Source organism: Erpetoichthys calabaricus, chromosome 2, assembly GCF_900747795.2.
Source record: "Erpetoichthys calabaricus chromosome 2, fErpCal1.3, whole genome shotgun sequence".
Lineage (NCBI taxonomy): Eukaryota > Metazoa > Chordata > Cladistia > Polypteriformes > Polypteridae > Erpetoichthys > Erpetoichthys calabaricus.
The window spans coordinates 208808202-208880290 of NC_041395.2; the positions used below are offsets into that span (position 1 = coordinate 208808202).

The 72089-nt window shown below is 38.6% G+C and overlaps 1 protein-coding gene across 2 annotated transcripts; it reads right to left on the reverse strand.

Moving 5' to 3' along the window:
- Nucleotides 1-14010: 14010 nt before the first annotated feature.
- LOC114646754 (solute carrier family 25 member 44-like) lies at nt 14011-57162 on the reverse strand. Of its 2 annotated transcripts, XR_007934069.1 has the most exons (5): nt 56866-57162; nt 42673-43420; nt 27987-28114; nt 15684-19769; nt 14011-14395 (listed from the first exon to the last, which is right to left on the reverse strand). XR_007934069.1 is itself a non-coding variant. In XM_028795086.2 (4 exons), the coding sequence occupies exons 2-4, from the start codon at nt 43313-43315 to the stop codon at nt 19578-19580; spliced, it is 963 nt and encodes a 320-aa protein (XP_028650919.1). In that variant the 5' UTR covers nt 43316-43420; nt 56866-57162; the 3' UTR covers nt 14011-19577. The 2 variants fall into 2 exon arrangements, 1 of the variants encoding a protein (XP_028650919.1); XM_028795086.2 differs by having other exon boundaries at nt 14011-19769.
- Between the last annotated feature and the right edge of the window lie 14927 nt (nt 57163-72089).

The window sequence follows — 72089 nt, forward strand, 5'->3', positions numbered from 1 at the left end:
TTGGGTAATACTTGATGTCATCGTTAGTTTGATTGATCTTTTTAACTGTCCAGTGAGGAGGGCGGGTCTTTTAAGTAGAGTCTGCAAACTGTTGGCACTGGGATGTGGCACCCGCTGCAGTATGCGTCCCTTATTTTTTTGTATTAAAAGTGGTAACCCTACGCTGGCAGGTAACACTTATGTTTGGTCATGAAGTCGTCTAAAATCCGCCACGTGCCCTCTTTTAATTGTGAGAAGCAGATATATATAGCCAAATTCTCGCGCTTCGTTGCGGCGAAGTACTGCTTTTAATTTTTTAAGAAGAAAATAAAACCTTTTTAAACGGATCGAAAATATACCAATAACAATTTGTTAAGGATCTGTTTTTTTGTGAACCTCGCTTTTCACAGCTGTCCCGCTATGGCGTGTGTTTCGTTTATTTGACAGTATGTAGATCGTGGTAATTACGTTCATGGCATTCGTTTTCTGAATCACAATCTGACTGTATGGATGGTTACCTGTCAGGTTACGCTTGTGGTTGGTCAGGAAGTCGCCTTACATCCGCCACGTGCCCTCTTTCTGTTCCCAGAAGCTGATCATAGAATGGTTTTAATAGTTTACTTTCAAATAATGCAAAGAGTATGCGACACGTGTTTCTCCCTAATTCTGGGCTCATCAGGCGTACACACTCACTGCATCCCCTCTCGGGAATCGAATCTCTATCGTCAGCGTCAGAGGTGAAGCCCCTAACATTGCGCTACGGCGTGTGGTTCGTTTATACCTCGTGTCTTCTCATTAAACTTTTATCTCGCGAATATGTTATTGCAATACGCAGCGGGAGTGTTTCTATAAACTTAATTTAAACTTACGTTTTACACCGTGCTTTTTTCCCTTATGAAGATGCTTGTATGCTTCACTCACTCCCTTCTCAATTGTTTAATGAATTTTTTGTTCTTCGCTGTTTGCGGTGCCAGAGTTGAAGCCCCTAACGTTGCGGTCAGCAAGTTGGCTAACATCCTCCATGTGCCGTCTTTCAGTTGCGAGAAGCAGATCATAGAATGGTTTTAATAGTTTACTTTCAAATAATGCAAAGTGTATGCGACACGTGTTTCTCCCTAATTCTGGACTCATCAGGTGTACACACTCACTGCATCCGCTCTCGGGAATCGAATCTCGAACGTCAGCGCCAGAGGTGAAGCCCCTAACGTTGCGCTACGGCGTGTGGTTCGTTTATACCTCGTGTCTTCTCATTAAACTTTTATCTCGCGAATATGTTATTTCAATCCGCAACGGGAGCGTTTCTATAAACTTAATTTAAACTTACGTTTTACACCGTGCTTTTTTGCCTTATGAAGATGCTTGTATGCTTCACTCGCTCGCTTCTTATTGTTTCGCTCCCTTCTCAATTGTTTAATGAATTTTTTGTTCTTCGCTGTTTGCGGCTCCTCCTTCATTTCTCTCTACTGCGTTCACAGTCTTTTCACGTGATTACGTGGGAGGCGTGATGACGTGACAGTCAACTCCTCCTCCCACGGCCAGCGAGCTGCCGTCCATTACAGCATATTGTGAAAAAAGAGGTTCCAGTTATGACCATTACGCGTTGAATTTCGAAATGAAACCTGCCTAACTTTTGTAAGTAAGCTGTAATAATAATAAAAATAATAATAATTCATTACATTTATATAGCGCTTTTCTCAGTACTCAAAGCGCTCAGCCTGCCAAATTTCAGCCTTCCACCTACACGGGAAGTTGCAGAATTAGTGATGAGTCAGTCAGTCAGGCAGTGAGTGCTTTGCCTTTTATTAATTAGTATAGATATATATAAGCCGCAGCTTCTCGTTTGTCTTCTCGTTTTCTTTCTTTATATTTTTCTGAATGTCTTTCTTGAGCTCATTTATGGCTGTGGCGCTCATTACCTTCAGTTCAGACAGATCATTTCTGCTTTCGTGCTCTGCGGGTGAAGTGGCAATCCCCGTTACAGCCGATACTTCCGGCTCGCGAGTTTCAAGCGATCTTCTGGAATCGGCAAGCTATCGTGACCTGCATCACTTGCACCTTTGCTCCCATTTTCCCTCTCGACTGGAGATGACACAGTGGAGCGGGGTCCTGGGAAGTCAGAGCTTTCGCCTGCCTGTTCCAGGTCAGTCTCTGAAAGGCCGTACCTTGCACTTGGACTTGATGCCTGTCTAGACTTGGATGTAGCTTTAGGTTTCTTTTCTGTTTCTTTCTGACCCCCTTTCTACTACAGTATATAAACATGAGTAACAAGAAACTCCTCGGGTTGGGTAAATACAGGATACCTCGGGATAATAAGAAACAAGAGAAAAAATAAAGCCGCTGCTAACTGAGCTCCACTTCAGACGTCCATCTCCCGTAACGGACGAGACCAGAATGCATTACTTCAACACCATAGATTGTGTTGTGCATTGCGTTTTTTTATATTTATATATATTTATATTTTATATATATATTTATATTTTATATATATATATATACACACACACACACACACTAGGGGGCTTAGCCCCCTGCTCGCCCACTCCCCAACACCGAAAGGGGGGCGCTTCCCGCTAGCCACTTTGCATCTCTGCCGCCCGTGTTGTGAGGGGGGGGGGGGGGGGTGATCTACGCGTCGATCATTTAAAAGCCTGTACAGCCTCTCCGAGATGATCACGTCTCGACCCATGATTTTTTTATTATAATTATTATATTTATATATACAGTAATCCCTCGCTACTTCACGGTTCACTTTCCGCGGATTCACGACTTCGCGGGTTTTTAAATACAAGTGATTGCCCGCCTATCACGGAAGTTATGTTCCAGACCCATCAGCAACAGGAGAAAATCTGCGATATAGAAAGACCATATAAATAAACATTTTTATAGTTTAAGCCTTAAAATACCCTTCCCACATGCTTTAAACACATGTAAACTTATAAAACACACTTTGTTAACACATATGATATGTGGATGTCGGGCTAAGGATATGAGTAACATCTCTCTATTATAAAACATTTTAACTTCACGCAAGACAAGACAGTGAGACAGGAAAATTGGTGATGTACAGGCTTTTAAATTATTGACACGCAGAGCGACAAGCAGCACAAAGCCAGCACAAAGTCCACTTCTCCTTAGTGTTCATTCAGCTCCCCACCTCCTTGACAATGCGAAGTGGCAGGAGCATACTGCGCTTCCGGGGAGGGGGGGTTTGAGCGAAGGTGCGTTCAGCCCTCACATACCCCCACACACACACACACACACACACACACACACACACACACACACACACTCCTCCTCCTTCTTCCGAACGCGCAGAGCGACAAGCAGGCATTTTGGCAGAAGCAGCACAAAGTCCATTTCTGCTCAGCGTGAGTTCAGCTGCCCCCCTTCACAAAGCGAGTGCAGACACATTGACGTCTGATCGCTGCGTGCAGTGTTGGTCTGAGGTGTTTAAGAATGTAGAAAGTGTTTAAGAGCATAGGAAGTGTTTATAAGAGCGTGGAAAAGGTTAACAAGAGAGTGAGAAAGGTTTATAAGAGTGTGGGAAGGGTTTATAAAGCCTTAAAAATATGTATAAATAATAAAATAAATATAGGTCGCTACTTCGCGGATTTTCACCTATCGCGGGGGGCTCTGGAACGTAACCCCCACGATAGGTGAGGGATTACTGTATATATATATATATATATATATATATATATATATATATATATATACACACACACACACACACACACACAAGCAGTGCATTTGTATTATAGTGTATTTATTTTATATAGAGATTTTACATATTTTTGTATATATACACTACCCACACATTATATTTATGGATTTGTGCCTTGTCCAGGGAATTATTCCTGCCTTGCACCCCAATGCTTGCTGGGAAAATGTGATGCATTTGGTAAGTTTTTAAGCTTTTCCTCTGTGCCCATTAGCCTCATATGTAAACACCATTGTGGGAAAGATTTTTTTTTTAATGTATAGAATCACATAACTTTAGAACACAATTTTGAGAGGTAAATTCATATGTACATTATGAAAAAATAACTTTGACTTAATACATTTTTATTTATATAGCGCCTTTCCCATGCTCAAGGCACTTACAGAATAAATAAAGAACGGCAGAAAATTGAAACTTGAGACTTGAAAAATACCAAACTTATTTCTTAAGGACCTTTGTCTCTAAGCCACTATTCCTCCCCAATACCACCCATCATCAGCACCGTCACCATTCCCATTATCCACTTTTCAACACACAGTAACTAATTTTCATGAATTAAGTAGAAAAAAACTTTACTGACTTTCTCATTGTCATAATCCTTCCTCTCACTGGCATAAATAACCAACAGCCATGACACACCTTTAAATAACCACTAGCAATCTACGATGGAAGTTACATTCATTACAGGTGGCCGGAGTTTCATGCGCCACCAGTAATACGTATAGTTGTTTTTCTTTCAATGACATCTAGAAATATGCTTGATGGAAAGAGGTGCTATACAGTTTTCTGTAATCAAGAATATCAGTATTCTCTCTCCTGGACTACTGACGTTATATCTTAGTGAATTAAAGACAATGTCATGCCAGACCCAGCATGAGAACTTTAGTGTATTCTGCCGTAGTAGTGAATGTCATCTTATGCTCTTAACAGTTGGTAAAATGACATGAGAAAGACATGCAGTAGGGCCAGGGCAGTTAGACATGGACTCTGCTTTTCCCTGTGGACTCTAGAGATTTATTTTCTCCATGATCTGTATTGATTTAGGTTCTGATTTCTACTCCTGCTCTGCCAACTACTTATTTTATTTGTTTTCTTACATGAAATTTATTTGTAAATGTCTATAGCACTATAAACATCTTCTATGAGATGTATACTATATAAAAATAGATTAGCAGAATAAAGTACCCTATTTTATACCCAGCATATATACCTCATCCCTGTCTTGAATCAGTAAATGACACTTTCTCACCATCAACAGCTGCAAAACGCAGATCCTACAACGACATTAAAAGGATGCTACGGGAAGCCGATATCAAATACAGCCTCTTGTATCCTGCCAAACTGAAAGTGGAAGTTCAAGATGGACATTATATCTTCTTCAGCAAAGAAGAAGCTGTTTCCGACACTTTTTTGAAAGTTAATTAAAATTAAAGAGCCGTATTCTATCAAGGCACGGGAAAGACCTATGATCTGATCGCTGGATCCATGTTTAAAGAGACTGGTATTATAATTATACATCTTATTTTCTTTTTTTTGTTTTTATCTGGACTTTATATGTTATATGTTTATGTTTTAATCAGAGTTATAGAGTTATAGACGTGAGTGTGAAAATGTGGAAGTGATTAAAGTAGGATTCATTTTATTTATTTATTTTTTTATTCCTTTTTTTTTTATTTATTTATTTATTTTTTTTATTTTACTATACCTTAAAGTAGACTGTTTAACTTCATACCCTTGGTTTAATGCTTGTTCTACTATTTATACAATTACCATTATACTATTACAGTATGAATTACCAGGTTTATCCTAGACTAGTTTTTAAAATCACTCCCAGGGTTGTTTTTTTTTTTTTTTTTTTTAATCTTAATATCTTAACTTAAAAGCGCTGAAGATTATTTCAAGCTTAAATATTGTTAATGAGAACATTTTCGGCAGATAGTATTAAGAATTTAACTGTAAAAGATATCTCTGTTTTAATTCTGTAACGCCGCTGCAGGGTGGGGTTTGTTTTGTTTTGGATGTGCTCTGTCTCTTTGTATGTCAGAGGACTGGAACATCGCGAAGTGGGGTCTAGCCTCATGTGGGGAGGCAAAATGGGGGGGTGGGGGGATACAGGGGGGAGAGAAGGAGAGCAGGTTATATTTAATCTATTCTTATAATCCTTATAATTATAAATATCAATGCAGCAACAGGCTAACATGCAACAACTCCTGGGGAATCTTGAAACTAAGATTAAAACTGCCATATTACCAATTAAAACTATAAAATGACATTAAAAAACTCAGAATCAATGTCTCCATGATGGGACAGTTAACTTTGTGAGCTGGAATGTTAAAGGCCTGAATCACGAATTAAAGAGAAAGAAAGTATGCTCTCACCTAACAGGCTTAAACGCTAAAATAGTATTTTTACAGGAGACCCACTTACTAACCAAGGATCAGTTCAGATTACAAAAAGACTGGACTGGCCAAATGTTCCATTCTAGCTTTATAAAGAAAACTAGAGGGGTGGGAATTCTCATACATAGAACAGTTCCATTTGTAGCATCAGAGGTAGTGTCGGACCCTGAAGGGAGATATGTGATGGTCATGGGCAACTTATATAACAGTAAAATGATTTTGATAAATGTTTATGCACCCTATGTTGATGATAAGGAATTCATGCAAAATCTATTTGCATCCATTCCCAATGTGAACACTCATAAAATTATAATGGCTGGGGACTTTAATTGTGTTTTAAATCCACTCTTAGATAGGACTCCCGTGACAGGGGGGACGACATCTAATACTGCAAAGATAATTACACAGTTTTTAAATGATCACAACTTATCAGACCCCTGGAGGTTTCTTAACCCAAACTCAAGAACATATTCGTTCTACTCACCAGTGCATTATAGCTACTCAAGAATTGATTATTTTTTTATAGATAATAATTTCCTGCCTACAATTAAATCATGCAAATATGACACAATTGTTATCTCTGACCATGCCCCTCTAGTCTTGGAGCTAAAATCAATAAGCCCCTCGTACTCACCTCGCAGATGGCGTCTTAACCCTCTTTTATTGGCAGACGAGAACTGCACAGAATTTATATCCAAACAAATCAGCTTCTTCCTAGAGACAAACACGTCTACAGAGGTTTCTGCAGGAACACTCTGGGAAACTCTAAAGGCCTTCCTAAGAGGCCAGATTATTTCATATCTTTCCCATAGAAATAAATTAGAAACCAAGAAAGTGTCAGAGCTAAGAAATGAAATTACTAGAATAGATGAAGAACAAGCCAGGCGTCCAAGTGAAGCTCTTCACAGGAAAAGGCAGGCCCTGCATACAGAACTTAACATCTTAACAACTAAAGAAACTGAACAACTTATTTATAAGTCTAGACAGCATTACTATGAACACGGAGAAAAAGCTAATAAGCTTTTAGCTCAACAAATTCATAAACAAGAAGTTCACAATGCAATACCAGTAATCACCAACAAGAATGGAGAAGAAATCATCGACCATAATAAAATAATGCACACATTTAGAGATTACTATAAGTCTTTATATTCCACTGAGCCCAAAGAAGACAACACGCAATCTAATGCATTTCTGGATAATTCACAAATACCACAAATAGATGCTTTAAGTGCTGAGGAACTAGATAAACCTCTAACGCTAACAGAATTACTAGACGCTATAAAGTCACTACAAAGCGGGAAATCATCAGGCCCTGATGGTTAACCCGTAGAGTTTTATAAGAAATTCTCCACTCAGCTAGCTCCACTCTTATTGGTAACATTTACAGAAGCTAAAGACCACCAAATACTACCTCAAACATTTCGACAAGCATTAATCACCGTCTTTCCTAAACAAAATAAGGACTTGTTACAATGTGCATCATATAGACCAATTTCACTCCTGAATAATGATGTTAAGATACTCTCAAAAATCCTAGCTAGAAGGATGGAGAAAGTGCTGCCCTCGGTAATATCACAAGATCAAACTGGATTTATTAAAGGCCGACATCTATCTTCAAATCTCCGACGCTTGTTTAATGTTATATATTCACCAGCAAAATCAAACACCCCAGAGATATTACTATCATTAGACGCAGAAAAGGCATTTGACATGATCGAATGGAATTACCTTTTCACTGCATTGGAGAAATTTGGGTTTGGCCCGAATATTTGTGCTTGGATTAAACTACTGTATACCAGTCCAGAAGCTTCAGTTTGTATTAATAAAATTTGCTCAGACTACTTTAAACTAGAACGTGGTACCAGACAAGGATGTCCCTTGTCGCCACTGTTGTTTGCAATCGCTATTGAACCACTGGTGGTTCACTGCCGAAATTCTCATCAGATAAAGGGGATTGTCAGAGAAGGACTGGAACAGAAAATTTCTCTATATGCAGATGATATGGTCTTATATATATCGGACCCAGAAAACACTGTCCCTGCTGTTTTAACAGCACTAACAGAATTTCAAAAGATATCTGGTCTTAGAATTAATCTGAATAAAAGTATACTCTTTCCAGTGAACTCACAAGCATATAATATTAAATTAGACACCCTACCTTTTACCATAGCAGATCAGTTTAAATACCTAGGGGTAAATATCACAAGTAAACATAAAGCTCTTTATCAACAAAATTTTGGCGTCTGTATGGAAAAAATTAAGCAAGACTTGCATAGATGGTCAACCCTTCATCTCACTCTAGCCGGAAGAATTAACATTGTTAAGATGAATATCCTTCCTAAACTTCTCTTTTTATTTCAAAACATTTCAATATATATCAATAAATCGTTTTTTAAACAGTTAGATTCAATAATAACCTCATTCATTTGGAACTCAAAACACCCACGTATCCGAAGAGCGACCCTACAAAGACCTCAGGCAGACGGTGGCATGGCTTTACCTAATTTTCAGTTTTATTACTGGGCAGCAAACATACAAGCCATAAAAACCTGGACACAAATAAATGCACATACACAGGCTTGGTCTGCAATAGAAGTAAAATCCTGTAGTACTTCTTTATATTCCCTGCTCTGCTCTCCAATAAATGAAAGTTATCGCAAATATACTAATAACCCAATTGTGCTTTACTCACTCAGAATATGGAACCAAATTAGGAAGCATTTTAAGATGGAAAATCTTTTATCAGTGGCACCTCTGCAAGGGAACCACCTCTTTCAACCTTCGCAAGTATATCCAGTTTTTAATACCTGGAAAAGTTTTGGGATTAAAATGCTCAGAGATCTTTATATAGACAACATATTTACATCTTTTGAACAATTACGTTCAAAATTTAACCCCCCAGCTACACATTTCTTTTACTATCTTCAAATTAGAAATTTTGTTAAACAGAAATTGCCCGATTTCCCCCACCTTGCACCCTCCACAATGCTGGAAAAAAATACTGCTCAATTCCGAGGAAAGAAACACTATTTCCGCAATATATAAAATCTTATTAGAGTCCCTACCTTTCAAAGATCCAAGAGGACATTGGGAAGAAGATCTCTTAATCAATATATCAGAAAAGGAGTGGAAGGTAGCAAAGCAGAGAATTCACTCGAGTTCTATATGCGCAAAGCATAGAATTATTCAACTAAAAATTATATATCGAGCTCATCTGTCTCGCTTAAAACTGTCCAAAATGTTTCCAGGCCAGGATCCAACCTGCGAGCGCTGCAACCAAGCTCCTGCCTCACTGGGTCACATGTTCTGGGCCTGCACCAAACTAACATCATTTTGGACAAAAATTTTTAAGTGCCTCTCAGACAGCCTTAGTATCACAATCCCTCCTAACCCACTAACAGCTGTGTTTGGTGTCCTTCCAGATGGACTTGAATTGGAGAAGGACAAACAAATGGTGATTCACTACACTCTTGGCACGCAGACTTATTTTGTTAAATTGGAAGAATCCTAATTCTCCTCTTATAAGTCAGTGGGAAACTGATGTTTTATATTATTTGAAATTGGAAAAAATCAAATTTTCAGTTAGAGGATCTGTACAAAATTTTTTCAAAACATGGCAGGATTTAATCAATATTATTTTAGAATAAGAGAATTAACTATTATTGCATTTAACTCCCTTCTCCATCTCTTATTTATATAGATACTTACTTCTCCCCTTCTTTTGTCTAATGTTGCCTTATTAAAAAGCTTAAAGAAATTTTCCTTTAGCTAAGCTCTCCTTCTCAGGGATGGGGTTTGATTTGTTTTCAAATTTGTTGGGTTATAAATTGATCTGTTTGTATGGAATGATTACAATGAAAATTAATAAAATAAATCAGATTAGTAAATTAGGGGGGAAAAAAACTTCATGATATTGAAAAAACAGTTATTAATTATATTCACCTCAAATATTGCACAAGTTAAAGCAAAACTGAAAGGGCAACACTGCCACCTTCAGTGCACAATGAATACAACCTGCACTTCAGGAAAGATGAATGTAATCTCAAATATTAATTTGAATGTATCATCATCTGTTATTAAAAAAACAAAAACACATCATAAAATAGGATACAGTAAACAACCACAGTAACATTATAATTGATTAAAACATATATATATGATACATATATACAGGATTTCACTCATACAACCTAAACAGAAAAGAACACTAACCATCAATTGCCTCCATTTAACATTGATGTTCAGTTCTCCTTCTGGGATATGGATACCATTCTTCTATTAGGCAGGTTTGAAGCCCACTTCGTCTGTGGTGTATACACCTTTTCTTCACATCAACCCAAAGTATTGCAACTTAGGACTAACTTGTGAGTCTGAAATCAGCCTAGTATGAACAAGTGTTGGTTTTTGTCCACCATGGCCATAAGATCAGTGCTACTGGAGCACCCGATGCCCTTCAACTGGTGCTAGAAAATTGATGACACTTTTAGCATGAAAATTTTGGCGGGACCATACCATAATTTTCCTATTGTGTGCAGACTTCTCCAACATTAACATTACTTATCTAATAAAGGCCGTCCCTCTTTTAATTAAGATTAGTGAGATGTGCAAGTTCATGTACTTTTTCCCCCATCACAAAAAAAAATAAAAATAATTAACAATGTAATTCTGGTGCCTGGTCTGTCTCAAGAGATATCAGAAGACTGGGATGCCCTGTGATGTCATTGTCTGACAAAATAACACCCATATAGGTTTTAAATGCTAAGTAAAGTGAGTGCTTCACAACCAACTACTGCTCAAGAAAATCTTTTGGCCTAGAAACTGCCTAAACTGAAATGGCAGCATCTCAAGCTTAAAAATCAAACAGATTTGAGGTTGAAAAGTATAATCCACAATAACATGAAAGAAATATACAGAGTACACACACTGCACAACAATTCAAACTGCGTAGCGTATGTCCAGTAGCAATGCTAAACATTGAGCAGCCAGGTGTTTGCTGGTCCATACAAGGTCAGCTAGCAATTAAAAAAAAAAAAAAAAAAAAAAAAAAACTTTCTACATAAATATCTGTTCTTTCCGCACCAGTACTCTGTGCTTCTTCAAAACATGAGCATCATTTTACTGGCTTCTTTATTGAAGGAGCACATGTAGGCTTCCTTCAAATTTAGAGTGGTTCCCCTCAGCAGTGAGGAAAAAATATGCAGCATAATGTCTGTTGTACAATGTATTTCTGATAGTGATCTAATTTCTTTTACTCATATTAATGTAGATACCTTTAAGGGAACAATTGGTACTGGATCTCTTCACATGAATGTGTTGCCATGTTTCCAACTGGGAAAAGCTGAACTGCAAGTGCAAATGTGCAATTGAAAAAAAAAGAAGACAAAAAAAAAAAGAAGACAAACAACAGCAGCAACAACATGTGGTCTTCATTTTAATATGGGTAATGATCTTCAAGTCCCATAACTAAACTTCGAAGTTCTGGTTGCAAATGCCCACACAAACACAAGAATAGAGAAGGCATGGCAGGGTCAACTGGTCCAAACCCTCAGCATCCAACAAAGTTGCAGCACATGGCCTGAAGACAATTTCACATACTACATCATCAAGCAAGTATTTTCTAGATAGTGCTGCAAAAAGTATCTGCCCCCTTCCTGGTATCCTCTGTTTTTTTTTGTAGATTTGTCTCTGTGTATGGTGTCTGACTTGGAAATGTTGGCATTATGAAAGGAAACATGAATTCTGCACTTTAACAGATTATTCTCAAGCAGAATATCAAATCATCTGTCTGTGACCTGAAGCTGAAGCATATTTGGGTTATGAAGCAAGGAAAAGACCCAAAACACAAAAGCAAGTCTAAAACTTAAGTCAGTCAGTCATTTTCCAACCCGCTATACCCTAACACAGGGTCACGGGGGTCTGCTGGAGCCAATCCCAGCCAGCACAGGGCGCAAGGCAGGAACAAATCCCGGGCAGGACGCCAGTCCACCGCAGGACACACACACACCAAGCACACACTTGGGACAATTTAGGATCGCCAATGGACCTAACCTGCATGTTTTTGGACTGTGGGAGGAAACCCATGCAGAGATGGGAAGAACATGCAAAATCCATGCAGGGAGGACCGGGAAGTGAATCCAGGTCTCTTTACTGCGAGACAACAGCGCTACCACTGCGCTGCCCTCTAAAACTTAGTGACAGAAAAAACAAAATTAAAGTTTTAGACTGACCTAGTCAAAGTCCTCACTTGTACACAATACAGATGTCTGAATTAAAGCAGTTCTGCCAAGAAGAGTGGGCTAAAATCCCTCAATGTCACTGTGAAACACTGAAATCAAATTATAGGGAACATGTTGTTGCAATTATTGCTTCTAAAGGTGCTGCAACTAAGCACTGAAACTATGAGGGAAAATAACTTCTTCATATGGGTGATAGGAGGGTAACTGTTCCTTGAATAAATATTGTGTGCTCACTCAGGTTCCTTTTCTCTAATACAGCATTTTGCTAAACACTGTTTGTTTACATGGTATGTAAATTATAAATAAAACAATAGCATGCACTCTCAAGCCTGTTTAACCAATTCAGGGACACAGGAGTCTGGAGCCTATTCTGCCATTATTTGTTGCAAGATCAAATCAGCCCTGAAATGACCAGCAGTACATCACAGGGAACACACACATGACAAATTTAGTCACCAACTCCCCTAACATGCAAATTCCACTCAGTCAACACTCAAAGGTGGGATTCAAACACACATTGCTCTATTGAACTACCATGGTAAGGATTCTTAATTAAAGGAAGAGAACCTCACTTCTCAGCCCTTGGTGGTAAGGTGGTACAGTGCTTGAGCCCCCAATGCTGGATTCACTTCACTGATGCAGCATTTGGATTTAAATCTTGTCCTTGTGGAGTCTGTATTTTCTCTGTGTGGATATTTACCTCCCACATGTTAAACGCGTACATGTTTGCTTACTCCTGCGGTGGGTTGGCACCCTGCCAGGGATTGGTTCCTGCCTTGTGCTGGGATTGGCTCCAGCAGACCCCCGTGACCTTCTGTTCGGATTCAGCGGGTTGGAAAATGGATGGATGTTTGCTTACAGTAAATGCAACTTCTAAGTTGGCCCCACTTGAACCTGGGTGTGTGCCTAAGTCTGCCCTGTGATGGCGAGTACTCTGTACGGAGTTGATTTTTTTTTTCTGCCTTCTGTCCAGTGTTGTAGGAATAGACTGTACTCAATGATGATCATCGATATAATAATATGGAAAGAGACTTGAAGTTTTTGAAAGAGAAAATGCACAGTCCTGGCTTGAATGAAGTCTTGGTGCTCTAAACATCATGCCACAGAAAGCTAAATGAAATTACATGGGGCAACTTCGTATAGTGCAGTGCAGACCAGTATCTGTGTGCATTGACCAAAACAGTATTACTCTTAGACTTACAAAATGTTGTGTGTAATACTAAACCTCTCAAATATAGCTGCATAGCCCGACTGCAGTGTACCTGTACATTTCAACTACACATTCTGCTATTCTGTACTTAGACTGCCAAGTGTGAATCTCCCATAACATTAGAAACATTAGAAAACATCAAAGTGATATCTGTAGGTGATTACTTAAAGGGGATAACTATATGCTCATCAACTCAGGAATTTACAACCAATTCTTTTTTATTACTTTTAACATTCTTTTAATTTATATTTGTTTCTCTGTGCTCTTTTTACCCTCCTCAAGAAAAACACTTCTTCAGTTTTATTTCTTATTCACCAGCTTACTTTCTCATTTTCAAGTTAACTTTCACACTGTCCGTATGATTGCAATTAGAATGTGGTCTACTGCATTTGTCACACCATTTTTGGCAAAAAAAGCAAATACTATAAAATATAAAACAAAACTGACAAATAGCGTAAAAAGTATTTGAAAACAACACATAGAATTTTATTTGTCACATTAGAAATTACACAATACAATACATAGTGAAATGCTTCACATCAGTTTTGTGGTCTTCATGACAAGAGAAACTAGTTAATAACTGGTACGTCACTACATCCTAGTTTGAAAGTGTCCCCATTTTGTTCCTTGGGATATCTTTAACTGGATTAACCGGGTTTACCAATGGAGGGATGAAATAAAATGCAATCCAATTTTTCCTGGTGCTAATTTTATGGCAGCCTTATCTTGCGCAGATTTTATGGCATCGACAGTATAAATGCTGTGGAATGCAGTCTTACAAAAGTAAACATAAAAGTTTAACACACCATCTGCAAACCTTGGGGAAAAGAAAGAATATGCCAGCTAACTCATTAAGTATGTGGACTTTCTATATTGTCAAACAATGCCTTCTTACACTTGTTACAAATTAAAAAATGTAGTGCAAAGTGCTAGTACAAACCAAAATTTCCATACACAATGGCCATTAACAAAAAATACCCAAATATTCAAACTGAACTGAGCGCAAAATTACTGGATGTTTCAAGCATTTGCAATGTCCACATCCATCAATACATTGGTTTCAAAGGTTTGCTATTGTGATTACTATGGGAAAGTCTTTAGTCCACACAATCCTAAGGAGGACTAAGTGATAATAAAACATGATTTGATGATTAATAATTCGATAAGCCAACCATTCAAACACACCAACAGGCAGTCAGAGAAGCTCTGGAGGATACAACTACCCACCCTCTGCATATTATATGTTTAAATATACCCTATCAAAGCCTATAAAAATAGAGGTACACTACTTACAGATGATGTTATGCACTGATTTATAGTGTACATTTTTCCCTGTTTATATGCAGGATGAAAAACAAGCTTGCACCTGCTGTAGTAGTTAGAATGTGGTATACGCCACCTATGCACAAGACTTTCCGTTAAAGAATTAGAGCTTGGGAAAAGTAAAGGAGTTTCAAATGTATTGAGAGTTAGTAAATTCTTACTTGTACCACTTTTCAAGGAAAGGTCTAGCAAAGGTTTAGGAAAGCTCACTGTCTAGTAGCATATACATACACCATATATTTTAATAGATATTGACTTGAAAACATACAACTGCACAAATATTTGCAAATAAATTACACTCCCTCCCCCACATCCAAAATTTAATTCCAAAAATGCTTTAATTCTATGGGTAGCAATGTATATTTTCACAAAGAGATTTCAAATCTAAATACATTTAATTTGCAAGAAATATCAATGATTAGAAAATCTTTAATCACTTTGCAAGTCTGTAGTTGACATGTGCAAAGTGTAAAATAAATAATGGGCATATTATTTCTATTACTACTTTTTCCTACATAACATTACTGCATTAATGATAGATGTGCTACCACTAACAAGTTATTTGATATACAACTGAACCCTCTCATTTGTATAATTTGGGTGTCATTTTTTTTTTTTTTTTTTTATATTGCTACTCACTTTTTCCTGATTTAAGATACAGGCATACACTCCTTCAAATAGGCTTCCTCAAGTACCTCTTTAAAATGTTTCTTTATTCATCCTGAAGGGGCTTGGGATGATCTGCAGAGAAAAATGGCTAAATGTCCCCGAATCCAGGTGTTTGAAGCTTGTCATGTCGTACCGAAGGAGACTCCAGGCTGTAATTGCTGGCAAAGGTGCTTCAACTAAGTACTGAGAAAAGGGTCAGAAAAACTTGTAGCAAAAATATAAAACAGAAATCACATTGACACATTTGCAAAAATTTCTAAAATCCTGTTTTTTGCTTTGTAATTCTGGGGTATTAAGTGTTGCCTGATGTGGGGAAAAAATTAACTTAAATGATTTTAACATAGGGCGGCACGGTGGCGCAGTGGGTAGCGCTGCTGCCTCGCAGTTGGGAGATCTGGGGACCTGGGTTCGCTTCCCGGGTCCTCCCTGTGTGGAGTTTGCATGTTCTCCCCGTGTCTGCGTGGGTTTCCTCCGGGCGCTCCGGTTTCCTCCCACAGTCCAAAGACATGCAGGTTAGGTGGATTGGCGATACTAAATTGGCCCTAGTGTGTGCTTGGTGTGTGGGTGTGTTTGTGTGTGTCCTGCAGTGGGTTGGCACCCTGCCCAGGATTGGTTCCTGCCTTGTGCCCTGTGTTGGCTGGGATTGGCTCCAGCAGACCCCCGTGACCCTGTGTTCGGATTCAGCGGGTTGGAAAATGGATGGATGGATGGATTTTAACATAAGGTTTCAACACAGTTAAATGTGAAAAAAGTGAGGAGTACAACTACTTTCTGAATCCACTGTAAAATACATAAAGTATGTAACAGAAATTATTCACATTTGTCTGTACATGACATATGAATTTTGTTACTTGCAATGACGACAAGTGTTAAGGTTAAACTCTTATTTACTTTAATTTTTGAAACATATTACATCATATTATACTGCATTTTAGCTTTCACTTATAATAGTAAATTTACAGTTGTTTTCCAAAAACTTGCAATAAAAAAAATAACTAAAATCATTCTGATAACAAGTATTTCTTGAACACTATGTTATGTTCAATGAAAAACAAGGATAAGTGTACCTGCAACAGCAGCTCACTAAACAGCAACTTTGGAAAACTGTTAATCTCAATTCAAAAATACTTTGACAATGACAATAACCAGTGTTTCAAAATATATTTAAAATATCACTAATTTGAAAAAATTACATCTAACCGGAAAAAAAAAGCACAAAAATTCAGTGAAATCTCAGCAAAGACATAACCATAGGTAATGCCATTTTAAAACCTATCGTGAATTTAAAATAAACACAAGCATTAACCCCGTATCCTAGTGGACATTTAGACCCACCTGATAGCTAAACTGAATTTTCAAAAGTTTGTTTCTTTTGAATGTTTGAATTACAACATATGCACTTGAATAGGAAGTTCCAACCTATTGTGTCCAGTGGATATATTTTCAGCTGGAGAGGATACAATTTTATTATCTTAATGTCCAAAATGTGCCATTTTAATGCATCTGCAATTTAAAATGACATACAAACTCATATAAGCATAATGGGCATCTTGATAGCATAAGGGCAGATCCTCTATGGGTGAAGCATCATAATTAAAACAATTTTATTTTAGATTTACATCACTAACATTTTTAAAAGTAACAAGTTGAAAAAAATATGAAGAGTGCCAGTTAAGAGCTGGACAACACACAATTTTGAACTGACTGAATCAACAATCCACAAAACAAAGTTTAAAAAAGGAGCACCCTAGTCTTTGTACCGTAAGTTGGAAATATGCAGAAGTCCAACGGCTGCTATTGTTAAAAAGACTTGCCATGGCTTTAACTCTGTTGAATTTAATATACAGTATTACTGGTTTCATGGGTGCATAAAAGGCGACATTCAAATAACCATAATCATATAATATAGAGATGGCAAAGACAAAATGTACATACATTAAAACTATCTGCTGGTGGTCCAAAAGGCTCAGTAATGACAAATACACTGTAAAGTACATTTCGCTGTAAGCACAATACAATGGTTGAGCATTTCAACACAAAACAAGTTTGGTGCTTTCCCATTTCTCCCTCTGACACTTAAAACGAAGGGCAACGTCTACAAACACAAAGAAAAATATGGTGTCCTGGTTTCCAGGACATAGTCTGGCTTATAGCACTTTGAATGAGTCTGCCTTCATTTACAAGACATTCAACATGCAATGAAATCATAAATTAATATTCACCAGGCCTATCACATTTTTTGCCTTGTGTGCTCATATAGCTGTTTTGAACAAACAACAACAAAAAAAAAACTGGAGAAAGATGAGAAAGGATAAGCATCTAAAGGTGATTTGGACCAAAGAATTGTTGAATTTGCTGAATAAGTTCAGTAAGGTTTGAAAATGCTGTAAAAATGGTTTTCTAAGAAAAAGACTTTGCTTATAAAATGTAACTGAAATGCAAATGTATAAAAGTCATAATAAAATTAATTATGATTCAAGCGCAGTACTAAATTTCAAGACAGGCAAGAAACAAAGCACAAAAGAATTTGCATGAAACAGGTCTCTTTTCATATAAATGAGTTTAGAGCTTCATCCTCCAAAATAATAAAAAAATTACACCATAAAGAAAATGTAATAAGAAAAAACAAAACATATTTAATCTGTTTGTCTAAAAACAAGAAAAGATGACAACATGCAGGAAACAGTGGCATACTCAAGTATGAAGAAAAAGTTTTGATTGATATCATTGATATCAGCCAAATTATCTGGCTGAGATGGGCTGACTAACAGGTAAAAGAGCACAAAATAAAATAAAAACAAGGTAGTTAAATGACCTGTACAGCAAAGATACTTCTCTCTTCTTGCTAATAAAAACCCAAGATGTTGATTTGTAATTTGAACTAAAGTCCTTTGTGAAGAGTTAAATATTCACAAGAAGCTCTAGTTCTCTGACTTTAAGACAAGTTCAATGTGGCATCTGTCCTTGATATCTTCACCTAAAATGTTACACACAAATAAAAGCAGGTTACATTCTACACACATTCACATTTTCAGCACTGATTGCTGATGTTATTAATAAACTCCAAGACTAATAATGGTTTCTTTCTCAGAATAGTGAAATAGTTTGTATCCCTACCAAAATGAACCTTGTTCTCTATTTAATGTAGCAAATAGCTCCATCCTTCCTACTGTCCATGGTAAAAAGTTTTCATCATTCAGATCAGGAACAAATAATGACTTCACAATGCCTCTTTACAATACATAATTAAATCCAAATATAATAGCATTTGTGTGCTCAGTGTACTTTTTTGCCACACCATCTCCAAACAAAATAACAGCCCATTAGTCCAGCAGTTTCAATAACACTAAACAGGACTTTAAACACAGAGAATGATCATGTCTGGAGGCATGATAACCTCTTGATGAAGTGTCAGTAAAAAGAGGACAATACATGCATGCAAAAACACTTGAGGTAAAAATCAGGTCCTATTGAATGGAGAAAGATGTGCAAATGACCCATTTCCACTTGTCCAAGTTGAGAAAAGAAAGGGCAACAAGATGGTCATCAATGCCTCAAAAATGTTGAATTCTCATCATCAAAGGCCAACTATTTTAACAAAAAAATGGGTTGTGAGGAGCAAGGGCTCTTGCATCCAAAAAGGAGAAGAGAGAAAAATAAGGATATCAATCCCACCCCATCCTTTCTCATAAATATTAGGAAAATGCAATGGACTTCGGAAAAAAACATACTGTAGCACCTGTACAATGGCAGTATTTCTCAGCTATTTTATCTTTGCATACTGTCTTCGTAAGGAAAAAAAAAAACTGGCAAAATAAACCATCTTTATCCGATATTCAATACAATGTTAACAGTATTATTTACTGCTGTTCTAGGTTGACTGGAGACACTCACACCACTGACAAATCAAGAGTACTCTACTGTAGGCCTGGCTACATGTCCAACTGTATCATTTGCAACACTGACAGACAGGTCCAAATTACCAATTGGGATGGAACTGTAAAAAGAGTTATTTTAATAGCAAGCATTGTACTTGGCTACCAATGCCGGGTGTCAAGAAGCTCAGGCCGTAGGCTCAGTTTTTTCAAAGTCTCGTATCCAATAACCACAGCCATGTTGGTAGGAATGACCGAAATGATTCGTGCTGATAATCCCTTAGTCAGACCCCACGCTCCTTCTTCACACAGGAGTTGCTTTAATGTCCGTAAAATTGAGCTTTTTCCTTCTACCTATGTAGAACAAATAAAACATATTACAAGTTAGTTTTAAACCAGTTAAAAATGTATGTTGTCACCAAGAAAACATTACATACACATTACATAATTAGTACTTCTATAACTGCAGTCTAGCTCTCCTAATACATTTTTACCTTATTAGTCCAAACTTGGTTGCCTGAATTTTGTAGCAGTTTTTGTTCAATTCTACCATTTCCCTGAATTATATTTAAAGCAGGACTGCATATTTGCACATGCAACTGGGCAAGGCAAACTAAACAAAATGTATGCTGACAAAGTAAATAATTTCCAAGAAAAGGAAATGAAAATAATTAACTGTGATTTGAAAGAGGAGGAACGTATTAACTATTTTAAATCATGAATAGGATGTGAATACATCTTATATTTAAGTGGACATATATCTACTTGTTCCTAATTATCCAAGTTAATCGTGAGAAGTCAAAGTGATCAGCTTTATTTATGTAGTATATATTTCCAAAACTACAACACGTTAGACACCATGCCGAACAGCAATCACAATAATATTATAATATTGCCACCATTAGCCTTAAAAAAAAAAAAAAAAAAAAAAAAAACCCACACACAATCTTTACTTCACTAACTGTTTCCCGGCAAAATGAAAATATGATAAAACCAAAACTCAATTTTAGATGTATACTTACTACTACATACAGATGCTTTCAGGATGTACATGACCAATGTACTATAAAGCTAACATTCGACTTACATAAACTGGTTAATTCAATTTTAGACTGTCATGTCTTGGCTGCATCAATACCATATTATTATAACTGAAAATGTGTCTATTTCAGCTTGAAATAGATATCTACTTTGACAGATTGTGAGTAAAAAAGGCATAGAGCAGAATCCAAATCCAAAGAAGCACTAAGAATAACAAAAGCAAGGGACTAGAAAAGAAGGGGGCGAAAAGAGAGAGAGAGAGAGAGAGAGAGAGAGAAAAAAAACTGCTTGAGATTTCTATTATGCCTAGACAGCAGCAAAATTAGAAATACTGTACCTAAATTCAACTGACTACCGAAAACCAGGGTCAAATATATTATATTATATATATATATATATATATATATATATATATATATACATATATATGTAAAATCATCGTGAAGCGCACGGCTATGAAAAACTCTTCTTCCTCCACAGTTGCATCAGGCACGATGTAACTCCGAGATGCCTACGATTCAAGCCACCAACGAACACCCCGAAATTGTCAACCATCATACAACAGTTTACTAAACGCCATCAACAGACACTTGGACATAAACCCAGCATATGCCAACTTAAGAAGGACATATACACATTAATTAAACTATACAACATCCCCCCCCCCCCCATACTGAATGTGTTGCTATATATTGCCTTTGATTCTTGTAAGTCTAAGCATTATCCTCTGATGAAGACCCCTGATAGGGGTTGAAAGCTCAGGAATAAAACAATTTTATGATACGTGATTCGTTTTTTCTCCCTTTGTGGATCTCCAACTGCATATATATATTATAATATAATAAATATATATATATATATATATATTATATTATATTATATTATATATTTCTCTTCTGGTTCATCCTGCTTCCACTTCAAAACTGGTTCCGCCCGTAGCCGACACGGCATTTCTCAATTCCTATTCGTCCACTTCCAAACCCTTCCCCACACTGCTTGGACAGTTCAAGGAAAACCCTGGGCAGGATTTACGATACAATGCCCCGACATGTCACACAGATGTTGCAGCGATTTTCGTCAGAGAAGATGGCGAATTGCCTGCCGAAAGGGACATTTGCATCTATCCCATAGGCAACTCCTGTAAGCAGATTTCCATGCTCAATATGAATTGCGATCCTGTGGTTTACCCACTTTTATTCCCTTACAGAGACATTGGCTGGCACAAAGATTTACAACATGTTCCCGATAAAAGAACCGCCAAGCGAATAAGGCTTACTCAATGCCAATTTTACGCATACAGATTAGCAATGAGGAATACATTTAGTATTTTCACTCCAGTGGCAAACTATTCCAACAGTATGTCGTAGATGGCACGCGTCTCAACTATCTCAGATTACATCAACAAGATCTGCGCGTGGAACAATACAAAGGACTATCAGACGCACTTGCAAGCAAACGCTGAAAATAATAACGTACGTGTAGGCAAAATGATCATATTACCGTCCACATTTCCAGGAAGTCCAAGATACATGCAACAAAACTATCAGGATGCCATGGCCATAGTATGTAAATTCGGAAAGCCCGATTTATTTATCACTTTCACATGTAATCCTGCTTGGCCGGAAATTCTACATGCATTGTCGGATACCCAAAGACCAGAGCACAGACCTGATATTGTAGTACGAGTCTTCTGGATTAAGCTTAAGGAATTACTTGGAGACATTTTATAACTTCATACTTTTGGGGTTGTTATTGTTTTCTAGGGTTAGATCTTTCGACTCATTATCTGTCGTCTCCACCAAAACACCTATTCATAACTGCGTCTTTCAAGAAGTATTTATTTCTTGTTGATTTCTAAATTCCTTTCTCACCGTTTTCCATTCCTATTCTTACACTGGCGTATGCTACGGTGGGTGTCGGCTAGTATATATATCTTAAGAAAACACCTTTGTTCTACATTCCAGAAAAAAGGCATACTAGCAATGTAGGAGACATTCTCATATTAAAAGCTCTCTCTACATTGAAGTGTTTGAGTTCATGGAGCAACTTTTAGTAATTTCTATATTTATGTGATCCCTGGAAACCCAAGTAATAAGACAACTACAGTGAATGTGGCTGTTGATTGTGATCTGTAATCAGCTTCTAAATAGCTATTTTTTAATATTCAGAATATAATGCAAGCACTCTTACACCTAGTGCTTGAATTTCATGGTCTACTTCTTTAAAAGGGCAAAGGCACTGTGAGAAGGAACTTGAGTTTCATTTTAAACTTTACAGTGTACCTGAATAATACAGTTTATTTATACAATTTCAAAAAATCATTTCAGGTAAAAATTTCAAATCACTGACTCATAAATCTGTTAATTTATTACTTAAAATAACAACTACCAGTTGGCCTAAGAAAAAGCAGGTACAAATCAAGGAGTACATACTGAAATGACCTCTGTAACACATGTTGCTTAAATTGCTGCATTGACTTTTGAGGACTTTTTGTTCCGCTCCTGTTATGACTCTCAGCATTGGTGTCAACTTCTGGGGTACAGGTGGAGGGGTTAGTTGGTCTCAGTGCATTGCTTATAGAACATGTAGTATGGAAGTTTTTCCATCTGTTGCTGAACTGTGTGCTCTAGAAATCAACTCGCATGTCATCCTGAATATACAACACAACAGCTAAAAATACATTGTCTCAAAGAATAATGCAAGTCTTCTTGCAAGGAAGCCCAAAAATAACAGAGCTAATAAAACTAAACAAAATGTAAAATGTGCCTATGGAACTCCTCGCTATCTCCAGTGGACTATGTTTGCTGCTACTAAAACCATGAAAGGGCTCTTACTAGGTCATTACTGATCAAAAAAAGAAGAAAAAAAAAAAGAAAATTCACTAGTGTAAGGATGAAAAGAAAGAATATTTTTTTGAATTTGGATATAAAAATCTCCATGTGACTAATAATAACAAAGTCAAATTGGTTAGGTACAGTTTATTTCTTAAGGTTAGATTTAAGTAATTTTTTTACTTGGTAGGTTGTTGATGTTAGCTATATCCTGATAGGTAAAACAGAACCAAAAAGTGTGTATATAGTAGACACCCACGAAGTCGCAGTTCAGAGTTTGCGGGCTCAGTCATTCGCGGATTTTTCCTTTGAACCTAACTAATAATTGTTAGCGGAAACCGCAAATATCCTCCGCAACTTTTATGCCTTTTTTTGTGGCAATACTGTACTGTAGAGAGAACCGTGGCTTGGGATGGTGAAAGTAGCCAATAGAATTTGAAACTGCAACTCCCAGCATTCCCTGCAGTGGATCTGATTGGTCTTCTGCTGAGGGTGCTGGGGCTGTTGAGGTCAAAGGGTGTCAGTGCTGCTTTTAAAAAAGGGGACTGGTGACCAAAAACCAAAAAAAAAAAAAAAAGTTTTTGTAATTTGTGTTTCAAGTTCTTGTCTGTCCGTCTTCTGTTGGGTTACCTGTACTTGTTCATTTTGTCCTGGATCGTTTCGTGCATCTGGATTGTCTGCCTGTGTACATGAGGACTGTAAACGGATTCATGGCCATCCTGCAAAGAAAGGAGTGCTCCTGAACCCGTCCACCCGTCTTCACCATTTCAGGAACTAGCGGTAGGACTATCTTTACATTCCCATTCAACGTGCGGATCTCTGGACTATCTATTTTCATCATTACATTTCATCCGTTGCTGTTCTTCATGAACTTTATCATAATTTACTGTGTGTTTTGTTTGTGCTTTGTTGTATTTAATGTGTAATCGCCGTAAGGGGAACGGGGGTGGTATCATTTTCTTATTTCATTTGTTTTCATTACATTCTTTATTTGCTGTTTGATTACCATTTTTCTTTGTTTTTGTCTCTGTTTGTGAGTGCGCGCTGATCGGGTCAAGGCTGGTTGCGTCCCTGGAATCTCCACCATAAAAATAAATAAATCACCGTCGACTGTGTGAATCTTAGCGGCACCAGACCGCTACAGCATTATTAATTTCTCCTTGCTGCTGATTGACTGTGATACATCTCCAGCTAAGTGTTCTTGTGTTTTCCGTTTACTTAAAAGCCTGAACAGCACCAGTCCTTTTTGGCTGATTGCTTTGCTTCTCGCTCCTCTCTCAGACATTCTCTGCTCCTGTTGGGGGTTGTGCTCCCCTATGATGTTTGTCTGTTGTTTAATACTAGAATTACCAGGGCCTACAAAAAAACTTGCAGATCCGTCCCACCTTAAATCGCTTCGCACCTCTCCGTCAGTGTCTTTTGTCCTATCACATCCCCCCACCCCACACAGTTTTCTCAGCTCAAATCTGTTTACCTGCGTGTCAGTTGCTTAGTGTTGTATAGAGTGAGAAGTCAAGCAAAATGACACCTTTAATAAATACTATATCGTTATTTGGAACACATGCATTTCATGTGTGTTCCGTGTCAACAACGATATATGTAAACACATCGTTAAAACAGAATCGTTTTCATGTTTTAGTAATAATTGAAAAAATGTAGACATGAAGTGTATAATGTGTGAAGCCTGAAGTCCAAATATCAAATAAACACTTTCACAAAAGGTACAAATATAACAGAACAAGTCTGCTTCTATTCAAGAATATAACTGAAGAAAAAGAACCCACATTAGGGTGCGAAATCGACACGCATTTTCTACGAACGCTTCGGTGGCGCAACGGTATCAACAACTGGCAATCAAAACTTCACGGGTTCGACCCCGGACGAGTCCGTTTGAGAAGCGAGCTGCTCTTATTCTTACTATTTTAGAATGCAAACATACATTTGATTTCAGTCTGTAACAGCCGGTGTAAATATATGATACTTGTAAAGGTTAGCTTTGTTTTTTTTTTTTTTTTATTCACTTTTATTCTCTTAGTCACGTTCACGATCCCACTACCCCCCCGCCCCCCCAGCATTTGACACTGCTTTTTTCACATAGACACGCTAGAACACAGGTGAACTCAGATGATGCTGTCGGTTCTACATTGGAGCAAGAATGCATGTTGCACTTTTGCCATCGCTGTACTTTGTATATGTACATGGGAAGCTCTGCTCTCTACTTGTGACTTTACGCTGTAGGAAGTAAGTAAATAAATAAAGGTAAATAACATTCGATCTGGCTCTTATATACAAAGTACAGTGACAACAGCTTCCACCTACAGCTATAGACTCTTCAGTACGTGAGCGACTCTCCACGCTGGTGTGTTTACATCTGGATGGTGCATGTGCTCCAAAAAAAGTCTAACTGCATTCTCGTACCATTGCTTGCATACTAAAGTTTCAGCAGGCACTTTTCGTGGCATTACACATATTTTTTTGAGCATGCCCGTGTCGATCAAACACAGGAAGCTTTGCAGTCTACTTGTGACTTTATGCTGTAGGAAGTAGGTAAATAACTCAAGGTAAAAAACATTCGATCTGGCTTTTATGGAAGTAAAATATAAATGTTAATGTTTTGGGCACATGCACCGTCCAGATCTAAACATTAGCGTGAAAACGTACAACGCTAAAAATCTAACCATTTATTTTCACAACCGTTTAATCTAATTAAACAAACCCTAATTTAGGATTGCAAGGGAATATAGCTCAGCCTAACAAAACTGGGCATAAGGCAGAAACAAACATTAGATGAGGTGCTACTAAATCACAAGAATAATTACATAATAACCTGCATTTACTCTCATCAAGCCTACAAAGAGTCATCAATTAACCTAACACATGCATTGTCAGGCTATCGAAGGAAAGCTGGCTAAATACACCAACTATTACAAAAATGTTCAAACACCATGAAGAATATGATTAAGGCTTTAGTTCAGATACAGACTCCTGATGTTGCTGGTGAAGATGTATGCACTGCTAGCTCACTTGTTTAAAAACAAAGAACAAACAATATGTGAATTTACTGTATTTAACTGTTTATTAACACTAGAATCCATGAAGCTTACGATTTTTTTCATTGCCCCTGACCTCCTTAAATTTTCCTGACCTATGCAAAATAGCTCATAGCTCCTATTACTGTGCTAAAAGCCCACTTTTGTTTTGCAAATGTGTGGTTTAGCAAAGCACAGCCTGCCACACCCCCACCACCTCATTCAGTCAGATGAAGGCATCACCCTACTGAAATCCTCACAGTTCAAGTCTGTGCTGAAGTGTTTATCTGGTGATGCAATTGCATGGAATTATATAGGGAATAAAATAATATAATTTGAAATATATACATTCCATGTGTATTGATGTAAATGTCCATGTGCAAGGAAAAGTAACATCCACCATAGACATTGCAGTGTCCGTTTGCTCAACATGACACCAAGAAGAAATGATTCAGCTGCGTTTGTGTATCTGCTTGTATCCCTTCAGCGATAATATTTACAAGCACCATAAATTTACACAGGATGTTACGGACTCACATCAAATGTACGCTTTTATTATGTGATAATAAAAATAGCGACTCACTACTCAAAATGCTAAATACAACTTTGAGGTTGCTAACCAATAGCTTTTCCACTGCGCCATCTGCATAACTCAAAAACAAAGTAGCGCTACCACTGTGACAACTGGTTGAAAATGAAATGCACAAACACACATGTAGGTGATCGTCTTGTATTTTATACCGACTGATAGTTGGACTTCAGCAACATGTCAATTGAGCAATTTCTTTATCTTCGGTTTTATCCTTGAAAAAAAGCATATTTAAAATTTTGTTACACCTTTTGTGAAAGTGTTTATTGGATATTTGGGTTTCAGTCTTCACACATCATACACTTCACGACATCGTTGTACTTGGACACATGAAAACATTTTCTGTTTTTCTTTGTCACTCTATATTTACACATTGTTGCAGACACGGAAAACACATGAAATGTATTTATTTCAAATCATGATATTTCATTACCTATATAATTCCATACAAACGCATCGCCAGATAAACACTTCAACACAGACTTGAACTGTGAGGAATTCAGCAGGGCAATGCCTTCATCTGACTGAATGGGGGGTTTGTAGCAGGCTGCGTTCTACGAAACCACACATTTGCAAAACAAAAGTGGGCTTTTAGCACAGTGATAAGGAGCTACAAGCTTCTTGGCGTATGTCAGGAAAATTTAAGGTCAGAGGCAATGAAAAACTCATAAGTTTCAGGGACTGTAGTGTTAAAGTAAACACAAATAGCCAATGTTTCATCACAACAAGCGTCCTCTGCTCTCTGCATTATTTGTTTATGATTTCCCTGTTGTGCAAGACCTGCAGTAACTTCTTCTCATTGCACAATATAAAACTACATACTAAATTGGCATTTAGAGTAAAAGGGGAAGATAAAGTGATCAGGCTGAATTCATAAAAGCAAAGTAATACATTATTACTTCTAATGTTAGGACACCAACTCCAAAAATATACATACCAAAAAACAAACAAAAAAAAAAACAAAAAAAAAAACACCAGGGCTTCAGGAGAGTATACTAAAATGCAGGACTTTATACCTACAATGTATTAAAATTTAAGGTCTGCCAACCATATTTATGTGCCAAATTATAAACAATCTCACCTGCACACGAGCTCGAACCACATCCATTGGGTTGGTCAGTGTAGATGCAGTAGCTGCAGCCAAGGGTCCAGAGACAGCCTGAAGCAGAAGATGTGGGCAGTCAGGAGGGGCCAAACGAGAAAGATGCTCTAGGTGGAAGAAAACAGCAATTTGATATGCGAGATCTGATCATCATTTTATATCAAAAAAGTTAACAAAAACACTGTACTACAAATAATACAAATATTCTAATCAGTATAAGTTTCAGAAATTAAGATAAAGGCAAACAAAAGACAAGGTTCTATAAAACGGTATACAATGCAGTTGACTCCTAAGTGTTGAGTTCTATTCTGAGCTGAGTAACTGCCAATGTAAAAATTTGCATGTTCTCTCACTGTTCACATAGGTTTTCTCACATCTTAGGATACATTCAATGGCACGCAAAAGTATTCAGTCCCTTTGAAAGTCATCAAAATGTTCTGCATGACAAAAGATTTGTGCACATATTTAGCCATTCTGTATTTTAATGTGAACTCTTATGCTATAACAATTCATTTCCAAAGTCAAAATAAACCATTTACTGTGACAGATGGGTATCAGCAAGAGTGAAAGGGAAGGTCTACAGGACGGTAGTGAGACCAGCTATGTTATATGGGTTGGAGACGATGGCACTGACCAGAAAGCAGAAGACAGAGTTGGAGTTAGCAGAGTTAAAGATGCTAAGATTTGCACTGGGTGTGACGAGGTTGGACAGGATTAGAAATTAGTACATTAGAGGGTCAGCTCAAGTCAGAGAGGCAAGATTGCATTGGTTTGAACATGTGCAGAGGAGAGATGCTTAGTATATTGGGAGAAGGATGCTAAGGATAGAGCTGCCAGGGAAGAGGAAAAGAGGAAGGCCTAAGTGAAGGTTTATGGATGTGGTGAGAGAGGACATACAGGTGATGGGTGTAACAGGACACGATGCAGAGGACAGAAAGATATGGAAGAAGATGATCTGCTGTGGCAACCCCTAACAGGAGCAACTGAAAGAAGTAGAAGACTGTAGATATTTATCTAAAGAAGAAAAACTCAAAAGTTAGTGTTTGCGTAAGTATTTAAACCTTTGCGCTTTGGAAACACTAGGTTTACACAAATGACAAATTAATCACAAAGGTGACTGTGATTTGACCATAATTAGGTACTACTTATGAGTTTCTCTGAATATAAAAAGTACTCTCTGTAAGGTCCATAGTCTTCTTTTGGACAGTCTGCAAAAATGAAGACAATGTAGCATTCTGCGGATATAAGAAAAAAAGTCATCGAAAGGCAGGACATGGCTACAAAAAAATATCAGTTTGAATGTCACGTTAAGCACTGTTGGATCCATCAACAGAAAGTGGAAGGTTCATCACAGCACAGGCCGCCCCTCATAACTAAACATCAGAGCAAGATGTCAACTGGTGATAGAGGCTACTAAAAACCCAACCGTTACTTTCAGAAGTCTGCAATGCTCTTTGGCTGAAACTGGAATGAAAGTGAATGGGTCCACAATTTCAAGAGCTCTCCAAAAAACAGGCTCCACATAAAAGGCATGTATGGCATTTGCTACAAAACATGAGAAAGACCCAGTTAAGATGTAGGAGAAGATTTTATGGTCAGATTTTTGGCCAGAATTTAAAGAGGTATGTGTGGTGCAAAACTAACACTGCCCATGCCTCAACAAACACCATATCTATGGTGAAATATGGTGGTGGCAGCATTATGCTATGAGAATGCTTTTCATGTGCTGGGACTGGGCATCTTCTCAGAGTTGAAGGGACAATGGGTGAACACAAATATCACACAATACTGCAGGGGAACTTTTCCCAGTCTGCTATGAACCTACGGTTCAGGAGAAGATTCATCACAATGACACAAAACATAAGGCTAAAGTGACACTGGAATGGTTAAAAAAACAAAAGGGTGAATCTTTTGGAATGGCCAAATCAAAGCCCTGATCTTAACTCTATTGAGAATCATTAGCACTATTCTAAAAATGCTGTCCTGAGGCGCCAACCTAGAGGATCTCTATAAATTCTGCAAAGAAGGACGGAGAAGAATCACTCCTAATGAATAATGTGCAAAACTAATATACTGCCTTAATTCTTTTGGGGTAACTCTTACAAAAGGGTTTTTGACAATGTATTACTAAGGTGTAGGGCATTAATACTTTTGCAAACACTAGCATTTGAGGTTTTCTTCTTCAGTCAAATATCTAAAGAAAATGGTTTATTTTGACTTTTGAAATGTATTGTCACAGCTTAATGTGGTGTAGCGGGTCCACAGCTCGTGTCAAAAAGGCCACTTTTTAAATAAAAAATCACCGCCTTCACGGCTTAGAGAGGGGGCGTGGTAGTGTGGCGGATCGGTTCCCGGGGAATTCGTGATGTGGGCGGTCGACGCTTAATGTGCACAGGTGGGGAGTCATCCGGATCCGTAACTGTTCCCGGGAGCTGCTAATTGCTACATCTGATCCATGTTCCTGTAATAAATAGAAGCGCGAGGCGGCTAGAAGAAAGGAGAAAAGAAAAGAAAAAAATTAACAGAGGTTAAGAGAAGAGAAGGCGGCGGCAGGAAGCAGGCAGGTGAAAGCCGGTGGGTGAGAGAGCAAAGAAGGCAGCTGAGCAGTGAGCCCTAGCGTGGTGTTTGGCCGACACCTAGGGCAGTCAGTAGTGGTCACTCCTGCTAAGCATTTTGAAGAGCGGGAGTGACCAGAAGAAGGATGGCTTGCCGCAGAAGACAGCGTGAGTTGGGAGGCTTGGGAGGTGGATTCCCCAGCGTGAGCGTCCTGGTCGCTGGGAAACCCAAGTCTCGGTCTGGGGAGAGCAGAACAGAAGCCAGGGATCGGGAAGCCTCCAGACCAGCAGGCAGAGCAGGTTAGCTGCAGCTAGGGTGACTCCCCTGGTGCATTGCCTGGATGGGAGAAGCAGGGGAGTCGCCAGTTATCAGAAGAAGAATGCACTTTGTGCAAGAAGGCTTTGTGATTTTAATAAAGACAGCTTCCAGCCATTGTTTTAACCTCATTGTTTTTAAAGGGATTGTTTTTTCTATTTATTGCATTTTAACCTTCACTAGTTCACTTGTTTTATTGGATTATTTATTTAATGAAGACATTTGATACACTGCACTTTATTTAATTTGGACACTTTGTTTTGTTTGCCGTTTTTAATTAAAGCACTTAGCACTTTTTGCACCATCCCCTTGCTTCATTGTTTGTGCCTCACTGTCCAGCGCAACGGTGACATTACCGACGGTGTCGGGTTCAAGAGCTCCCAGAAGCAAGCATGGAGCAGAACCCGCATCGTCACACTTAAGAGTTCACAATAAAATGCTGAATGGATAAATATGTGTGCACATCTTTAGTCATGTAGATAATTAAGACTTTCAAGGGTACTACATACTTTTGCGCACCACTGTAATAGGTCTTTTATAAATAGCATCAGTGTTATTAGAGCATGATTGTGCGTTGCGATACCTTGATGGTGTAAAAACATAAAATGATGTAATTGAACAAAATGTACGTGTGTAAGTACAGAAAATAGAACAGAATGATCAAACTTGTTTGTGTTTTGCGTACGTGACAAAAAGCATGTATACTTTCTGGAAGTTTTCTTTCAATGATGTGTGTGACAAGAAAATATACCTTTAGGGTAAGGACTTTACCAATTGGAATAATACAAAATGAGTCAGGACGCTATTTTTATTGCTTACGTGGTCAACGATCAGGAGACTAGAAACGTATAAAAGAGCAAGGATATCTGCGCTCGAGGCAGATGAAGTGCGGTGTCCTAGGACTGTATTTCTCTGTCATTTTACCCTTGTCTGGTATGTATCAATAAAAGGTTTTTACTAATTTTAATTTTCTTCTCTGTCTTCAGTCACAAAAAGTGTCCACAGTTTTTGGCGCCCGGACGTGGGGCAAGAGACGGCCGGTCGACTCCTCCAGCGAGACCATTTCAGTGATCCGTCTTACCAGCGGACTGCCGTCAATTTGAGCGCTCCGGCAGCAGAGCATGCAGCTCCGGCAAAAGTTAGGACTGCCCTGTCCTGAGACAGTTCTTGCGTGAGGAGCCCCTGGTCTCCTCTTTGCTACATCCACGGTGACTGAACGGATTTCCAGACAGAGCTTGCACACTTCCAGGCTGGGGTAAGCACCGGGGAATTTCCGAACATTTTTTATTTTCTAAATTACGGGAGGGCGAGTTTCCTGTTGACCGTCTAGTCATACTCATATCTCAACGGGTTGCTTAAGGTGATGGAGACTTGACCCAAGCAGTTTGACGCATACGAAAGGTCTGACGAAAGGATACTGGCCTCACCCATATCCTAGACTCGGCTGGACGTATTGATGTAGTATTCTGCTGAACCGAATCGGACACGAAGTCACCTGAGCTGGAATCCGGGGATGTGAGCGGACAGGCTAACGGGACGAGTAACGGGGTGGTATATATATGTATGGAAACATAAACAGAAAAAGAGCACAGATTGCAGGATTGCTGTTAGGACGGAATAAATAAATCTACATACTAATAGCAATACCGTGTTCTCCTGGGAACTGGGACAGGACCGATAGTTAGGTGTCTCCCCTTGGGAAAAAAGAAGGGAACAGTAAGGGAACAGTGAGTGGCACACTTAATACCTCGCTGATTCATACGTACAAGGGATTAGGCGAATCAGTATATAGTTGGAAAATTAAATACAGGACCCGGGAGGGCAAGGGGACATAATGGGAACTTATAACAGTAAGCCTGTTAATCGCCGCACAGGGGGATCAAAATCATTAATGCTGGAAGAATTATTTTCGGAGGATCAACAGACGCCCCGTAAAAATGGGTCTCCTAGGAAATTTATAGAAAAGAAGACAGGTTTAGATTTCAAGAAGGCATGTAAGAAATGGAATAGACAGAGTGGTGGGCGTTGGCCGATAGAGGGGACAGGAGATGTAAGTGAAATACAGGAAGCTAGGAAGATCCTGTGTAGGAATAAGCAGGGTTGTTATAATAGTGGACCGTATCGAATGGATATGTTCGATAGATGGGAATTAGTAATAAAAGACAGAAATTTAGAAGCAGTACAGAAACAGAATGAATTGTTGCGGGCAAATGAGGGAAAGGCTAAAAAGGAGAAAGAGGAATTACTAATTACATTACAGAAAGTTCAGACAGGCACTGAACCACAGGCAGATGGGAGGAAAAGGAAGAATAATCCAAATAAAGACCCCCTTTATCCTATTATTTTTTCCCCTCCTCAGTACCAACCTCAGGCACCTCCATTATCCCCTCCTCTATCCCCCATTCCGACTGCCCCCCCTACACTACAACTAGCAGAAGTTTCCCCTGATGATCCCCCAGGCACAGATCACTATGACCCCTCTACCCATCGTGATGACCCACCCTGTACTAGACAAACCCCCGTCTCCAAATGCACTCGAAGTCAAACCTCCACTCACAAACCAGCTCCAACTTTTTTTCTCTTCTGATCCTTCACCTTTACTTACTTGCCCTTTAATAGAAGTTCCCAATCCCCATTATAACCCTGCCCATCCAGCCGGACCCCAAAATCCCACAACAGTTATGATAAATCGGAACTGGGACATCCAAGAACTAAAAGATGTCGTGAATGCACTTCCAGATCCAAAGGAAGTAGGAGGACTAAAATTTGTTGAACAACTTGATCAGTTAGATAGCATGTATAAGCCTAACGCTGCTGAATGGACCCAGGTACTTCGTCGAAAGCTTGGGACCACATGGGCCACTGTTAGCAGGGGTGTCCACAATGACGTTCCATGGGTATGGAACCCAGCTTTAACTCGAGGACAGGGGATAGGTGGAGAAGGCGAATTTAACCCACAATGGGAGGCGTTGAGACAAAATATTGCAGAAAAATATAAAAAAGGAACGGACTGGTCCCTTATTTCTGCTGCAAAACAAAAGAGAGACGAGACGGTTGATGAATGGGCACATAGGATTCAAGACCTTATGGCTAATCACTCGGGCTTGGAAAATGTTGATGACCACACCCGAGCTGCAGTTCCACCTTTTGTTTCCGGTTTGCGCCTTGATATACAAAACAAGGTCCGCACTTCCTGTATTGAGTGGGAAAGTGCCACGTTTGATGAAGTCAAACGACATGCTGAACATGCCGAAAAACAAACTAAGCAGAAGGAATCGGACTCTCATGCCAAATTATTGGCAGCACAGATGAACTATTATACCAGGAATACTCCTGACCGAGGCCGAGGATATGGCCTTAGAGGAAGGGGACGAGGACGAGGAAGAGGTGGTTTTAGAGCTCCTCCTGTTGACCACAATAAGAATCCTTTTATTCCCTCTCCCTTAATTTCCAATGCTAATTCCTACTCTTGCTACGCCTGTGGTGAAACTGGACATTTTCGTCGGGAGTGCCCTCACAGACAGCAACAGCCCCCACCTCCCCCTATTCCACCTGTTTTTTCTGACACCCCTGACCAACAATACTGGCCATAGGAAAACGCAGGGACCTCCAGCCACTCTTTTCAACTACCTTTGCTCACCCATAATTCAGAGACTGATCCTTTACTGACATTGTTCGTTGATGGCACTGAGACTATTTTCTTAATCGACACTGGTGCCACTCGATCTACCCTCTCGCTGGCAAAGGTCCCTGCCTCGAACGAGACTGTTACTGTGCTTACTGCTTCTGGACAACCTCACCTTCTTCAAGTATCAAAACCTCTTCAAGTCCAGTCACGTCCTGGCGGACATACCTTACTGCATCGTTTTCTTTTGAATCAGCTCTGTCCAGTTAACCTTTTAGGAAGAGATCTCATGACAAAACTTTCTCTTTCTATTTCTATGACTGACAAAGGTTTTTTCTGTTCAACCCCCAAGTTGTTGTGTCAAATTGCCCCTTACCCCAAACCCTCTTTTGCAGCTTGGACTTTAGATATTTCCCCACACACCATTCTCCTCAAAGCCCTACACTCTTTTTCCCCTTGTCTCTTTCCCAATTTACAGGCCCCTGACATTTTACACTGTACTGCCCAATACTTCCCTATAGAAGTAGACACCCCCTGGCTAGAATCTTTCCTTACTTCTGGTACTTGCCCCGAAACCCTTCACATCTCCTGTGTTTTTATTTCATCCACAAAGGCAGCTGCTTCTGTTCATCTTACATGCTCACAGCATATATATTATCTTGGCGGCTCAGTGCCTCATATTTCCTTAGCTAAATCACGCACTGTTAAATGGGGGGAAATAGGACCATGGGTAGAAAAATGCCTTGAAAGAACAGACTGGTTACAAGTTACTCCGGGTATTTTTGATACTCCTGACCGTTTAATAACTAAAGTGGTGTTTCAAACTGATTTTTTAGTACATCGCGCTTTGTGCCGTCCTTCCTCTTTTGCTTGTTCATTGCAAACCACTTTCCCTTCTTGGCTCTCTATGCTCCCTGATTCACTATGGTCCCAGGGAAAGAATGATTATGGAAGGATAGCCCATTGTGAGCCTCTGGTGATCCACCCGAAATCCTCCTTCCGCCCGCACCGTGCCCAATGTCCTCTGTCTCCCGAAGCAGAGGCTGGCATCTCCGCCGTACATTCCGATCTCGTCAAACGCGGTACCGCCGTTGGACATGGACCGTCATGCCTCAGGGATACACTGAAGCCCCTTGTGTATATGGACAAGCTCTTTCCCAAAATTTAGAAGGCTTTTGGCCGGACAGGATACAGTATGTAGATGGAAATGATATGTAGCGCTACGGAAGATGATTGTACAAAAGATACCCAGAAATTGTTGCTGTTTTTGGGGGACAATGGCCATAAAGTTTCTAAAGTTAAGCTGCAGCTAATCAAAACAACTGTAAAATATCTAGGTCATGACATTACGTATGGAACAAGAGCTCTCTCTAGCGATCGCATTACAGCCATCCAAAATCTTCCTAGACCAGTCACAAAACAACAGGTTATGTCTGTTTTAGGTATTCTGGGCTACTGCAGACAGTGGGTTCTAAATTTTACTGAAAGAGCACAGCCGTTGCAACAATTGGCTAATACTCCTGGCATCCCCCTTTCTGGCCAGGTCCAATGGAATGAACAGGCTGAGAAGGCTCTCTGTGACCTCAAAACTGCTCTTCTCTCTGCGCCCGCGCTTGGTTTGCCTGATCATTCTCGTCCATTCACTTTGTTCATGGACGAAAAGCAGGGATTTATGAATGCAGTACTGACGCAACAACATGGAGATAAACAAAGACCGGTGGCTTATTTTTCTAAAAAACAGGATCCAGTGGCCGCAGCACTTCCTCCGTGTCTTCGTGCTGTGGCTGCAACAACAGAAGCTGTATTAGCAAGCACGGATGTAGTTCTCATGAGCCCCCTAACAGTTAAAGTGCCTCACGCTGTACATTCTATCCTAGTACAAGCCAAAACTTCACATCTCAACCAGTTACGCAGTGGTCCAAGGGGACCGCCTGCTGGAAGCAAATGGAATTTCATCAAGCTTGAGTGCACAGGCAGCTGAACTCGTAGCACTCACTCGAGCATGTCAGCTGTCCGAAGGGAAGATCGTAACAATTTATACGGATTCCAGGTATGCTTTTGGAGTCTGCCATGATCATGGAGCACTATGGAAACTAAGGGGATTTAAGACCAGTACTGGCAAACCCATCCAACATCAGAAATTGATCAAATCCCTTTTAGAAGCTATAACCAAACCATCGAAGCTAGCGATTGTTAAATGTCAAGCTCACACAGGAAAACAGGATCCTGTTAGCAAAGGAAATGAATTAGCTGACCACTTTGCTAAAGAGGCTGCATATAATAACACACCAATTTCTTTATTCCAACAGAGAAATGACCAGGATCCTGATAATCAAATTATTTCTTTACAGAGTGCAGCCACGGATATCGAAAGGAGAAAATGGTCCAAAGAAGGGTCCCTCTCTGATGGAGTCTGGACTCATAAACACACTAACAAACCTTTTCTCCCAAAAGCCTCTTTCCCAGGAATGGCAAAAATCGCCCATGGCCTCGATCACGCAGGTAGAGATGCCATGGTTCGAGATGTTGAAAAACATTGGGAAGCTGTAGGTTTCTCTACATATGCAGAGCAATTTTGCAGACGCTGTGCAATATGTCAAAAGTTTAATGTGGGAAAAGGTACCCAGGTAAGTCCCGCCGTTACCCCTAATCCAATGGGTCCGTTTGAACACCTCCAAATGGATTTCATTGAACTAACCCCGTCTAAAGGGTACCGATATTGTCTTGTGATTGTCGATGTGTTCTCCCGATGGGTAGAGGCTTTCCCTTCAAAACACAACGATGCCAAAACAGTAGCTAAAGCACTAATTAAAGAGATTATTCCAAGATGGGGTATTCCTCAAAAGTTACAAACAGATAATGGCACTCATTTTGTGAACTCAGTTATAAATGAATTAACCACCTGGCTCCAAATTAATGTGCACCATTATTGTAAATACCATCCCCAAAGCGGAGGCATCGTAGAACGATGCAATGGCACTTTAAAAGCTAAACTCGCAAAAATTTGTGAACAAACTAATTTATCATGGCCGGATGCACTACCCTTAGCTTTAATGGGACTAAGGGGACGGACACACCGACAACTGGGACTATCGCCGTTTGAGATTCTGACCGGACGTCCCATGCCCATTGGCATGGTTGTAGGAAATGTGAATTTGCATACTGTGGACAATGATCTTCTCTCTAGTCTTGCAGGTTTGCGAACCTCGTTGAAGGAAATCCACCAGCAGGTTAATCAAGCCTGGAGGACCAGCCCCCTTTCCAAGGATTTACCAATTCCCTTGGGCACCTGGATCCTGGTTCGAGATACTCGGAGGAAACACTGGCATCAGCCTAGGTGGAGAGGACCATTCCAAATTCTTCTATCCACACCACACGCCGTGAAAGTTGAAGGACTGCCTGCCTGGATCCACGCATCGCATTGCAAGAAATGGCTATCTTAAAAATACTTTTTCTGTTGACTGTTACCCACACCCTCTCAGGCTACTCAAGGATGGGTGGTGATCTCTATCTAAGTACTTTACCGCCTCTATGGAAAGGGCATATATGCTACATGAGGAGCACATGTCTCGTATAGCTTCTTCCATTTTCTCCTCCCCATCCCCTTTCCCCCCCCTTCCCCTTCATCAATCATTTCAATTTAATTATATTGCCCACATCATTTTGTTCAAAAAGGGAGGAGTGTAAAAACATAAAATGATGTAATTGAACAAAATGTACGTGTGTAAGTACAGAAAATAGAACAGAATGATCAAACTTGTTTGTGTTTTGCGTACGTGACAAAAAGCATGTATACTTTCTGGAAGTTTTCTTTCAATGATGTGTGTGACAAGAAAATACAGTAATCCCTCGCTATATCGCGCTTCGCCCTTCGCGGCTTCACTCCATCGCGGATTTTATATGTAAGCATATTTAAATATATATCGCGGATTTTTTGCTGGTTCGCGGATTTCTGCGGACAATGGGTCTTTTAATTTCTGGCACATGCTTCCTCAGTTGGTTTGCCCAGTTGATTTCATACAAGGGACGCTATTGGCAGATGGCTGAGAAGCTACCCAACTTACTTTTCTTTCTCTCTCTCTTGCGCTGACTATCTGTGATCCTGACGTAGGGGGTGTGAGCAGGGGGGCTGTTCGCACACCTAGACGATACGGACGCTCGTCTAAAAATGCTGAAAGATTATCTTAACTTTGCTACCTTCTGTGTGCAGCTTTTAAGTATGCTGCATGGTGCTTCGCATACTTAAAAGCTCAAAGGGCACGTATTGATTTTTTTTATCTGTCTCTCTCTCTCTGCTCCTGACGGAGGGGGTGTGAGCTGCCGCCTTCAACAGCTTTGTGCCGCGGTGCTTCGCATACTTAAAAGCAAACAGCACTATGAAGAGGAAGATATGTTTGCATTCTTTTAATTGTGAGACTGAACTGTCATCTCTGTCTTGTCATTGAGCACAGTTTAAGCTTTTGAAAAAGAGACAAATGTTTGTTTGCAGTGTTTGAATAACGTTCCTGTCTCTCTACAACCTCCTGTGTTTCTGCGCAAATCTGTGACCCAAGCATGACAATATAAAAATAACCATATAAACATATGGTTTCTACTTCGCGGATTTTCTTATTTCGCGGGTGGCTCTGGAACGCAACCCCCGCGATGGAGGAGGGATTACTGTATACCTTTAGGGTAAGGACTTTACCAATTGGAATAATACAAAATGAGTCAGGACGCTATTTTTATTGCTTACGTGGTCAACGATCAGGAGACTAGAAACGTATAAAAGAGCAAGGATATCTGCGCTCGAGGCAGATGAAGTGCGGTGTCCTAGGACTGTATTTCTCTGTCATTTTACCCTTGTCTGGTATGTATCAATAAAAGGTTTTTACTAATTTTAATTTTCTTCTCTGTCTTCAGTCACAAAAAGTGTCCACAATGGAGATTTTAATATTCATGTCAAAAATAAGTATATATTCACCTACAACAGAATGTAGGTGGAAACCTTTAGGTGCTACATGTACAATTGTAGTTTATGTACTTTTTATACTGATATTACTAACATTTTGACTTTTCTCAAGAGGTGTTTGTAAAGCATGAATCACTTACGTATATCTTGTACACTGTTGCTTAAAAAACCAATGTGAAAATTCAGAGGAATGCAACCATTGTAAGTGCAGTCATTCACAAAAATTGGATTCTCTGCACACAAACGGAGATAATCAGTGATAAAGCACAGTCACACACACTTCACACTTGCTGCACAAACACAGATCCAAGCAAAATTGCTTATGATTGCACAAATACATTAAATAAAACAAAGTCATTTTTCATCTTTGCTCCTAGATGTCAGAAGGTGGCATATTTTTATATATATATATATATATATATATATATATATATATATATATATATATATATATATATACACATACACACACAGGGAAAATAAGTATTGAACGCATCAACGTTTTTCTCAGTAAATATATCTCTAATGGGGATATTGACATGAAATTGTCACTGTATGTTGGTAACAACCCAAGTCCACACATGCAAAGAAATCAAAACAAATAAGTCCATAAATTATGTGTACTAAAGGGGAATGACACAGGGGATAAGTATTGAACACATGAAGAAAAGGAGGTGCAAAAAGGTATGGAAAGCCAAGAAACCAGATGAAATCTGTCAGCATTTAGCAAGCGATCCTGTCCCCCTATCAGTGCAAATTAATATCAGCTGGTTTAATCCTAATTGATGGCCTATAAAAAGGTTTCTCATTAACAACGTGTCACACAAGAAGCATCACATGATGGGTTAAAGGAAAGAGCTCTCTCAAGACCTTTGCAACCTTATTGTTGCAAAACATACTGATGGCATTGGTTACAAACATTTTTCTAAACTTCTAAATGTTCCAGTGAACACTGTTGGGGCCATAATCTGAAATTGGAAAGAACATCATTTCACCATAAAATGGCCATGATCAGGTGCTCCTCACAAGATTTGTGACAAATGAGTCAAAAGAATAATCAGAAGAAATGTCCAAGAGCCAAGGAATGCTCATGGAGAGCTTCAAAAAGACCTGGAATTAGCAGGTACAGTTGTTTCAAAGAAAACAATAAGTAATGGCCTCTATGCACACTCACCGCGGAAGACTCCACTGTTGAATAAAAAGCATGTTGAAGCTTGTTTAAAGTTTGCTGCACAACACTTGGACAGGCCAATGAAATACTGAGAGATTATATTCTGGTCAGATGAGACCAAAATTGAACTCTTTGGATGTCATTGCGCACACACACCATGTTTGGAGGAAAAATAGCACTGGACATCACCCCAAAAAACATCATGGTGTGGGGCTGTTTTCAGCATATGGTATTGGCAGACTTCATATAATTGAAGGAAGGATGAATGGAGAAATGTACCAGGACATTCTTGATAAGAATCTGCTACCATCTAGCAGGATGCTGAAGATGAAATGACTGAACATTTCAGCAAGACAATGATCCCAAACACACAGCCAAGAAACTCAATTGATTTCAGAGAAAGAAAATAAAGCTGCTAGAATGTCCCAATCACCCAACTTGAATCCAGTTTGAAAATCTATGGAAAGAACCGAAGATCAGAGTTCATAGAAGAGGCCCCCAGAACCTTCAAGATTTGAAGACAGTTTGTGTGAAAGAATGGGCCAAAAATCACACCTGAGCAATGCATGTGACTAGTTTCTCCATACAGGATGCGTGTTGAAGCGGTCATTACCAAAAAGCTTTTTCTACTAAGTATTAAATAAATTTCAGTAAGCATGTTCAATACTTATTCCCTGTGTACTTTATTACATATAACTTAAGTTATGTTAAGTTAACTTAAGACATACTTGTTTTGATTTCTTTGTACATTTGTGGATTACTTGGGTTGTTACCGACATCCGATGAAAATTTGATTGTTAATAGCCCCATTAGAAATATATTTACTGAGAAAAACATCGACAAGTTCAATACCTATTTTCCCCAGGTATATTATATATACACACACACAAAAAAAAACTTAATTTTTTTTTTTTTATTGTGTCTCTCTGTTCTAGAGATGGTGTGTGAACTCAGCAACCACATAGTATGCAGGCTGAGGTTGTTTGAGGTAGCTAAAATGAGCACTGCTGGCATTGTAAAAGCTCTGTAAAACTGATTTCTGAAGACACTATAACAATAAATGGAATATCTGAAATAGGAGTTATTTTATATTGCCATTAATGACAAGGGAAAACAGATTTTGAATTTAGCAGATGCTTTTATTCAGTGCAGTTCAAAAATTATGTAAAAACAATGAGTGTTTGTCAGGGAACTACTAAGCTAACAACAATACAGACACAGACTTTAAAACAAACCACAAGAAGTAGTGTAAGTTATATTTAGTTTAAAAAAAAACAGCTACTGGAATGATAGTGTGTGGACCTAACTTAACACCAGTTAAGTGTGCTAGTTGGGTGGCAGCAGTGAAAAATAACACGTGACTGAACTAAACAGAGCCTCCTCCAACTTTACAGATGCAGCAAAAATATAACTCGGGTAGCCTTAATACATATTTTTCACTATGCCACTTTTTTGGTATTGTGTGTCTAGTTACCAGCCACCTACATACTTATTGAGTTAGTTAAGTGGTCTTTGAAGACACTAAAATGCTCTTTAAAGTGGCAATTGAGTTACAATAATGAAAGGGAAATGAGAAAGATGGCAGCTGTTTTTCATTTTGGTTAATGAGAAAGAAAAGCAGCTTTTCTTTGCCTTAACTCATATGTGCGTTTTTGCCATTAAATAAGACTAAAGAAAGAAAAAAAAGACTCTCCTTACATGAGAATAGTGACATTTGATATGATAACTCAACGGCAGAGACTGGATTTTAGTCGTTCACTTAATCATTTCTGGATAGTCTCTGGTTGCCCATGACTCTATCCATTTTCAAGTTCAAAACCAGAAGAGATCTAGCTTCCAGAATGATATCAGATAGTAAAATGGCTTTAAGTATACATTGTATGTTACAATATTAAAAACAAACCTAATATATTTCAAAACTCCGAGGCAATAATGTGACATAAAAAAGCAATACACTGAATAAATAAAGTGCCAGATATCTCAATACCACTTCTGTTAAGTCACTGCTCAATGCAAATCATAAAAAACAAGAATTCACAAAGCTTACCTGTGTAGAAATGGTAGAATGGCCACCAGATAGCACTATTGGGGATATAGGTAAGCAGGGAAGCCAAGTACCCCCGGTAGAATCCACGAAATCCATCAGCACGGAAAATCTGCACAACAATGTCACGTGTCTGCCCCAGATGAAACTTCTGACTTCCAGCTTCCTCTGATAACTTCACTCTAAAGCGACCAATGCATCCTCCCCTCTGGCCTTGCATCATTAGGTGCTGGGAAACAATATCGAAGGGCACAGTAATGCTCTGAGCTACCAAGGATGCACTACCCCCTGCCACTAGTGATTTAATAGAGTTGTTTCCAGTGTACCGAGACACATAGTTCCTGGTAAGCTCGTATGTTGTGACATAGCACTGGCCAGACACAAGAGTAAAACTGTTAACCATAAAACCTCTGTAGAGTCCAGCTGGTCCTTCCTGACGTAGAATTTTAACAAATGCATCAAACGTCCCACCATAAAGAGCAGTTCCTCGCTGTACCTGTAGTCTTGTCCGGATTAACGTAAATGGGTAGACACTGACTCTAATTAACATTGTCATACACACTCCCAACACATAAAAGCGTCTCTTGTCAAGGTGCTCCCATTCAATGATGGGGACCCTGCGTGCTGTGGATGGCTTATCTTCCATGACTGTGTCTCCCACACCACCAAGAACTTCTGCAGGCTGACCCTCAGTCACCTCAGTTTTCTGATTTTCTGTCACTGAACCCAGATTTGCATGTAGGTAGCAGCGCTGAAAAAGAAAGCAAAATGTAAAAAACACAGATTAAGTGGAATTTCCAGTGTAACCAAAGATTCCAGTATTTCAAACTCACAATATTTAAATTAAATAACATTTACCTTTCTTTAAATATAGCAGTAAGATGTATTAGTGTTTGTCCACATTTTACTGAATTAAGCCTAGCTTTATAGCAGTTCACTTTTAGATTACACTGGCACTTTACATAATTATTTAGGCAATATCAAAGGTTTCTATAGCAGAGGATACATTTCTGCCACCAGGACCATTCCTGGATGTTTCACCAATGGGTATGATTTATTTAGGATATACACTACTGTTTAAAAGTTTGGAAACACCCATAAACCTTCATGTTATTGATACAAATTGACACTTGTCATTAAGGCACCCTCAAACTGATATATAAATTAGCCAAGACATTACTAATGCTATTACTGCTTGAAATGACCAATTTACAATTAATTAATTACATATGATCAGAAAGCTCCATTTTAGCAGGCATTACTCCAGGGTGCTAATGTTAAATTAGGGATGAGTCATGTGAGTTTATCATATTTAAATGCTAATTGGCTATTTGAGAAACCTTTGCAATTATATTACCACCGCTAAAACATGGTATTCTGCTCAATAAAGTAAGTAAATTGTACTTCCTTGTGTTGCAAGGTACTGACATTCCTACAGTTCAGTTTTGGATTAAAAATGGCCAAAATGAAATGCATCCTGAAGAAGCAGGTCAGTCTGTTGTTGTTTACAGAAATGAGCTATTCCATGCAACACTCTCAGAAAAAAAACTTAAGACAAAGCTGTCCACTACTGTCTTGAAAGAAGAGGGCAAACTGTATCTAAATAGAACAGAAAAACAAGTTGAAGGCCCAAATACACAACTGCACAAAAATAAGAACATCAGAAGTTTGTAGTCTCAAGAAACACACACCTCAATATGAATATTTCCTTAAATAGTACCCTCCAAATATGAGTGTCACCTGCAACATTAAAAAAGAGAGAAACTTGCCTTAAAGGCAGAGGTTAAATGAAAAAGTCATATCTGAACTGACAAATTAAAAGTAAAGGATAAAAATGGCCAAAGGAACAAACACTGGACGATGGATAACTGGAAAAAAAGTATAGTGGCTGGCATCCTACAATGAGCACTGCCAAGTTCTAATGTAAGAGTTTCAAATTGTTTTCCTGTAGGACAGCAATGACTACAGGTATTTCCTGTCACCTATTTTACAATTCTTTCTGGTACTGATATACAGTATTTTATTTAATTACACAGCTTGGGATTTCAAATATGTTCCATTTACAGTAGCAACCAGCTAATCAGGGAAGTGACTAAAATGAAAACCTCTGTGGATATTTAGGAGCTAGGTTTGTCACCATTGCTGTGTTTCATGAAATGTTCATTTACACAAATCTTCAATCTGCTAAATCACGATTATGGCAATCTGCTGTAGAACAGCAACTTGTCCAGTGTGTTGTATGTAATTCATAAGGAAGCTTTATAAGCTTTTTAATGGTTTTATAAGCTGGGGTGAACAATTTTACCACATTTCTCTATCTTGAATAAACTGCAGAACCATAAATTAGTCACAAGTACCATGTCAATTTCAATTAATTTAGCAACGAGGAGAAGGATGTCATTATATGTTTTGATCACGTAAACAGTAGCCAAATGTGTTTCTAAAATCTACTTCAACTGTGTTCTTTAGATACCATGTTCAACTGATAAATAAGTCAAAGTTCATTTACACTGTTATCTGGGACTGTAAATAAAAGTATGCTGAATAAACAACTATAGTTTATTACATGGTTGTCCTTGTATTATCAACAAAAAATGGCAAACAAAATAGTAGTGGAAAGAAATTTTAGTCAATTCTTTAAATTTCTAAAAAAATGTCAACTCTTATTTTGGTTAACTTCATTTAGACTTTGCCTTACTGTCACTTGTGAAAGTTTATTAAGTTTTATAGAATCAGAGAAGGCAAGGAGTTCCTCAATATACTGGAATACTATGCTGGTTTTATCACCACTCACGCTTTGCCTTCTTTATGATTTTAAATCTGCTCTAGTGTGGTCCAGTGTTAAGCTGCTAGCTTGTCAAACTGTATCCATCTATCAGAACACAATACATCAGTAAGAGAAATGGCTGTGATATATTTTGGTTACTTCCAATTTTAATTTTCTTTTTAACTTTAGCTACAGTGCATCAGCCAACTGAATTAAGTCACTTTTACAGCTACCTTATCATAAACAAATCAATGTTGTAAAACACAATGATGCAACACAAGGTTCAGATCCCAATCTGATCATAGGTCTACTGTATGTTTCTAGCTTTTTGCGGGCCCCTGTTTTGTTAAACTACAATGGGGGGAATTCAGTCTGTGGCGATGAATCAATCAGTTACACTTTAAGATGAAAACAGTCCTGATTTGTAAATATAAAATTCAAGTTAATGATATCAAGTTGACCCAAACAATTTAAACCTACAGAAAATTACAATAAAAAGGTAAAAATGTGGCTCCTCGATATTCATAAATTCAACAGATGCAGCAGTTTCCTCAAATACAGAATTTTTTTAATACATATAGCTAAGCACTGCAATATTCAGTGTTCTTTTAAAGCACGCAACCAATTTCAAAGTTGTCACATTCAGACTTCTTCTGCTTTTATCTCTTTAAAGTAATAAAAACAAGAGTAAATTAATGAGAGAGTGATATAAAGGGAGAGAATCATTCTCATCGCAGTGATCAGCAATCAGAGAAAGAGACAGACAGGCAGAGAGAAGAGTATCAAGGCACTGCACAGCTTGCAATTAAAAGATGTACCCAATGCAGAGGTGGCAGAAGTATGGAAATGCATTACTTAAGTAAAAGTAAAAGTTCTCATCTATAAAAATACTCTGGTAAAATTCGAAGCATGTGTTAATCACATTTACCAAGTAAAAGTATAACATCTTAAATTTACTTTCAAGTATAAAAGTAAAAATTTCCTTTAGTTGAAAATTGCTCTGATTAAGAATCAGATATAAGAAGATGTCTAATAAACAATTATTTATTTCAAGTAGTAAAAGCGAAAAGACACAATCAGAAATACAATGATAACAAACATGCCCTAAGTGCTTCAGTTACAAAAATCTGTCAAAAAGTCTTATACATTACTTATAAGTCTAATAACTACTCTTGAACTAATTAATATTAAACAATTTTATTATTAAAATTAATTGGGTTTGAATTTATCTTATTTCTTTGGCTTTCATTCCAGCTAATTATCTCCCCATATATCTTTATCAGTATTAACCTATATATAGGTGTGTGAATATAATATATACGTAAATAAAAATCAGTTTTGCAAGCTCACCATATTTAGATTAACTTAGTAGCCTATACCAATAATGTCAAAGGAAAAAAAAACAAAAAAAAAAAACCCCAACAATATACATTTCTCTAATATTAATAGATTATTTCAATTAATTTTTAGTTATCATTTCAATAATCAATATATCTAAACTGCAAGTCAAACAAATGTTCATGTGAGCAAGCTTACCTTTATGTGTTTTAAGATCAGAGGGTGAATTTTGAATACTATCACCTCATATTTTTATGGTTGGCACAAAGGAAACGCATTCACCAAGGCTTGCTTTTGTGCCAACCACTTGAATTGGGCATATTTTCTGACCTACTTGTATCTTCGATCTCACTAATAAATCCAGCGTTGGCTGACATTGGTTTGATCAGATCTACACTGTTTAAATCACCACAGTTGCTGCCTGTGCTGTTCCTTTTTCTTTTCTCCCATGCGCTTAATGTTTTGTATATGATGAAATCAAAAATGTACAAATAAATATATAATGGGATAGTCCCTCAATTTCACATATATATGCAAATAATTTAATAAAATTATGTGACCTAGTATCCCCTGTTTTTCAGATGCAGCAACTTGTTGGCAAGATATTTTCGTATTGTAGGGAGCACAGATTTCTTTTCTTTAAAATGTAGTGAGTTAAAGTAAAAGTGTCAAATAAAATATTAAAATAAAGTTACAGAGTCTACATGAAAATTCTACTTAACAGTACCGGAGTTGTTTTACTTCATTACTTCCCACATCTGATCTATTGTAACATCACTGACAAATGCTTTACCTTTATTGTGTGCACATTTTTCTTCTTCAAGTTTCTTCTTTTTATGTTTTTTGCACCAGAGGGATAAGCCCTTTTTGATACCATCTTAGGTATCGATGTGGCTTTGGCTACTGTTATTTCCTTCTCACCTGGGGTCTCATGTATAACAGCATGCGTAGAATTCACAGTAAAACGTGGCGCACACTCAAAAAAAAATCCAGAAAATATTTGTGTACGCCAACTTCCATGTTCTTCTGCTACATAAATTCTGGCCAGCGTAAAATATAACGCACATGCATGCGCCTGCCTCCCCAAACTGGTTCTTCACAGAATTACGCCTCTTTGAATATGCAAATCAATATAAATAGCCCCTTACGTTCAGCATTCTGTGAAAAGACAATGGCAAGAGCACAGGGAAAAAAAAAAAAAATAATTTCAGCGAATACCAAGTTCGAGGCAAGGAAAAATGTACTATTTGTTGGTTTAAGCAGTGGTATACACAACAAAAGGAAGTTGATCGAGTGACACAGAGAGGCGCAGAAACTCAAAAGTTCAACTTCAGAAATACGCACAGTGCCCAAAATAAATATGAAGTGGTCAGATATCAAAGTCGCTGCAAAAAAGCGAGTCAAAGCCCACCATCTGAGTGTCATTTGGAAGCGTATTCGGGTACAGAGAAAAGAAATAAAAAATAGGGACACAGTGGGAAAAAAAAAAAGGTTGAAATGTCAACTTTAATCTCAAAATTTCCACTTTAATCAGAGTTTATTTTGTCATTAAAGTAGAACATCATAAACTTCATCTTAAAATCATTTAATTTACTAGTTTCTCAAATCCCATCGTAACTAAAATAGCACGTTAAATGCTTTGTATTCTATTTGTTCTTCTATGTACTCTATGTGTGTAAATCACTATGTGCTTCTTAAATGGGCACTCTCTTACACGGACAGAATACATCACATTCATGATATTACAGCTCTCTGAACAATTTAAATACTAAGATGTAGGGAGCTAAAATCATTAAGCCCCTCACACTCACCTCGCAGATGGCGCCTTAACCCTCTTCTATTGGCAGACGAGAACTGCACAGAATTTATATCCAAACAAATCAGCTTCTTCCTAGAGACAAACACGCCCACAGAGGTTTCTGCAGGAACACTCTGGGAAACTCTAAAGGCCTTCTTAAGAGGACATATTATTGCATATTTTTCCCACAGAAATAAATTAGAAACCAAGAAAGTGTCAGAGCTAAGAAGCGAAATTACTAGAATAGATGAAGAACAAGCCAGGCGTCCAAGTGAAGCTCTCCACAGGAAAAGGCAGGCCCTGCATACAGAACTTAACATCTTAACAACTAAAGAAACTGAACAACTTATTTATAAGTCTTGACATCATTACTATGAACACGGAGAAAAAGCTAATAAGCTTTTAGCTCAACAAATTCACAAACAAGAAGTTCGCAATGCAATACCAGTAATCACCAACACGAATGGAGAAGAAATTATTGACCATAAAAATATAATGCACGCATTTAGAGCTTATTATAAATCCTTATATTCTACTGAGCTCAAAGAAGACAACACACAATCTAATGCATTTCTGGATACATTACAGACACCAGAAATAGATGCTTGGAACTGGATAAACCTCTGACTCTAACAGAATTACTAGATGCTATAAAGTCACTTCAAAGCGAGAAATCAGCAGGCCCTGATGGTTACCCCGTAGAATTTTATAAGAAATTCTCCACTCAGCTAGCTCCCCTCTTATTGGCAACATTTACAGAAGCTAGAGACAACCGAATACTACCTCAAACATTTCGTCAAGCATTAATCACCGTCTTTCCTAAACAAAATAAGGACTTGCTACAATGTGCATCATACAGACTAATTTCACTCCTGAATAATGATGTTAAGATACTCTCAAAAATTCTAGTTAGAAGGATGGAGAAAGTGCTGCCCTCTGTAATATCACAGGATCAAACTAGATTTATTAAAGGCTGACACCTATCTTCCAATCTCCGACGCTTGTTTAATGTTATATATTCACCAGCAAAATCAAACACACCAGAGATATTACTATCATTAGACGCAGAAAAAGCATTTGATATGATTGAATGCAACTAACTTTTCACTGCATTGGAGAAATTTGGGTTTGGCCCGAATATTTGTGCCTGGATCAAACTACTGTATACCAATCCAGAAGCTTCAGTTTATATTAATAACATTTGCTCAGACTACTTTAAGCTAGAACGTGGTACCAGACAAGGATGTCCCTTGCCGCCACTGCTGTTTCCAATCACCATTGAACCACTGGCGGTTCACTGTCGAAATTCTTATCAGATAAAAGGGATTGTCAGAGAAGGACTGGAACAGAAAATTTCTCTATATGCAGATAATATGGTTTTATATACATCAGACCCAGAAAACACTGTCCCTGCAGTTTTAACAGCACTAAAAGAATTTCAAAAGATATCCGGTCTCAGAATTAATCTGAATAAAAGTATACTCTTTCCAGTGAATTCACAAGCATATAATATTAGATTGGACACCCTACCTTTTACCATAGCAGATCAGTTTAAATACCTAGGGGTAAATATCACAAGTAAACATAAAGCTCTTTATCAACAAAATTTTGCCATCTGCATGGAAAAAATTAAGCAAGACTTGCATAGATGGTCAACCCTTCATCTCACTCTAGCCGGAAGAATTAACATTGTTAAGATGAATATCCTTCCTAAACTTCTTTTTTTATTTCAAAACATTCCAATATATATCAATAAATCGTATTTTAAACAGTTAGATTCAACAATAACCTCATTCATTTGGAACTCAAAACACCCACGTAACCGAAGAGCAACCCTACGAAGACCTCAGGCAGAAGGTGGCATGGCTTTACCTAATTTTCAGTTTTATTACTGGGCAGCAAACATACAAGCCATAAAAACCTGGACACAAATATATGAACATACACAGGCTTGGTCCGCAATAGAAGTAAAATCCTGTAATACTTCATTATACTCCCTGCTCTGCTCTCCAATAAATGCAAGTTATCGCAAATATACTAATAACCCAATTGTGCTTAATTCACTCAGAATATGGAACCAAATTAGAAAGCATTTTAAGATGGAAAATCTTTTATCTGTGGCTCCTCTGCAAGAGAACCACCTCTTTCAACTCTCGCAAACATATCCAGTTTTTAATACTTGGAAAAGTTTTGGGATTAAAATGCTCAGAGATCTTTATATAGACAACATATTTGCATCTTCTGAACAATTACATTCAAAATTCAACCTCCCAGCTACACATTTCTTTCACTATTTTCAAATTAGAAATTTTGTTAAACAGAAATTGCCCGATTTTCCCCACCGCGTACCCTCCACAATGCTGGAAAAAATACTGCTCAATTTCGAGGAATTAAACACCATTTCCGCATTATATAAAATCCTATTAGAGTCACTACCTTTCAAAGTTCCAAGAGGAGATTGGGAAGAAGATCTCTTAATCAATATATCAGAAAAGGAGTGGAAGGTAGCAAAGCAGAGAATTCACTCGAGCTCCATATGCGCAAAGCATAAAATTATTCAACTAAAAATTATATATCGAGCTCATCTGTCTCGTTTAAAACTGTCCAAAATGTTTCCAGGGCAAGATTCAACCTGCGAACGCTGCAACCAAGCTCCTGTCTCACTGGGTCACATGTCACATGTTCTGGGCCTGCACCAAACTAACATCATTTTGGACCAAAATTTGTAAATTGGTATCACAATTCCTCCTAACCCATTAACAGCTGTGTTCGGTGTTCTTCCAGATGGACTTGAAGTGGAGAAGGACAAGCAAACGGTGAATGCATTCACTACACTTTTGGCACGCAGACTTATTCTATTAAATTGGAAGAATCCCAACTCTCCTCTGATAAGTCAGTGGGAAACCGATGTTTTATATTATTTGAAATTGGAAAAAATCAAATTCTCAGTTAGAGGATCTGTACAAAATTTTTTCAAAACCTGGCAGAATCTAATCAATATTATTTTAGAATAAGAGAAATAACTATTACCGCATTTAATTCCCTTCTCCATTTCTTATTTACCTATAGATTTATTTCTCCCTTTCTTTTGTTTATTGTTGCCTTATTAAAAAGCCCTAAACAATTCTCCTTCGGCTAAGATCTCCTTCTCAGGGGTGGGGTTTGATTTGTCTTCAATTTTGTTTGGTTATAAATTGATCTATTTGTATGGAATGATTACAATAAAATTAATAAATAAATACAAAATAAATAAATACAAAGATGTATATTTGATATCATTTTCATGATGACAGGAATTAAAGCATGTATTAAACACAGTGGTAGCAACAAGCTGGCACCCCATCCAAAGATTGCTCCAGCCTCCCGCAAGATGCTTGCTGCGCCTTGCTCAACCCTCAATGAAATAATTTATTGCAGCAGTACTGTCTCTTTCAAACGTACTAACCCCCAATTCCTGTCCTTCCTTTTCTTTCTCCAAGTAACCAATCACCACACAAGCTCTGCAATAAATCTCTAGTCATCTGTAAGCTTAGAACGCCGATTCTTCAAAACTTTTAAGGAACATTGAAATATGTTCGTAGTACATGTTTAATTATTCCATCCATCTATCCATCCACAGTCGCGCAAATCCCAGCAAGCATATAGCACTAGACAGAAACAATCCCCAAATGGGGTGCCAGCTCATTGCTACCACTGCGCCATCATGCCCACACGTTTAATTATTAACAATATACATTATTTAAATGAAGTTAAAAATTTATCTGTATAATGTAATATACATACTTTACTGCATTTCATCTTAAAAATTATATCGAGAGCTCCAAGTAGATAGCGCTTGGAAATCTAAATCGACTTAGAAGCCAGTCGTCATCATATGCAAATACATACTTTCTTCTATTGAATTCCTTCATTGTTATCGTATGGTACAATGAGATTCAATATGCAAATCCTCCATAAACTTATTTTCCTATAAAATGATAAAATAAAAATAATGATAAAAAAACAAAACAATGAACTATATACCGTATTTTTCGCTCTTTAAGACGCACCTGACCATTAGACGCATCTAGGTTTAGAGGAGGAAAACAAGAAAAAAAATATTCTGAAACAAATGGTGTACTAATATATTTAATAAAATATAGCAGAATATTTCAACTATGTAAAGTCAACAGTGGTATTAAGAACCATCATCACTGCCATTAACAAATGAGGAGAGACTTTAAGGTTCATGCACTCTTCTAGTTTTCTGGAAACCCCAAGAACTCCTCAGCACTAGTGTCAGAATTTATAAAGCTCAGCTGCTCACAATCACTTTGCAGGAGCACGTACCTATCATCACACGGCATAACCTGTCCAAAGCCACCAGGGGACAAAACACGTTTGGACCAATGCTCCCTGAAGTTATATCGCAAGTCTAGTCCCATCTATATTTATAATGTCACAAAGCCCTTCATCTTGACTTTTGTTGTGGGTTCCCTCTTTGACAAAATGAGAATGCGATGCAAGTGCAGCCCGCGATTCAAAAAAATTGCTCTGCGTACCTGTTTGTCTCGTCTGACAGTAGCTGAAAGGCAGCCTCAGGAAAAAAACAGCCTGAAGTAGTCCAGCGGCTGGTAATCTGTCATGTCCAACAGCAAGCCAAGCTGTCTTGTGAAGTCCGGTTGCCAGTTTGGCTCCCAAGGATCAATGTCTTGGTATTCCTCCCACACGAACCTTGCCGTAGGTGCATCAGCTGCGCAAATGCGCTCAGCTGGAGCGGCATCGGCTGGTGTCTGATCAGCTTATTCCAGTTCCTCACTCGCTTGCTCAATCTCCTGATCACTCTCAACAAAATCAGATTCTAAAAAATCAGTCCGACTCAGCAATAATGTGCAAAACATCGTCTGCTGAGTATTTTGTTTTTTGCACTCTCTTCGCTCCCTTGTGAGATGTCGATGCTATCTTGCCTTTGTTTACATTTTGTAACTCATGCACATGCAAGATTTAGATGGCGCGTCAACGAGTCTAACATTCCTCCAAGCAGAGAGGGAATGCCTGTAACGTGACGTACCATTTTGTTGCCAGTAACAGCTGATTGTCGCCCTCTACCCCTGGATGTCGACTTCTGTCAGGTAATACACATCACCGTCTGTGACGCAATATTCGCTCCAAAAGATGCACAGACATTTCCACCCTTCTTTTGGGGAAATAAAAGTGCGTCTTATGGAGCGAAAAATACGATAATATGAAAACATAAGTACAATATACATGTACATATAGTGCAGATAGTGAAATGGTTCATAAAGTGGCTCAGGTTGTGCAATATTACAACTATATTACACGTTTACAGTGAGGTGATTGTACTTATAAGTACAAACAGTTCTACCAGGAGCACTTGATGGAATGATTGAGTGCATTTGGAGTTCTTGGAATGAAACTGTTTCTGAACTGAGACGTCCCTACGGGAAAGGCTCTGAAGCGTTTGCCATATGGGTGAAGTTCAAATAAACTGTGCACATGGCTGAGGCAGCGTGAGCTTGATGCTGTATCATGATAATCCTCTTTCCAATCAACTGCTGTAGAGTTCTGATTCCATACTCAGATACAGTGGGTTAAAATACTCTTGAGTGGTGCACTGAGAGTAACAACACTAAAGCAGCTATGGTATTTGGAATAGTTTGGCCATTCTGTGGACCATTATATTATTACAGATTGATTACAATCAGATGCCTTAAAACTAATAAACGATATGCGGCTAATTTCACTATATTTCATAAAGCCGCGTCAGGGATGTGAATCCAAAAAAGAAAGGGAAACCACAAAGGAACAGTAGCACTGCTTTGATGCTGGGTGCCGCCAGTTTGCAAAAAAGAGCCAAAAAATTGCACACAAAATTAATTGAGCTGGTGTGAGAATGTGCATGACTTTACGTCAAGTTTAGCTTTTATACATTGTGATGCGAGTGTGGAAACGGTCATACGCACCATTTATACATGAGGCCCCTAATGTGCGACTGTCAATGAGTCATCCCATCATAACTGTCAGCAGACATCACTCATTGTGCGACACGACAGCCTAGTGATAATTATTGACTTTGAATTGATCACCACACAAACACAACCCAAAACATTCCTATTATTGCAGCTTAGTTTTATTTATATCCTACATTTAAAATTTTAAGCATATAAGTGCTTCATTAAACACGTGATGGGGCTTAAATTGCTACAAACATATAGGTAATGATAATACTCCCCAAATATAATGAGTCAAAACTTGCAGCTTGGGGGCCCTATACATCTGCATAATCCATATATAGCAAAAAACTTCTCTGTTAAGCTTACATATAGCTCACTATATATTGTAAGCAGTTTTCTTCTAGATTTCTGGTTACCTCACGAATTACGTAAGTTAGGCTAAACTGATCCAGCATGACTGAGTACGGATGTACTTCATATCATTTAGAACCAGTTTTCCTTATTATATTTTTTTGTAAAGTGTGAATGTTCTCCCAGTCTTCAAGTGTGTTTCTTTTTTCAATTATTGTGTTTCAAGAAGATGTACAGCTCTGCACACAAAACAAGAAACAGCCCAAAGCAGAATATAAGCCTATTGTAGGAACATGCCAGACAATTAAAGAACAATAACAGAATCACAGTCACATGGGCTGTAGAAGGAAATTAAAGTTGTTGAAGGAAGCCCAGAAGAACAACCAAATCCCACAAAGAAGGCACCAAAGCTGGGAGCAAACTAGCATTTAAGAACTATAAGACAATATCTACTCTGCACTAGAATGTTGCTCTAAAACTATACCAACCACACACCGTTGATAAAGTGTAATTTGTATCATTTTCAAGACAGCATTCCTTGAATGCGGGTAGTGACATCTTTTAAATATTTTATAACTATGCAGGTAGGTCCTGAGCTGGTAACATCACTTCAATAAAGACCTACCAAATTACAAGTTAATTAAAAAAAGGAGGCTTGATTATGGGACACATTCTCACCCTGCTGCCAATAATACTCTATGACACACTAACATGGATGACATTTGACCAAAGAATTATTCATCAGAAATGTGTCAAGGAATGCTAATGTTACTGCACTCTTAGCATTAACCAAGTCAGGTTTTTTTGTTCTATGATGTGTTTCTTGTGTACATTGGAGGTGTGTTTTACAGGTTTGCTATAATATTTATATATTTCTTGAGCTTCTCTACAAGCTAAATGGGGCAAATAAGGTACTATTTAAAAATAACTACACACAGTATTTTCCTATTTTACCTTTGTTTACTAATAAGAATACAGAAATTAGAAGTTATGTTCCTTACTGCAAACAGCTCACATTCATATATATGTACTTTTTAAAGTGAAAGTAATAAAATATATTGCACCGCGGGCTATTATCTGTAATAAAAAGTGTCAAATCCAATGTGCTCAACAACCAATTCTAAACTGAATTATGAAAGCATAATAACTAACAAAATGACATGAACTTCTCTAAAAATACAGTACTATACATTTAAATCAGTCAGTCGTTATCCATCCAGCTATATTCTAACACAGGGTCAACACAGGGCGCAGGGCAGGAACAAATCCCCGGGCAGGGTGCCAGCCCACTACAGGGCACACACACACTTGGGTCAATTTTGGATCGCCAATGCACCTAACCTGCATGTCTTTGGACTGTGGGAGGAAACCGGTGCACCCGGAAGAAACCTTCGCAGACACGGGGAGAACATGCAAACTCTACGCAGGGAGGACCCGGGAAGCGAACCCAGGCCTCCTCTGAAACTGCGATACATTTTTAATCAATTTGCTTTTTTTTACTGTTGCAATCGATACTACTATATGCCCTAAACCCATTTAGAAGCATGTATACTTTACTAAAAGGCTTGACTTAATTCTTTATTCCTTTTAACATGTTTATAAGCGCCTGGGGAACTCAGCAGCAGCGCATGCGCACGCGTAAACACTACCCATCGACTTCCTGACCTGTGTCTCCTTTAGGCTTTGCCTTACAGGGTGCGACAAAAGTGGCAATTGTTTCAACCTGCTCCATTCTTCTCTTCGGTGTCGCTTTTTACACTTTCTCTTTTTCTAAACGGAGTGTCTTTCGTTTGTCGTCTACATTCGCGGGAAACGTAACATGTGCTATCAAACATGCAGTGGTACTGGATGAAAATGGGCAAGTAAGAAGCACCAAGTATACATAGAGATCAATAACAGGCCCAAACTGTGAAATAAATAAGCACGCGAAAATCTCAAAATGCGTGTTAATAACCGGACACGTGACAAGAAACTGCACAAATGCCCACCTCGAGCAATCACAGCATCGCGCTGCACACACGCCTTCCTCAGAGCCTGGCATAGATCATACTGGGACCCCGGGGGGGTGCGCGTCCTGGTAACAGCATCGCGGCAAGCCAGTCATCGATGCTCCAGGTCAGCGGACTGCAACCATGTCTGTGACTGGAGGCCTGTCTTGAGGTGTCACCGTGCGCGACACCCGCTGCACGACCCACAATCCGTGATACCTGCTTTTTGAACACAAACTCGCACCGAGTTTGTTTTTCTTTCCTTCCTTAACACACGCTCCCCACAGGAAGAAAAAAAAAAACGAACAATTTGCCCCGCCTTCTTTCCTTCGTAAAATACGATTGGACGCTAAGCTGATTGACACTTGCTGACCCTGTCATTTAAAGGTAGGATGTCAGGTGGGCGGGCCTATAAATCTCTTGACCAATTGTGAAAAGGCGCCGCGCTCAACGGTAGTAGGGTGTTGCACGAACGAAAGAGCCAATGTGAAGAGATTTCCATCGTGTGTGTTTATCAATGTTTGTGCTGCCATCTATCATAAGGAGGGCAAAGTTTTAAGTGTGCAGTCGTTTTTATAATCTGAAATGTAAATTATACAAAATGTAAAAATGAGTTGCACAGAAACTGTAAAAAACGCAGTCTTTGCGTTTAGGAGTAGTCCCAATATTTTCTGCTGTCAATTTTAAAGGCTATAGGGTATGATCACATTACTTTGTTGTAAAACTTGTAACTGGCTTCAAAATAACTTTACATCTGATGTTAGAATCCTCCAATTTATCTATACAGAATCAGCATGTTTATCTACACGTGTCTTGAAAATTATACTGAAACTGAGATACCAAAAAAGCTCTACAGATACGATATGCAGACCATTTTTTATTTCATTATTATAGATAGATAGATACTTTATTAATCCCAAGGGGAAATTCACATACTCCAGCAGCAGCAGCAGCATACTGATACAAAAAAAAAAACAACAAAGAAAACAATATTAAAGAGTAATAAGAATGTAGGTAAAAACAGACAATAACTTTGAATAATGTTAACGTTTACCCCCCTGGGTGGAATTGAAGAGTTGCATAATTTGGGGGAGGAACGATCTCCTCAGTCTGTCAGTGGAGCAGGACAGTGACAGAAGTCTGTCGCTGCTCCTCTGTCTGGAGATGACACTGTTTAGTGGATGCAGTGGATTCTTCATAATTGATAGGAGCCTGCTGAGCGCCCGTCGCTCTACCACGGATGTCAAACTGTCCAGCTCCATGCCTACAATAGAGCCTGCCTTCCTCACCAGTTTGTCCAGGCGTGAGGCGTCCTTCTTCTTTATGCTGCCTCACCAGCACACCACTGCGTAGAAGAGGGCACTCGCCACAACTGTTTGATAGAACATCTGCAGCATCTTATTGCAGATGTTGAAGGATGCCAGCCTTCTAAGGAAGTATAGTCGGCTCTGTCCTCTCTTGCACAGAGCATCAGTATTGGCAGTTCAGTCCAGTTTATCATCCAGCTGCAGTCCCAAGTATTTATAGGTCTGCACCCTCTGCACACAGTCACCTCTGATAATCACGGGGTCTGTGAGGGGCCTGGGCCTAATAAAATCCACCACCCGCTCCTTGGTTTTGCTGGTATTCAGTTGTAAGTGGTTTGAGTCTCACCATTTAACAAAGTCCTTGATTAGGTTTCTATACTTCTCCTCCTGCCCACTCCTGATGCAGCCCACAATAGCAGTGTCGTCAGTGAACGTTTGCACATGGCAGGACTCCGAGCTGTATTGGAAGTCCGATGTATATTGGCTGAACAGGACCGGAGAAAGCACAGTCCCCTTCGGCGCTCCTGTGCTGTTGACCACAATGTCAGACCTGCAGTTCCCGAGACGCACATACTGAGGTCTGTCTGTAAGACAGTTCACAATCCATGCCACTAGGTATGAATCTACTCCCATCTCTGTCAGCTTGTTCCTAAGGAGCAGAGGTTGGATGCTGTTGAAGGCGCTAGAGAAGTCCAGAAACATAATTCTTACAGCACCACTGCCTCTGTCCAAGTGGGGGAGGGATCGGTGTAGCATGTAGATGATGGCATCCTCTGCTCCCACCTTCTCCTGGTATGCAAACTGCAGAGGCAGTCCACTTCTTATGGCTCACAGTCAGGACAGTGACAGAAGTCTGTCGCTGACGCTGCTCCTCTGTCTGGAGATGACACTGTTTAGTAGATGCAGTGAATTCTCCATAATTGATAGGAGCCTGCTGAGCGCCCGTCGCTCTGCCACGGATGTCAAACTGTCCAGCTCCATGCCTACAATAGAGCCTGCCTTCCTCACCAGTTTGTCCAGGCGTGAGGCATCCTTCTTCTTTATGCTGCCTCCCCAGCACACCACTGTGTAGAAGAGGGCACTCGCCACAACCGTCTGATAGAACATCTGCAGCATCTTATTGCATGTTATGTTGACAACAGTCTACAGCTTTGCAGCTTGACAGTTCAGGTAGATGAAGTAAGGAATACCCCAGTGATCTCAGAGATTCTTGTGTATTATATGTTGATATTAAATAGTGTACTTAGTTCAATGAAATTCTTACTTGCTCTTTAGAATATTTGACAATAACAGTAATACTGACATAGTCAAAGTTCTAGTATCTTACATTAGGTTTCTTCCTCCGGAGTTGTTTTTGCATGTTTTTATTCTATATGCCTGGATCCATCCCACTCATGCTTTCAGTTGAATGACATTGCATCTAACCTAAAACACCTACAACTGGTGGCTCTACACAGCTTTTCTATGCTATGTGTGTGTCCTTGGCTACCATGTAGCCATTGATGAACACTACTCACATGGCCTGGCTTTAAAAGTGGGGCCCTGTATTGCTATTCTGGGAAAAGTTTTTCCAAGATTTAATTAGAACATTTCATCCTTCCATCCATCTTTCAAAAATATTTTATCCTGAGCAGGGTCATAGGGAAGCTGTACCCTATCTCAGCAAGTTTAGGGCTCACGACAGGAACCATCCCTAGATAGGTTCACCAGTCCACCAAAGGGTGAACAAACATGCACATATACTCTAGGTTCAATTTAGCATTGCCAATCCACCTAATCTGCATGTGTTTCAACTGAAGGAGGAAACCTACGTGTATTTATTAGAACATCCATGAGTATAAGATTATGGATTGTTCTTTTCTGACCACTCCCCTAAGATCAACTTCCCATGGGTAACCCTATCAGGGCAACATATCTCCAGACCACACAGCTCTAAGATTCACTGATGCACACAGGTTAGTGGAAAAGGGTATGATGAGGGCATGGGAAAGGATTTTCAGATAGCCCCATGTAGGTTCTGGTGAACTATCTGATGACTCAAGAGAGATTTTAGGCTAGACATCACCCAAAACACAGCAAGGGTGGAGAAACGTAAACACGTCAAAGGTGTTGTCTATGCATCAGCCCTACTGTTGAATTTAAACAAGTTACTCAGGATGACACTGTCTTTTGATACTGATGTTTCTTTTGTTATTAATCTTCAGTAAACTTTCTGACTTTTAAGCAAGGGTGCATTTTTATTTAGGACTATATCTAGACTTTATTATCCATTTCTATTTTCTATTATTTTTTCTTCTGCCTCCTATTATTCTTTTCTTAATAAATAATACTTTGCTGGTATATTTCTTGCATATCTTGAGTGACTGAAGTAATAAAGTAAATACAAGGCACCAGGGATCAGAGTTATAAAAATTGTCTATACATAAAAAGAGGTTCAAAATGTGTGTACAAAGCTTTCCACACAACGTTGAGATTTATAAAAGAAAACTTAATGGGAGAACATAAAAATTTGTTATTACATTTTTTAGTGGTCAAAATAAGACAAGGTAATATAATATAAATTCAAATGTACATTAAAACATGTGGCCAAGAAAGAAAACAATGGAATATAGCAATATAATAAACAGAAACAATGATAATGAAAACATCCTTCAACTAGTGCCCAGTAATTTTCTAGCTTACATCTGCAGTAGTTGTTTATTTGGCTAGCTATAGAGCAGCTAACCTGTTAAAGTGGGTCATGTTATATTTATACCAGGGTTCTTCCCCTGGCTGGGTGTTCTCGTTTTATGTGTTTTTGTTCTTTTTTGGGTCTTTGTTTTATATTAATGTTACCTTTAATTATTATGTGCTTTGTTCTCGATGCCTGTGCTGTGTTTCACGTGTTTTGTAAGAGGCCCTCCAAGGGGTGGAGCCACTTGCCAATCACCACCGGGAGCTGTCCTCCTCCCTATAAATGTAGAGTGTTTTCCACAGTTCCCGGCAGTTCATTTCGATTGGCTTTAGGTGTGGTGAGTTACTGAGATTTTCTGTGCTTATTGTGATTTGGATTTTTCGACTTCGCAACTGGATGATTTATTTGAAACATTGTTTGCTTTGGATTGCCTTATTATTTTAGACAACTTCCTTATGTCTTTGCGCCAAAAGGATCTTCATGTTATGTCAGAGCATTTTCATTATGAATAAACCTTTTTATTATATAAAGATTCTACCAGGCCCATTTTGTGTCAAGCCGGGGTTTTTGATAGTGTTCCCCCTTAGTGGGTATTTTTGGAAGTACAATTTGGGACTTGTATGCTTTGAGACGCCCAGTCTCAACTTGCTATATAAATGAATTTAATTGAATCTAACATAGCTAAATGTATTATTTTATTATTGCATTGTGTGATTGTGGATAACATCTTTTCTGTAGGGTTTCATTCCATTCATCAATATTTTAGGAATAAATAATTTATTAGTATATTATAATGAAAAATGACCAGCTTTACCCCAGCAGTGATGCAAGTGATGGAATTTAAATTAACAGTAATAGTTTTTATGTTTTTTTTATTTGTAATATTTAATTAAATTCAAATGCAATTTGTAGAATATGCTATATTAAGGTTTAATAATAATAATAATTTTTTGCATTTATATAGCGCTTTTCTCACTACTCAAAGCGCTCAGCAATTGCAGGTTAAGGGCCTTGCTTAAGGGCCCAACAGAGCAGAGTCCCTAATGGCATTGACGGGATTCGAACCGGCAACCTTCCGATTGCCAGTGCAGATCTCTAGCCTCAGAGCCACCACTCCGCCCTAAAGGCAATTAAGGTTTGTAATGTTAAACGTTTGGGGTGTGCAGAAATCTGTCAAAAGAACTAATTATAATAATCCTTTCCTTTCTGGCATTTCAAGTCATGCATTCTTTCATTCTTCAAAGTCTGCTGAATCCTGAACAGGGTACAGGGGGCTGCAGCCTATCGCAGTAAGCACAGGGTTCAAGGCAGGTACAGTTTCTTGGACAAGGCACCAGTCCATCGCAGGGGAAAACACAAAGTAATTTCCCCTACTTTATAAAACTCAAAAAGTATTGACTTTTTAAGATTTTTATTTTTAACATTAACACAAAGGTGACAGCAAAGGTCACAGCATGAAGAAATATGATTGCCATCACTGGATCTGGTCTGATCAGGTTCACTTCCATGTTCTCCTGGCAATTTTCAGAACATCACGAAAAAGTGCTATTTCTGTTTACCATCATCTGTCCTTTCAAAGCCTCTTGGCATCCTCCATTCTTTGTTCTCTGCCTTAGCTCCATTATGACTGCTACTTGGATGACAACACTTAACTCTTTCTTTTGTTTACTCTGTCAGATGAATGCAAGTATCTTCATGTGTCTCAGTTTGCCTAAAAGAGTTTTTGGCTGAAGTAAACACAGGGTTCTGGAGTGCTTTTTTTGGCTCAGAACAGAAAAAAAGAATGAGAATAATGGGGAAGGAGACAAGTGTGATACGATCAGTGACAATCTTTGCCTCTTGTACCCCAGAGTGGAGTAAGATAATCCAGGTCATGTCCACCCCATCATTGGAAGTCCCACCCCTTCTGGTCCTCCCCTGTTTAAGAAGAGAGATAACCAGTAGTAGCGTTCATTCTGGAGCGTGATTTCTCCTTGAGAACAGCCTTTTAAAACAATGTTGTATTTTTTATCCTTCCGTTATTTCATTGTCATATGCATTTGTTTGCTGAAGACTTGCTTCAAATTAAACTTCTGATACACCAACTCTCTGATAGTGTGTTACCCTCTTTATATTACATGGCATAATTAATTAATTTTCATCTGCACTTTAACATTTGTTAGAGAGAATCACTTTGCATTCTGGGAAGGCCCATTGCTGCACACTGTGACCTCTCTATTGCTTTGGGCAAAACATCAGTGATTAAAGACTGCAATGAACGTGGGTGTTTGCCTTGTTGAAAACCGTTTTTTTCACATTGAATGTTATATCAGTGAGCCACTCTTACAAGCTCTTCTCCTCCTCCACCATTCAGAGAATCCACCTGCCCATAACCACACATCCTCAAGTTAACTTTTAAGAAAAATGCTGCTCATTTATTGGTTGGATGATAGCAATGTCCTTCTAGTGGACCTGTACCAGATTACTTCATCTCATACAGAATACAACTATCCACCTGATTCATAACCTTGTCACACATTCACTAGTTAACAATTACCTCTGTCCAATAGCTGCCATTTCTCACCAGATATGGTTCAAAATCCATCCTTGTTTGCTGTTATTCCATTGTGACACCATGATATTTGTTCTTCTCATCTCTTCTCAGTTTGCTCAATACAATTTACACCACAAATAACTTTTAAAAAGGATCACAACTTTAATTACATTTGCTACTTGACATTCTGGTGCCTCTAATGAATTAGATTAGATTAGATAAACATTATTAATCCAAACGAGAAATTCAGATGCATATAGCAGCAGAAACATAAAAACAGAGATACAGACTCACAGGACAAATGATACACGTAATCAATCAAGAGTATATCAAATTATTGATTATGCTGCTTAACCCACTGCAGCACTTACAATACAATTACTTGTGTTATTATATGGCTTTTAGAATGTACAGTAGGATGTAATTTTTATTTCTTTTCTCTTCTTCTTGGAAAGTGACAAAAGAAAGTTTGGGAGCCTTGCAATCCAACAATGAGAGAATACTATGTTCTTTTAACTCAGTCAATCATGTACTTAAGATATTATTGAATGTCCAGGAGGATGTGGATGGTCTAGATCATCAGAACCATGAATTTGTTATAGTATTTGTGGAACCCCCTTAGCCCCAGAGTTTCATGTCCTCTAGCAATGCAGTTGATAGGCGTTTTAGTTCTCTTCATTTTCAACTGTCCAGACCTCAGTTCTTGTGTTAACGGACTTTATATTCTCATGATTTGTTTAAATTAATCAAAATGAAACTGACCTGCTTTATAGCATGTTTAATGGTTTAGTAATTTACTGTTACTGGATTATAGTTGTCAGTTTGTTAGGTTTAGGTTTATTTGTCATATATAGGTTAACACAGGGTCAACATACAATGAAATGTGTATGACGAGAAAAACAAGTCACTCAGCCTAGATCCAATAAAGCTTAAAAAAAGATTACAAGTTAAAAATAGACAAGTCATATAAAATAAAATGTGTATGTTTTAAAAGAAGTTATAGAGCAATATGAGTTGAATGAGCAGCAAGTACAAATGACAGTTATTGCACAGATAATGTTTTATAAGTGCAGATGCATATTCCATAAAGTGCAGATGCATGTTCCAGTCAGTATTCTGAGTGTGTGCAGGTACAGTTTGTGTGTGAGTAGTGCAATGTAGATGTAGTGCAATGTAGATGTAATGTAAGTGTGTGTAAGTGTTCAGGTGTTGCTGTTGAGGAGTCGAATGGCCTGGTGGTAAAAGCTGTTCTTAAGTCTTGTAGTCCGAGCAGCCAGACTCCTGTATCGTCTGCCAGACGGTAACAAGGAGAACAGCTGGCGTGCTGGATGGCTGTGGTCCTTTATGATGCTGCTTGTCTTACGCAAGCACCGATGGAGGTAAATGTCTTCAATGGCAGGAAGACTCTTGCCCGTGATGTGCTCTGCTGCCTTCACCACTCTCTGTAGTGATTTCCGGCTGCTGGCAGAGCAGCTCCCATACCAGACGGTAATGCAGCCCGTTAGCAGACTCTCGACCACACTCCTGTAAAAGTTTGAGGTGATGTTGGCATTCATGCCAAACTTCCTCAGCCTCCTCAGGAAGTAGAGCCGCTGGCGAGCTTTCTTGACCACAGTGTCTATGTGAAGGGTCCACGAGAGATCCTTGGTGATGTTTACTCCGAGGAACTTGAAGCTGTTAACCCTTTCAACTTCTATGCCGCTGATGTAGATGGCCTGGTGTTCTCTGCCTTGTTGTTTTCGATAGTCCACAATCATCTCCTTGGTTTTGCTGACGTTAAGAGGCAAGTTGTTATCTAGGCACCAATTACTCAATGCCAGCACCTCCTCTCTGTAGGCCGTCTCATCGTTGTCAGTGATAAGACCTATGATGGTTGTGTCGTCTGCAAACTTGATGATGGTGTTTGTGCCGTGTTTTGCAACACAGTCATGGGTGAACAAGGAATACAGCCCTGCGGCGCTCCTGTGTTTAAAATGAGTGATGAGGATGTGTGTTTGCCGACTCTCACCACCTGGGGCCTGTTTGTGAGGAAAGAGAAAATCCATCTGCAGATGGTCGTCCCCAACCCAAGGTTGTCAAGCTTCAAGACGAGTTTTGAGGGGATGATGGTGTTGAATGCCGAGCTGTAATCTATGAACAGCATTCTTACATATGTATTTCCTCTTTCCAGGTGGGTGAGGGCAGTGTTTATTGTTAGCGCAACGGCATCCTCTGTCGATCTGTGCAAGTGGTCTGGGCCTGCACTACAGTAAGTGAAAAGTGTTATATAAAAATACATTGAATACACTGATTATTCAGTATACTTTACTGTTTAATTGTAACATGATAAGAATCTGTTTATATTTACAGTATATATCCTTATTTACTTTATACAGTACCTTATGAACAGGGGTGCCAGATCTGTGGTTTTCCCATGCAAGTTGGTTGTTTTTGATGCCTTTTCAAGAGAGAAAATTGGCTTCTGCAGGTGGCAGATTTTTAGGCTAAAAATATGGAAAAAATATGTGGCATTTTGGGCTATTTCAAAAACAGCTGCAATAAGAGAGTGAGCATGGTGTAAATTATTTCAGCTCTCCCAAGTCACCGATAGAGGTCCGTCTGGCGCATACAGCTTTGGCATCTCTTGAGGAGAAGTAAGTGTTCTTTAAACCACATTTAGTCTCCAGCAATACTATCCATTGTGCACTAACAGTATATGAAAATTCATTTTTTACACTATGGGGAACTAGCTGCAATATAGTAACCAATACTGTAAAGACTAGAAAAAGGAAGACCATCTTAAATATGGGATTCATGAAGTGCCAGGTGATGGCACAAGAGCATCTTGCAAATCTCAAACTCAACACTGTCAATCATCTTGGTGAGCTGGTTAAAGACATTTTTGACAAGGACTTGGCAATTAACAGAAACAAATGTAGCACTAATAAAGTGTGCTTTAAGTTTGTTGGTTCATAAGAACTTGATACTTGATTAACAAGACAAGCTGTATTCCTTTCTCATAGATGAAAGCAGCAACATCTCTATGGAGAAACAACTTTTTATAGTCATATGGTATTACAGTTATGCTGTGTGTTAAATTTTAACATTTTTCCTTGGGATTATGTCACTACAGTAAGGAACTATTGATAGCACCTCCACTGCTCTAAAGACTTTCCTGAAGAGAAGGACTTTGACGCTTGAGTGGTGCATAAGATTGGCAATGGATCATGTAACACTATGCATGGTAGTAGTAATTCTGCAATCACAAAGATGAAACATATAAACCCAAAAATCATTCATTTTAAGTGTATATGTCACTCTATTAACCTCATCACATTTAATTAATGACAGCAGAAACTTTGGTTGGAAACTTTGTTGGAAACAGTTGGTTTAGTCAAAGCACTGAGTGGCAACAGAAATACAGTGCTCTTTATTCTTTTATTAACATTGGGCAGGAGCTACTAAAGATTATGAAGTTGACCACAACCTGCTGACTTTAAATCTACCTCTGGATCCAATGTATACTTAACCAGTTTGATGAGCTGAAACTTTCCAGTTTGCAAATGATGAAGAGAGGAACTGCACAGCAGAATTAGTATACCAAATATATATTTCTGGAAATAAATTACATCTTGTATTTTTAAATCAATGCTACAAAAACTGAACAGAGTGAATAAACTGTTTGGGTTGGATACTTCCTACACTGTTAAACTACTACACAAACTCATCAGTCTATATTAAAAACATCCTTCAGTGTGTCATGAATCCAGCTACCAACACTAAGTAGTCATCGACCCTGGCTTATGACATCGATAACAAAGCTAACTATTTTCCACTCCCAAGATGTCAGTTTTGGATTTGCATTCAATATTCTAGTGGCAGACTCCAACATGGATGGTACATCAGCTGTTGAAGAAATTAAGCGATGAAGCCAGATGTACTGTATCTGCTTGAACTGATAAAGGAAATGAAGCAATGACTTCCAACAAATGTCAAATAATTGGAATCACTAGCAGATCTTGCTCTGTCTAAAGTACTTGGACATAACAAGCTGCAACTAGACTTTATCATAGGAATCTCAAACTGCTTGAGCAGAAATGTAAAAAAAATTGGCTGAAGGTTGCTTTGGCTGAACAACAATGATGTGTAGGTTAAATGAATCTGGATGGAAATTGCAGTAGGACAATATAATTTTCAAGAGCTTGGTAGCTTTGTTTCATCTGTTTTGGTGTTACAGTTTAGTAAGGCATCTGCAAAGAGAACTTTTTCTCAAATGAATCTGATAAAGACAGATCTTAAGAACAGAATGCATCAGGATTTGTTAGCATCTGTTTTGATTCTCTATTGATTCATGGCTCACAAAGGCATATGCCATAGTAGCTACACAAAATCATTATTTACAGTACCTCAGATACTTACCACATGACCAAAGATAATAATGAAAAGGATGATATGAACTCCTGACACTTTTACATGACAATTCCAATGGCAGTGCTGAAGTTAGTTTTTAAACTGCATACTGTTTTATTATAAATTGTATATTAATCTTCCCTAGTATTTCAATTACAATATCATTTTTGTGTTGCTGAAGTCAGTTTTCAAAAGCTGAACAAATTTTGTTAACGTTTGTGCATTGAATTTATAGTTCCTGTTAAATCCATTGTTACTGTTACTCAGTCGGGCAGACACATTTTGAGAACTGTGACAGTTCATTGTCAAGCATCAGACAGATGAGGCAAACCTTACTCAATCTTTCAGCAATGTTGCTCATTTCTCTATGATTGTTACAGGTGGAAATAAGGCATATTACTGTGGGCAGCAAATCCATCACAGACCTGTATTTGAAAGGTTGCACCAAATCAGAATTATATAACTGAGTCTTTGAAAACTGTTCCTGAAAAAGAAGTGGGTGAGTGAATTCTTGATCACACTAATATATATATATATATATATATATATATATATATATATATATATATATAATTTGTTTTTAATTTAAAAGTGTAAATGCGGTGTGCATGTTTTTGTCGTTGTGCAAAAAAAATAATTTGCATGAAGGAACACCCAGTAAGTAATGCAAATTAAGTAACACCCACATTGAAAAAATATATGTATATATATTCAAGGAAAACCTTACATCTGCTGCCCTGTGTGTTTTGTGCGTTTTTTATGTAGGGGTTTGGGCTGCGCTTTTTGTGACAACATAGCAGCTCTTCTTATGATGGAGTATTTTATGTTTGGTGCTACCTAAATAAAGACTGATTCACTGTTGAACACATTTTATTAACAGATATGACTACACTTTTAATAGTGAAATTAGGCATACTTTTTCTTTTTTAACTACATCTTGAATACTCATCCGGGCAGATCTGTGATTTTGCTGTTAAAATTGCCATGGTAGAGCTTGGTGGCCAGCCTCCCGTTTCTTCTCTCGCTAACATTCACATCATACTGGTATTTTTCCCCTATTTTTTCATATGTCACCAAGCGTTTGGCCTCCAGGATATTCTTATTTGATTGTTTTGTAATGTTCTTGTAATATTCGATTCGCTGAGAGACAGAAACAAAATTGAGTCCAGCAAGGAGAGTATTACCTCCATAGATGGACTAGGTTCAATACTAGGAATCCCATCGTGGAAAGGTCATTCCATTTACAGTACCTCTCATTCAACAACAACAGCAGGGAAATAAACACAACAGTAACAACACAAATTACTTTTATACTTAGCTTGTGTTAAAGAATCTATCAGCATACAAATCCACAATCAGGAACTGCCAAGGAATTGCCAATAAAAGTTAAAACAGATGATTGCAGCAGTTTCTTTTTGTGTTCTTGGTGCACCAGCCTTTATGTTCTCTGGGTGCTTTTGGAGTATGCAGTGTTTAGAGGTTAACATTCTATGGAGGGCCACAATGACGTCTCAGGGTTGAGCAGCTGTGGTGCTCCAACATGTCTGGGGTTCAGCTGTTGTGGGGTCTTAAATGGCAGTGTGATGTAACACTTTTTGCAAATTTAAGATAATACTGTTTTGGTACAATAAGCTAATCATTGTTTAACTAGGAGCTTTGCTGCCCTCCTTATCATTTTCTTCTAGAAGAGCTCAAAACAAACAAAATCAAGAATATATAATAAAAGGGAAAAGCAAGCAATGTACTATAATAATAATAATAATATGCAGAAAGGGTACATGATGCAATTTTTTCCATGGTATGTAAGTGAAAAGATTATCCATCCATTTTCCAACCCGCTGAATCCGAACACAGGGTCACGGGGGTCTGCTGGAGCCATTCCCAGCGCACAAGGCAGGAACCAATCCTGGGCAGGGTGCAAACCCACCACAGGACACACACACTAGGGCCAATTTAGAATCGCCAATCCACCTAACCAGCATGTCTTTGGACTGTGGGAGGAAACCGGAGCAAGCCCACGCAGGCACAGGGAGAACATGCAAACTCCACGCAGGGAGGACCTGGGAAGCGAACCCGGGTCTCCTAACTGAGAGGCAGCAGCGCTACCACTGCACCACCCTGAAAAGATTATTGAATACATAAAACCACAGTGACCCATTCAATATGAATTAAACTTCATGGCTACATACAAAAATAAAATAAAAAGTAAACTGCTTGGGTTTGATGAAGCTGTTTTCATTTCTATGAAAGTTTGTAGTAGATGACTATTGTGAGCAGATGCTTGTGTGTATGATGTAATATTCTCAGAGGATGTTTAACTGATCTTCTGTGGCTGACAAATCATCCTAATTCTTTAAGAATTTTGACATCCTTGTGCTTTTTCTTATGTTTATTTGTTCATCTTAGCAGCATAATAGCATGATAAAATGCTATCCCTGTTTGAGCTTTATTCTGAGATGATGGGCTAGGCTCCTCATGTGCACACATTTTGACTGACATTTAACAATGTTTAACAATGACACTGTTTTATGCACTGATCTACTGAACCTTTGGTAGTCTCCTTTGATCCTGTTAATGGTAAGCCTATCAAAACCCTCCATCCTAGGTAACATTTTAACTTTAGATCCCTTTAACCTTCAATTGCTCTAGAGGCGCCGTACAATGGCTGACCCTGCGCTCTGACCCCAAGGGGTATATGAAAACTAACAAATTCCTAATACGAGAAATTGTATAAGGCGAAATATAGAACAAAAAGTCAGTGTGCAAGTGGTTTATGAACAGGTGACAACAGATTATGTTTAATTTTGTGCTTTCATTAATCCTCAAGTACAACAAGGTAGTCCTTTGACATTAATATTAGTATTTTGAAGCCTTCCTGTTAAAATCTTTTTAGGTTTATAACATCGTTATTGTAACTCATACAAAGTACAGCAAAATTCTAACTTTCATTTAGAATTATGAATTGTGATATGATGTAAATATGTAGCAATATGAATGTGCAGTTATTGTTATGGCTTGTCTGCTCCTACCCAGCCTCAAAATAAAACTCTGCTCATGCTCCATACACATGGCAATTCAAACTTTATAAACCTACTAGTCATTTAGCCCGTTACAATAACGGGCGCTAGAACAGTAGTGCATAAACATTAGTAGGAACAGTCTATATTAAATGGCAAGGGACTTTGACCTCATTCTTTTTGTTGGCCGTATTTTTCTTTCTTTCAGCCTTTCTTTTGTTGATGTTTACTTGCTGAGCTGACCGTTCTTCGTGGGCTGCTGCCATGTATTGTGTGTCTTTAATTTTCTGTGACAGTAATACTGTCTTGTACGGCTCTATTCAATAAGGGCGCGTAGATAATTTAGTTCAAATGGCTCTGGAATATGTGAAGAGCAACAGGTGCAGATCTTTATTTACGTGCGCCTTTATTCGCTGCGCCCAATTGAGGTCGTCCTTTTTAGGCTCGTCTTTTTGTGTGCGCCCTTATTGAAGGATGCCTGTGCGCGCCCTTATTGAAGGATACCGTCTTGTACGTCCGCTGGCTTGTACGTCCTAATATACGTCCGTAATATACCTTTAATTTTCTCTGGCGGTAATACAGGCGTGCGCATCGGTAATATGCCTTTAATCTCCTCTGACAGTAATACTGGCTTGTATGTGGCTGTAATATGCGTCACTGTATTGTGTTATTGTGTACCTTTAATTTCCTCTCGCAGTAATACTGGTTTGTATTTCCGTAAAACGCCTCTAACTTTCTCTGACAGTAATATCGCGCATAGCACCGTGCCCCGCGCATGCGCACTTCACCAGAAGACACCCACACACGGACACCTGGACGCACATAGGGGTTTTATATATATAGATAATAATAATAATAATAATAAATAAATACTTTTGAGTGCCAGTGTTTTTACATAGAAAAATACAGAAAGCATAATATCAGTGTAGGATCTGTTCATTCATTCACTCATTTTCCACCACCTATCCAGGACCAAGTAGCGAGGGCAAAACTCTTAGCAGTGAGACCCATAAGTCCCTTTCCCCAGGCATACTTGCCATCATGCTGTGGGATCCCATGGCATTCCCAGGCCACCTGGTAGACATATTTTTTTCAGCAAGGCCTGGGTCTTCCCTGGGGTCTCCTACCAGCTGGTCGTACCCATAAAACCTCTATAGGGAGGCATCCGTATCAGATGCCTGAATCACCTCAGTTGGCTCCTCTCAATGCAGAGAGCCAGTAACTCTCGGCCTGTTTCTAATCCTAGCCACCCTGTGGAGAAAGCTAATTTTGGCTGCTTGTACCTGTGATCTTATTCTTTAGAT

Bases quoted from the DNA above. Each gene is read 5' to 3' on its own strand.
- LOC114646754 (XM_028795086.2), bottom strand. From the start codon at position 43,315: ATGGAAGATAAGCCATCCACAGCACGCAGGGTCCCCATCATTGAATGG. The intron at 28,115-42,672 runs GTAAGCTTTGTG...TCTTCCACCTAG, and splicing joins ATTCTACCATTTCTACACAG to AGCATCTTTCTCGTTTGGCC. The intron at 19,770-27,986 runs GTGAGATTGTTT...TGTTCTACATAG, and splicing joins TGGTTCGAGCTCGTGTGCAG to GTAGAAGGAAAAAGCTCAAT.